Source organism: Cryptomeria japonica, chromosome 10 (assembly GCF_030272615.1).
Source record: "Cryptomeria japonica chromosome 10, Sugi_1.0, whole genome shotgun sequence".
Lineage (NCBI taxonomy): Eukaryota > Viridiplantae > Streptophyta > Pinopsida > Cupressales > Cupressaceae > Cryptomeria > Cryptomeria japonica.
Genome location: NC_081414.1, coordinates 912,173,025 through 912,245,113, shown reverse-complemented (window position 1 = coordinate 912,245,113; position 72,089 = coordinate 912,173,025). Strand labels below are relative to the sequence as shown.

General features: G+C 37.4%; 1 protein-coding gene across 1 annotated transcript; it reads left to right on the top strand.

Moving 5' to 3' along the window:
• The first annotated feature begins 39,616 nt into the window (after positions 1 to 39,616).
• LOC131050473 (disease resistance protein RPV1) lies at positions 39,617 to 47,428 on the top strand. Its single transcript, XM_057984663.2, has 6 exons — positions 39,617 to 40,233; positions 41,808 to 42,879; positions 43,565 to 43,843; positions 43,929 to 45,056; positions 45,791 to 46,423; positions 46,747 to 47,428. The coding sequence occupies exons 1-6, from the start codon at positions 39,662 to 39,664 to the stop codon at positions 47,209 to 47,211; spliced, it is 4,149 nt and encodes a 1,382-aa protein (XP_057840646.2). The 5' UTR covers positions 39,617 to 39,661; the 3' UTR covers positions 47,212 to 47,428.
• Positions 47,429 to 72,089: the final 24,661 nt, after the last annotated feature.

The window sequence follows — 72,089 nt, the reverse complement described above, 5'->3', positions numbered from 1 at the left end:
GAGTGACACGTCAAAGGCAACCAAGGCAAGACAAGAAAAGCATGGGCAACACAAACTCGGCTCTGGTGGTTATATGAAACTTGCCGCACGAATGTAAGAATTAGTAAATTAAGTATCACATCAAAATATTTATAAATTGTAAACAATTTTTTTTTTATCAAACAATACAAGCAAAATTCACAATACTAAGCAAAAATGCAGGGCTCTGAATTCAATAGAGCGCCCATGGAAGATGACAAGAGAATTGGCTACCAACAAGGCTATATAGCCGTGGTTGAACGGCTACGAGAATTGAGTGGGCAAACACAAGATTCTGATGCATCTGTCACAACGGTAATTAAGCTAAATGAAAATTATTTCAAATTGAATACTTACCAATAATCTATTTGATGTTAAATTTCAACATAAAGTGACTATATTTTTTTTAAATAAGCAAGCAATGATAACACTGCGCGTGACATTGCAATGCAGCATGATAATCATGGAACAGAACCTGTACATGAAGGTCCGAATGTGCATCCTAGTAGTGGAGGTATTCATTTGCTATTCAAATTTTTTTATGTAATTATTAATACAATTAAACATCTTAAATTGAAAATTAGTGTAGTAATTAATGTAACCTTTATTGTTAATATTTTAGAGCATGTAGTCGGTAGTGACCAAGTGGAGCATGATCCAGGTAGACAACATCAGGAATGTGATGTTCCCCAATCAGGTAAAGAGGACCACTGTTATTCCTTTAAACAAATTTAATTGCAATTAGTGTATTGATTAATGTAAAGTTTCGTATTTCAACTCCAGAGGATCTAGAGGGTGCTCAGCATGTCGAGGTTGAGGCTAGACAAAATGATGTGGAAGATGATGTGGCCCCATCAGGTAAAGAGTGTAACGGTTGTGTTCTTTAAATTAATGAAATACTTGTAACAATAATAAAAAAAATGTTTTAAATTTAACCCAATTCTTTGTTATTGCAGAGGACCCCCCTTTGGTTCAGCATCCTCGTCCTTTGTATAGGACTAGGCATACATCAAGAGCACGAGAAGAGGGCATAACATCCACAGATGGGGGAAATGATGAAGAAACCGATGTTCCACTTAGTCTTTTCATAGCTTCAAAAAAAAAAAAAAGAAAGAAATGATTGTAATCTACCTTATTTGATAATGACTGATTTTTATGTGTAATGAATGTAATTATGTGCTAATGAATGTTCATGAATGATATGTGTTGATGATTATTGATGAATGTTGCATTTTAATGAAAGTTAATGAATTTTATGTGTTAATGAACGTTATGTGATAATGAATGAATGTTATATTTTAATAATGGATGAAAGAATGAATGAATGTTAGATGTTAACGGGGAATTTAGAGTGATGTTAAGGGGGGGGAGGGGCCAAATGAGCTTCCACCTTCACGTGGTTGGCCCTGTTAAGTAGAGAATATTAAACTATTCTCGAAACAAAGTGAAGCTCAATTATAAGATGTGAAATGTTTGAAAGGTGAGAGTCCACAAACAGATGTGAAATGTTTAAGTAGGCCTCCCAATGAAGTGGATCTCATAGACACGAAGAATCCTATATAGAGAATCATTGAGAGCCCTTGAAGAAGAAAATTTGAACTTCGATGAAGCAATACATGATGGAGGAATATCTTGCAAGATGAAATCAAAGTCATTATGGTGTCATCTAGATCTGAAATGTGGTCTACTTTTCAAAAAAGTAAAGATGCTTGATATGAATGTGTCATTGATTTGACAATTTCTAATGTCTGGTAGATGACTTTGATGCTCTCAAATTGTTCTTGAAGCTTATATGGCTTGGTTCTGATCCTTATAAGCTTTTAGACTGATTTAGGCACTATGATCTCACTGCAAATTTATCATTTATTGGTTGTTCTTTTGTTGATAGTGAAATTTATCACTACTTTCATCTGAGGCAATCACTTCTTGACATTCAAAAGGTTGCCCGAGGTCAAGTTATATCATGGAAAAATGAACACGGAGAAGAACTTATGTTTTTAAGTAACAAGGTATAGATCTACATTCTGCATGACACTTTTGTAAATCCATGCATATACTGCTCTTATATATAATTTACTTTGTTAAAGAAATGCTTGTTATTATTATTCCAAAGAGGTTTACCTTGGCTGGACATGATTTGAAGGAAAATCTCTCCCTGCATAGGTAAGGAAAGAAAGCATCTAGATCCTATGTATAAAACTTATATCCTTTCATAATCATGCAAGCATAACTTTCACAATCAAAGCCAATTCTTGTCCAAAAAGCTGCAACTTCCCCATCAAATGGGGAGGTAACTCCCCCAAAAAAAGCTTGGCATCATTCCCTCTAAGGGAACTTCATTGCTGCAAACTAAATTGTATGCCTTCCATGACCATTCAAGAATCCCTTAATAGTGGCCCACACTAAGATTGGCAATATATAACTATCTAGGTACTCTAATATTCCTTCCTCCCATCCCAGTGCAACATACCAATGCACAAATGACCATAGATTTGTGGATATAGACAGTCCACATTCAAGTCATCTCACTATAGCCAATTGATGTAGGGGCATCTTCAAATTCAAATCATGGGATTCTTGAAGAATAAAACTCCTCTTGATTGGTTTTCAAGTTTTGAAACACTTAAGGATAGTTTTGGTTTATTTTCATGTTGATGTAATAAGTCACCCCACCTTGTAAGCCTATGCCCTAGGTAGGTGTGTTATAAACCACCTTGGGTATATGGAAATTGGGGTTATTCACACCTTGAAGGAATTTTTAGTGCATTTGAAGAGTTTTAAGTGTCTTAGGGGTCAATTAGTGTCTAGGTGTGTTTAGGAGGACAAAATGTCAAAAGTTGTCAAGCAACTATGACAACTTTTAACCCAAAATTGCAACTTCCTCCAAACCGCCATGTTGGTTTCCAAAATCAGTTGAAAGGTTCATTAAAGGTTGCAAGGGTCATTAAAGGTCGAATTCCAACCTTTTGCAAGGTTGTTGAAGGAAAATGAAAGTTTTGTGAACAAAGAAACCAATAAAAATATGTCTTTTTCCTGCATTTTGCTGTTATTTCCCATATTCCGTATAGTATGTCTTTCTCCAGAGCATAAAACCTCTTGAATATGAAATTAATGTGTCTTACCTTTCCAATGCAACAAGTCTGAGCCTCTAACTCTTCTGGAGCCGTGAGAAAAGTGTTTTTTTGTGAAGGTACCCAGGATTTGACAGTCTACCTAGGGTTTGACAGCAAATATGAGTTTTTCTTGCTGATACCTCATGGGATTTGTATGGCCTTTGGGGTGAAGCAAGTGGTGACATGTAATTTAATATTTCCAAGACTTTTTACAGGGAAGTGATAGGTAAAGGTGAGGGTTTGAAGTTTTAGAGATGGGCATCTCTATGTGACCACCTTGGCTGGGTATGCATCCGACCCCACAAATGATGATAGCGGTGGAACCAAGGGCTATAACTTGGTAATTTATGTTTTATCCATGTCCCCCACATGTCTCAGGTCTTACTTTTCCCAAGTAGCAGGTTTTGAGTATACTTCCTTTGTTAAGGTGGCCTAATTAGTGTTATTAGGCCTAGGAGTGAAGTTGGGTTTATAACCCTTAGACATTGGATCTGCCCAAACCCTTTTGGAATCCTTTGGAACTCACTTGAATGAAACAAAATCCACTCTCATTTGTAGAGTTATTTTGAGAAATTAACAAGAAACCTTAAGTTTTTCAGACTGGCAGGGCTACTAGGCGTGACAGGCCTAATTGTAGCAGCAGTACTAATTTTTCTCAATACATCATGTTTGATGATTGGAATAGGTCTATTAACCTTATATGATAGTAAATCAAGGTATTGGAGGTCCCCATTTCCTTAGGAAGTGTGTGTCCACCTTTGGTTGGGTGTAGTGGCCTTTGAGTCCTGAGAGACTTTTGTGAGACATTGTGGGATTGGCATTGTCTGGATGGCTTAGTATGAGGAGAGGTACGAAAACAATCAAATTGAAACCAATCCAACCCTTGATGTCTTTGTATAAGTTGTAGGGTCCTTGTTTGGGGTTCTTGAGTGAAGGATCCTGTCTCAGCAACAAGGGCTCTGCATCACCAATGGGTGGATTAAATCCATACGACTGTGTAACTTGTAGATCTAAAACAATGACGCATGTAAAACTCATCATCACATAAATAACTTACAAACTGAGATACAAAGAAATACCATATGGATCTCAAGACAAAGACACCAAATCAACTCCAAATCCGATTTGCCAACAATTCCACTAGTCAAGGAATCCATCAAGAAAATATTGTAGAGATGATGAGGGACTAATGATTTCATACCAAAATCTCCTCAACGAGAAAGTTGCAAACAACCTCCTTGAATCATGCACTAAACATGCATGCAAACCCACAACTATCTTTCATCTAGAACCACCTATTGATGTTTTTTTATGCACTGCAAACAAAAAAAAATACCAAGGTATTCTATCATCTCTTGAACAAAGAAACTTTGAATGCTAAACAAAGTGATCAATCAAAGCAACTCCAAGGTTTACAATACGAACTATGCAACTTAATTTCATGGGATAGACTTAGTGAATATGATGTGATTTTGCTGGAATCGCAAGGGGGCTTACATTTTTCTTGAACTCTACCATAACTTGGACTCTACACTAACTTGCTTGGAAAATGAAAGACAAAAGAGATAAAGGGTTTAGAGATCTAATTTAATCCTAAGAACAGTGACAATAAAGGATGATGATTTGATAGACGAATTCCATAATCAAGCTTTGCTTTGCCTTGCAGAAACAAGTACACAAAACTAATGCAATCTTCTAAGGAATAACGAAGGGTTTTCATATCATGAACATTCATTCGAATACCCAAAACTAGCGCAATTTAAGTGAACATTCACAATTGAACTTATGCTTCATGAAGTTCAGACTAACCGTACATTGCAACTTACAACTAGCAAATTACAAATTACAAATAGTATGAACAGGAATTCCATCAAGAAATCATCACATTTCTCCATTGCAATATATGAAATTTATCTAAACTTGAGAAGTAACAAGAAGCCATGCAACATGTAGAAATTACACGTAGAAATCCACCATGCTTCAATGAAGATCGTGTATTAAAATCAACAAGTCTTGGCAACAATTCCTTCTTTCCTCCTACTCTACTTTACTTGCTATCTAACTGCTATCTATGAACTATTAATTGTTGACTAGCAACTATTAACCTTTACAAATGAAAAGGCTAGGCCTTTTATAGACCCCCATTATAATTAATGACCCAGATTGACTATCAAATCAACAGTCAAGATAATATAGTGAAACCCTAATTAGGGCTTGTTATAAAAAACTCCATTCTAGCCAATTAAATAATTACATTGAATAGGACACATGTCCACCTTGAATTCTAACCAATGAGGAAATAGGCTAGGTATGCTTGAACAAACTTTGATGCATTGCATTGTGTCACTAGCTCATTCATTAGATGCATCAAGTACGATGAACTTGGACATGTCAATGTGGCTTCACTTGATTAGGTTGATGATGATTGGATGCCAACTCAACTTGCCAAGTCGACCATCACAAAGCTTAATTGATTGAGCAATATTTCTTGATACTCAACGTTATCTAGTTTTCTCAACATGATGAAGGTGGTGGGACATATTCCCAAATTGTATCATCTAGATGATCAAGTCCTTAGCTTTTGATTAATTCTTCTGAAACTATCTACTTGATCATGTTTGTGTCCTTCCATCTTCCTGATAGTTCTTGATCCTTTTATGTGACCGTGTGCTTAATGAAGTATATGTTTGATGATGCTTGGCCCTCCTTTTGTTGCATCTCCATACCGATGATGCTTTCTTCAACTTCATGGTGCATATACTTGACTTGAATGGCTTGCATTGATGAAATCCTCTTTGAGATTCAAAAATCTACCTCTTTGTGGGGTAATTCACCTTGGTGAATATGTTTGATATAGACTTTGTAATGCCTAGGCTTGATGTAGAACCCACTTATTCTTGATCTATCCAACCTTGATCACCTTTGTAACTCTGACTTGAATACCTTGATCATTGGTGATTGATGTCTTACATATGGCCTATCGTGTTGTAGATCCCTTCATTTTAAAGCAATCCTTATTGATTTCTCCTTATTCTACTGATTGCTATTCTTGGATTTTCGAAGGGAATGCAAGATAGTCTTCTGTTTCTTCCTTGTTGAATCCTCATAATATCTTGATCATCATTTGACATTGTCCTTGCGCCTTGAGATGCTCCTTCCTTTGTATTGCATTGTTGAAAGCTTTGAATAGTTTTATCTCCTCCTGTTGCCATCCTAAACTCGTGAATCTTGGTGTTGATATTGATGTGAAAACCCTCCATGATGCCAATGTCCTCTTTCATGCCTTGAAGCCTCCTTTCATCAAGTGTCTTCATCCTTGCATTGAAGCATGATGTTGGCATGCTCTACGTGCTGGGTAAGGTGTTCTTTTCCTTGTAATGAAGTCCTCACATCCTGAAAGCAAGAAAGAACATATCATGAATGAAATAAAAAACAAATAATGCATCACAAATAAATTTAATCTGATTTTATACCCTAATTCACAGACTTGCTCCCTAATTCTTCTCCTCTTAATTGGTTGCAAATTGAATTTGATGAGAATTTGATCTTTGTTTTATATGCTTCATTTTTACCTTTGCCTTCATTTCACCTCCATAGGTCGGCTAGCCCAGTAATTGTTTATTAAATTCATGAAATTACCTTCCTTCTAGCTGACTTAAGGTGCTCTTCTCTTGCTGAGTGGGTTTGGACTCCTCTCATACACAGATTTAGGTGCAAATAACAAGAAGGTTTGCACAGATTGGGGTCGGTAATGTAGAAAATTACTGATTTTATCCTTTAAATATTTGCATTTTTCCTCAAAATAAGGCCAACTTAGGGCTATTTTACCCCTGAGTGGGTTTGAAAGGCTCATATGCATAGAATAGAGGTGAGAGAGAGAGAGAGGGTGAGAGGAAGAGATAATGACCTGGAGAGGGTAGAGAAAGAGAAGTAGAGAGGGAGAGAAGAAGAGAGGGATGGAGAAAGAGACCTAGAGAGGGAAGAGAGAAGAGAGATAGTAGAGAGGGATAGAGAAGAGAGATAGAATAGAGATACCAATGCCAATATTTTTCTATAATTTTTTTTTTCTGAAAAATCGGCCTACCGTCGGAATTCCGACATCAAAGCGTAAAAATTCCGACAGAGGAGTGTCGTTGGATGCATAGCATCCTCGTCGGAACTCTCTTGGGGCCATCGTAATTTCGACACCAAAGGGTTAAAATTACGATGGCCTCCAGGAGAGTTCCAACGAGGATGTTGTGCATCCGACGACACTCCTTTGTCGGAATTTTTACGCTTTGATGTCAGAATTCCGACGGTAGCCCAAGATCGAAACGGTATTCTTTCTGGGTATGAGTATCAATGGCGCCCGTCGGAAAGGATGGGGCTGATGTTGGAATTGCGACGACCACAAGGATAGTTAGAACTTCCGACAAAAAGTTTTCAATGGCTTTTTTTGTCAGTAGTGCGACAAAAATGCTTCGGAATTCTGACAATTTGCTGTTGAAATTTTGACCTGAATGTACTAGTGAAGAACCGATAATATGTTGAAGAGTGAACCGGTAATATGTTGAAGAGTGAACCGGTTTATTGAAGTTAAGCAACTGGCAAAGTGAACCAGTATAATGTTGTGAACTGGTATATGTGCAAAAGGTGAAGCGGTACGTTTGTCCAAGTGAACCAGTATATGGAATGTTCTCTATCAAGGCTTAATATGGTATGACTACTGGTTGGTAGTTCTAGCCTCAGGGTTTCCGGTTGAAGTGTTTTGAGCCTATGTGATTCAACCGATGGCATTGTGTGATGAGTTAGCATTGTAATGGAGATCAGATTGTGTTGCCACATCAGCCTCGTGCGCGTGAAGGATCTTGCATGAAGGGAATTGATCCTAGCTACCTCGGGAATGTGCGAAGTCCCTACAAACAGTGAAGAAAATGTGATGGGTTATCGCCTTCAAGAAGCGGTGAAGAACAAACGATGGAGAATGTCTTGAGATCTGTTCAAGACCATTGTATTCAAATGCAAAGTGTTCAATGGTCAGGATTGAACCGACTAAATTGCTCAACCTAAATGTTTAGGGTTTAGGGTTTATGCTACCGACCTATCTGTTTCCTATAAGGTCAATGTTGTGTTTGATGTTGAGGTTGTTGGCAAATGTTGGGTGTGTATCTAAGTGCAGAGATACGTGATTCTTACCATACCAAATAAGAGAATTGATACCTGCAAAGTGTGTGTGCAGAAAGAAGGAATGAAACCAGGTCTGCATTGGCATTGAGTGCTATTACCAGATCATTGTAATACCTGTTGATCTCTAATCACTTCAACAGGTGGAAAATCCCTTAACAGGGTAGCTTTAACCAGCTTGCTGTAAATCCTTTAACAGGGTGACTCAAAGCCATTGAGTTCATAAAATCCTCTAACAGGGTTTAACCCTTAACCGAGTATTCTAGCCATCCCTTAACCGAGTGATCCCTAACAGGATCGGTTCCTAACAGAACCTATTGTAACAGTCTTTAACCGGACTAGGCTCCTAATAGAGAAGACTTCTAAAGAGTTCAAAAATAGCTTGTGGGTATTCATCCCCACTGTGGTTTTTCCCAGTTGGGTTTCCACATGAAAAATATGTGTGTCATATGTGATGTCCTTTTCATGTGATGTTTTGTTGTTTTCTATCAAGCGGTGAATCATGTTGATCTAGCAAGTTATTATATTTTTGATGACAGATTACCTATTTATGCACAAGGATAATGTGGAAATGAGGGTGTAGGTTGTGTGGAAAGATAAGTGTTTCCGGTTTATATCTTTCACAGTCTCATTATGTTTAACTAGTAGTAATCTGGTTTAGACCGATATTTGTGTTTGTCTATCAAGTGCACTGTTTGCACTCAAACCGGTTCAAAAAAGTTTTTGTGTCTGTACTAATTCACACCCCACTCTCAGTACCGATTTGGTACTCATTGTTCATCATTGAGTTATCAAAGTAAACTCTGTGTCATTTATCTACATTCACTTCATTATAAAATCAATCTTCTACATCTACTTTCATGGTTATGGGTAGGTGTTGGTTTGCCTTTTTCTGCTTTTTGGTGAAAAGCATACCCTTTGTTTCTATTCATTGTATATCATCTGAAGGTAGCTACGCCTTGTAAAACAAGCATAGAGAACTTTGTAAATACCATTGCAAACGACTCAATTGTTGGTCATATTGTCATTGACATTGGCAAAAGAGTATAAAACAAAAGTGACAAATCTGTTAACCAACAGATTTTTTTGGCGACTCTACTGGGGAAGCGAAATGAAAAGGTCAGTCCCTTCTTGCTTCAAATATTTATTAGTGCTTCCCCAAGAATGGAGATTGGTGACTGTTTAATTGAAAATCTCATAAAGATGGTTCAATGCCATACCAATGCAAGAAATCAGTTCAAATCCAAAGGACAACCTACACCTATAATAGAGGAAATATTGGCTGAAGATTACAAGGTATTTCACTCTTTTTGAAATGCTTTCAAAGAAAGTATCTTTGACGCTGAAAAGAAAAGATTACATCCATCTAAAGATTGCAATTTTGCACTGCTAGTAAGAGGTTTGTGTCATAGATATTACTTACTCAAAGACCTTAAACAAGAGATTCATAAGTTACAAGCAGTAGTAGAAAGACTAAGGTTGCTTAAAGAAGAATCAGAAAGTGAAGACCAAGGTTCATATAACTTTTATGTTCTTGGTAAATAAGACTCTGCGCAAGTGTTGATTGAGCCGAGTAATTTGTCAATACCATGGAATAATCACCAACAACAAAAAAAAAAGATTGTAAAGAACCAAAATCTATCTTGAAATGCATGCAAATGAGTGAAATTGAGCAATCATTTACTCCCCAAGAAAAAGAGGTGCTACCAGAGGAACATAGTGTTGTTTTTATTCCACATTGGTGCTTGGAAGGTTCAGATGGTGACTTTTTGTGTGGTGTTGAGGATGAAAATGGTCATGTTATGAAGTTGGAATAGATTCATTTATTGGTAACTCCAGCCATATAAAAAGAGGTATGAATACACCTTTGTTTGAAACTCTTGATAAAAAGTCTAAGGATAAAAAATTATCAAAAGGAGAAATGCATGCATATGAAGATAGTCTAGTTGAACTTGTAAAAGGTGAGAATAGTTTACACTCTCATCCTGCATGTATCCTCAATGAAGATTATATTTGTGTTCCCAATGACAACTTTCTTTGTGTGAGAGAGGTAGGAGTGCTTCTTGTCAGATTTGACCCTATGTTGGTAGAATGTGAATCAACATCAACATTAGCCGCATTCCTAGAGGTTAATTCATTTTATGATCCACAAAAAGAATTTTTAACTTCTCAAGCTTCCTATGTGTATTTAAGTGAAATCATAATAGATGTTGCACCTGAAATTGATGTTACAGCAGTGATGAAAATGGAGAAGTAGTTACAAAATCTGGAGAATAATAATGGTTGGACTAGGTTCAATGTGTTATATTTGCCAACTGAATTTTGTGGTGATTCCAATATTAAGGACAATCCTCTTTTTGAATTATACGATTTTGAGCTATCCAATGATTCTCATGATAGAAATGACTCAGATGGATGTGTTTCAGGAAGTGACTCTGCAAATAATGTTATAATCTTGCACCAACCAAAAAGGAGAAATTAGATCTTTACTGGTGATTGTTTGTTTAAGAATGAAGTTTCAGCTGAAGGAGATAAAGGTATGGTGTCGGTGTTCAAAGAAAATAAACTGGTTAAATTGGTTGTTGAAGAGCATGGAAATGTTTTACTAGTAAGTAATAACCCTGTGACTAACAGTGTTGATGACAGTGATATCATTGTTGATCTTTGTCTAGAGAATACTAATTTGAACCAAGGTATGCAATCTATGTTCTTCCAATCGGATGGTTCTCAGTTATCTGAAGCAAATTGTGAAGGTATGACTAGTTATGTCCAAGAGGTGCATCATGAAGATCGAATGTTTGGGCATGAATGTATAAACATGATTTTTTTGCATTTCATAAAATTGAGATTCAGCAATGGAGCTATTGACAGGTGGAAGTTGTTCTTCATCATATCATTTGGCCACAGTTAATTATTTTGCACGGGTGCCTACTTTTCTCAGCCTGTTAATGGATACATTTGAGCAATCTTGAGTACCCTTGAGGTAGGGCCTTATGGTCATGTATATATATTTTTAGGTGGTTTGGTGTGTGTGGTTAGTTTAGCTTCCTTTTCGCCTTGTCTCTTTTTGGCTCGTGCCCAGCTCCCCGCCACCCTTCTGCAAGCAGCTCCCTATCCTTTGCCATTTCTTGACTCTATTGCCCAATGGACAGGTACTGGTCTATCCTAGAGTTTCTAGAGTTCTCTGCATTTTTACACAAAATGCAGTCCCTAGTCAGATCCAATGTTATCCAAGCCTTGTTCTCTTTATACTTTTTGGGTCTTTGTGTGCCCCTGCATCGCGAACCTTATTGTTCGCTTGATAATCTAAGTCTCGAATCATGGCTTTTATGTGTTTTCAACTTTAGTCACTTGTCCCTTGTATTTCATAACTATGTCGTGGGGTTATGATTTTCTATAAGTTCCCGACTGTCTGACTTGTTTCCTTAGTTTCTTCATTCTGATCGCTTGGACAGAAGTTTCTGAAAAACTTGAAGTCTCGGTCGTTGGTTGTGGAGTTTTGATTTCTCACGACTATGCGATCTAAAGATCCCGCCTCGATTCTCAAGTGCCACCACCTTGTAAAGCGATCCATATGGACTAACCTTGTTTTCTTAGCATTCAAGCCTTGATACGGCAGAACCTTGTGTTGGGGTCGTCGCGGTTCCGACTCAACTTGTCACCATGCTATGCTCAAATTCCAAGAAACATATCAAGGAAAGATTTGCAAGTACTATAATTAATGACAGATCAAACAGTTGGAAGCACGTAAAGGTGGTGGCGAATGTCGTAAAACTTGATATTATCGTCTTTCATGGGAAATTTAATGCACCACCTTCAAGAGTCGATCAGAGTAATGCATGTCATTATGAGCTTCCTTGTCCCAGATGGTTCTCCCTCATGATGATCAGCTTCCATTTGATAATCCAGACCTAAATTGGCCAGCAACTAAGCAAGGGAATATTATCCTAGGATTGCAGTCTCTTGCATGGAAAAAGCGAATTGAATTTGCCAAATATAGAAAAACTATAGCATTGCTAGAAAAGATTGCGGAGCAAGTTAGAAATCATGAACAACATTTGGAAGAAGAAATTGTGGCAAGAAGGAGACCTGGTAATTAGTTTTTTGGACATGGTGCTTGTTATGCCTAGCATATCTGTTTCCCCATTAGTCTCCTTGAGTCGAAATGTGGACCCCCTTTTTTTTGGTTTTTATGTCAGAACTCCGAAGTCCCGAGGTCCTTTTTGTTTTTACCTTGGAGCTCCGGAGTCCGGAGTCTCAAGGTCTTTTTTGTTGTTGACCTCGGAACTCCAGAGTCCGGAGTCTCAAGGTCTTTTTTGTTGTTGACCTCGGAACCCCGGAGTCCCGAGGTCATTTTTGTTGTCAACCTTAGAACCCCGGAGTCCCGGAGTCTCAAGGTCGTCTTTGCTGCTTGCTTCCGCACCCCAGACCCCCAGAGTTTTGGGGTGCAGTGTTCTTTTCCTTTTGTCGAGCACACAACCTCAAGACCCCGGAGTCCTGAGGTTGTGTTTAATGCTTTCGTACGGATGAGTTTGGGGGGTTATAAATAGAGATAATGGACTTTGAAAGTTCATTTGTGCATCCACAGTTCCTCCTCTCGAGCTCCAAGTCATGAACTTCCGAACCTCCGAGCTTCGTTTGGCATTTTAGGGCACTTCGATTCACCAGGTTGGTGAATTTTCTCGCCCTTTTTGTGTTTTCTTAGTTAGTTTTCCTTTTCTTTCCTTTTGTTTTATTTTCTTTCATTTTTTTTCGCATTTATTTGTGTGCCCTAGTTTTGACCCCAGAGTTCCGGGTGCCTTGCCTTCCCACCACCCCGGAGTTCCGGATCACCCCATTCCATGAGCCTGGAACCCCAGAGTTCCGGGAGGTTTTTGTATAGACCTAACCTCGGAACCTCGGATCTCCGAAGTTCCGAGCCTTCTCCTCTTGTGCCTAACCCGGGATCTCAGGACCCCGAAGTCCCGAAGCAAGTTAAAGTTTATGCTTAATTTTGGAGACTGAAGATTTGTGTTTGGCTTGCAGGTTCGAGTGGTTAGATGGACTCATCCACTAGCAAAAGAGGCAAAGAAATTGATAGACTCCCAACTACCATGAAGTACCATTACTAGGAACAGGTTCATGTCTTAAAGCTTGAGGATCAAATCAGATGGGTTACAGACACTAAAATCGGTCATATAGAAATAGAAGATATCATAACTCAGTTGAATAAACCTAGCCTAGAGGCCCTCCACCGAAGAATCAAGAGATCTGGCCTAGTAGAGGCCACTGTATTCTCACAATCGTTGTAGGCACCAGAATTAATAATGGCCATTGCCCCATTTTTCAATCCAAAGAATAGAAAGTGCGCAGATGCACAGGGGAAAATAGTTGTAGACTTATCCCTAGATATGCTTGGATTCGTCTTTGGTATCCCCACCAGGGAAGAAGTGTTTCTACTAATTGAGGAAGAGGCCTTAAAGGCGTGGAATGACAAAATATCAGCCAACAAGAGGCACATGAATGCCAACTGGCTAGAAGAAGAAAGAAAGACAGAGCTTAAGGCAACAGAGATCCTAAGGGTAGATTTCAAAGAATCCCAAAAGGACCTAATCATTATGCTTAGCAGGGCCTTTGGCAAGCTGGACTGCAAGTACTTCCATCCCTGGATGTTCCAGTTCATGAGCACTATCTTAATAGGGAAACAATACTTTGACTGGCCACAAATCCTCTCTGATAATATCTGTAAGCAGATGAAAGAGGTGCAACACACACAAAAATTCTTCTTCACATCATATGTCATCTGGGTAGCTGCCAGAGTTGGAAAATTCCCAGGCCTACAGGTGGAAGGACAATTGGGAGAGAAGGAAGGACAGAAGAAGATATGGGAGTATTATTCCCAACTCAATCTAGCCAATGCTAAGGTGAATTTCAAGAGGGTTAATGATGCCTTTGTTTTCCCAATAATCATCAAATTGACAGGGGATGCAGGATATCGAATTAGCCCAGAGGCTATGGCTATCATCCGGGAGTGGGCATGTTGGTTCATCCAAAACCCACGCTCCACTTACATTAGGCTTAGTGGATTCACAGGGAACCCAATGTTGCGGCCTCGTTATTGCAATGATAGGGTGATTCTGCTAGAATATGTAAGGTAGCTTGTAGGCCTCCAGTCACTGTTGTCATCAAAGCATAAAACAGGAATTGATTTCTTGGTGTCTATTGGATACTTTGCTTGTTCCAAAATACAAGTGGAAAAGTTGGTGGAACAAGAGCTTCAAGATTTAAAAAAAAGAAATATGATCATGCTAGGGAACTTTATGATCCCTACGAGAAACTCAAACAAGCTATTCCTAAGGCATATGAGGGGCACAGGCCCAACTTGGAAGACTTTTGGGCCAACTCACAAGATAGCTTCGAGGTCAGGGAAAAGAACTATAATAGGTTATCTGTCCCACGGGTAAGGGATTTTGGTATTGAGACTAACCTCCCAAATGACCTGAGGGATGATGGAGAGTTACTTGATCCAGTCTATAGAGAATTAGGGATAGATAAGAGGCCCCTCTCCCCAGTAAAATGGTCTGCAACTGAAGATACAAATATGGAGAAGGTCTCCCAGGCGGTCATCAATAGAACTAAACAATGGTTAAGCCAGAGGGTGAGGCCCATCATATCAAAAACAAAACAGAAGGAATCCACTTCAGGGGTACCTTAGTCAAGAGGCCATAAGGAATACGCTCGAAAGACAAGGTCAGCCTCAAGGCAGAATACCTCCATCAACCCAGGTGAGGAAGACAAGCCTCAAGAGAGCACTGAGGACTTATTGAAGAAACTCCAGGAAAAGATGAGGGAGTCTGTACTATTAAAGAAGGTTGTAGACCTAGGGGTGACCGATGGGCTAGGCGTGGTGCCACTTGCCAAAGTTCTCCCACTAAGGATGGCTATAGGCCACACCGAAGGAGAGGGTACCCAGGAACAAGAAGAGAATGTAGAAGCTACTAAGGAGATACCCACTCAACCACCTTCAATAGGTACAACAAGTTCTCCAGGCACCACTTCTCCTACACCACCAGTAGTCAATATATCTACAAGGCAGCCCGGAGTGCAAGGCTTCACTTCCACCACTGAAGGGGTGAAAGTTAGAAACGTCGAGTCTGACTCCGATCAAGAAGAAGAGGATCTTGACAAACAACGGTCACTAGAAGGCGAAGGGGGTGAGGCAAAAGACATATTGAATGAAAGGTTGATCCTAACGCCCCAAGATCAAGAAGACCTTCTTAAGGATATAGCAGTCGGGCAAGCAGAGACGGAGCCAGGTGATGAAGAAATGGCATTCAATGAAGAGGTCAGTGGCAAGCTAGGAGAATTGCACAAACAAAAAGCTCTCCAAGCGAACCCAGCCCACCAGATTTCCTTGCTCCAAGATCTTGGGCAAACGGGAGCCAAAGTAGGAGATGAAGCAGAGGAGCAGGCAGAGGTTCATTTCATAACTGGGGATATTGTATCACATCAAGGTGATAAAGATGAAGATATACCACAATGGCTGGAGTTCAGCTTCGGGAAGAAAAAGAGAAAAGCAGAACTCCCAGAAGTCACTCTACAACAAATAATCACTGAGGAACCTCCAAAGGTTAAAAGGCTAAAAACCATCCATCATTTATCAAAGACAGATTCCGGTGAGGTGATTGCAGACATGGCAGTACCACATGAAGTCGAAGGACAGGTTTCTCCCAAATATCAAATATCCTAGGTAAATTTGGATAAGCAAACCAAGTGGGGAGAGCTGGATACCTTGGAGCTAGCCACAAGTGTTGTCAGAGGGCGCGTGGAAAAGGAGCACACCTTAAATATCAAGCTTAAGGCACAAATTGGGCAATATAAATGGCTCCTGATAGAAATGTGTAAACCTCTAGACTCTTGTAGAACTGATGACCTACCTTCAACCTCATCACTGCCAGAGGGAGAGGTAAAGGCACTACTAGAGGTGAGACGAGTGGCTGTTGCCGCCAAATCTTGGACCCAGGTAAATGCGGCCAAGATTAGATTTTTTCTGTAGAATACAATGGAAATATACCGTAAGGCGGTATAGGCAGGTGGAGTTTTGGCAACCTGCTTCACACAATGGGAGCGTAAGGAGAGCACTTTCAATAAACAGTTCCAAATTTTGAAAAGGATACTACGACTGGGAGAAGAGGTGGTAGTAGAAGAGGATCTCTTAGGAGGGGATAGCTATGAAAACTTATAGTCCTATGTATATATTTTGGAGCTGAAGATAGAGATGTATCAACAGTATATCAAGGATATGACTAACATTCAGGACCCTCTCCTCAAGGAAATTTTGTCATGTGAGAATTTTGTGACAAATATACTGGGACTTTTTGGCCTCGGAATAGCTGATACCGGAATAATGGATCAGCAGCAAGTTTTGAATCAGTAGGATGCGTATGAGGCACAAAACCTAGGACTTGTTGCCCAGTTCGATGTCGCCCTTATGGATAGATACACGCAGCTGATTACTCTGTGTCAAGAGGTGGCGGATACGGTGAAGGAGTTAGAGGAGCAAGGAGCACATGCGGATGAGGTTTTGAAGAAATATAAATTTAGAATTAAGCATGTAGCCAATCCTCCAGTCCAAGAAGTTGCATGTATAATTGAAAATTATAAGGCTTTTTCCAAGAAATAAAAGATAAGCACACAATCACTAAAGATAGCAAAGCTTTTTCTTGTATTTTTAAAACTGCTGCTCCTACTCAAATTCTAGTTTTGAGAGAAATTTTGCATGATTGCGAAAACGTGGCTCACCAAGCAGGGTCTTTGTAGTGCTCATGCAATCCCCATTTTGTAGTTGTTAAGTGGAGTATCAAGGCAGAAACTTGCAAGTTAACTGCGACTCCTAGGATCAGTTCTTAATTTAGAGTAGAGTTATTTCCTAGATAGTAAGGTGGAAAACTTCTATAAATTGAGAAGTTAGATTCATTTGTAAGGGTCCCAAATTGATGATTTGTGGCCTACTTAGAGATTTTAGAGTATTTTGCAGATTATTAAGAAGTTTGAGTTATTTTTGTTATACATTCATGGAGTTTAATATGAAAAGCAGCTTGTAGATTGTCTGATCTATGTTTATATGCTACCAAATTGTTCTGTGTAATCTGGTAACGTCTATTGTTTTGAGTTAGCAACGTGGTTTAATATTTTTGTCTATCATTTTATGAATCATATTGCGCACGTCAGTGGTGTATGAGAATTACTGTGATAGGCCATATTGCTGATGATTTTATTTCCACAGATTTGTGAAATTGATGATTTTGTAGGTTTTCTGGAGGTCCGTTGTTGAATGCTAACTTGGATAATATTTGATAATTGCTTGGATTGCAGGGAACTAATTGAATAGTTCATTAAGTTGTCATTATATTGATCTTTATCATTATTTTCTTGTTTCCCTTACGCTTCGTATTTTTATTTCCCCAGAGAATCTTAAATCATAAAATACAAAAAAAAAAGAGGAAGTGCAATTATCCGTAACCAGCGAGATTTAGTTCTAACCAGCAGGCCCCTTTACAGGTATAACCACATCAACCATTGGGCTATCCATCACCATCGAGACCTGACTACAGAGACCTTGGGGTAGTGAGTTCTTCCAAACTCATTACTTTTCAGGAGAGGTGGTGAGTGTTTGCATAAACTACCTAACTATTGGCACTAATACATTTGGACTAGATTTTCGACTGAGATTTCCGATGGAGAAGGTATATTGTGGCCAAATTTGATTTTTTTTTGAAAAAATGCCCGCATTCGTCGTAATTCCGACAGAAATTACCCATTTGGTTTCGACGAAGAAGGCATTAGCAATGAGAATTTTCTTTTTTTCAAAAAAGTGCTTGAGTTCGTCGTAATTCCGACGATAGTGGCCATTACAAAATAAAAAAAGAGGCGGGGAATTCATTTGTGAATTGCAATCCCGCGTAGGCATCTGTGGCAACTTCAACCCCCAAGAACATCAAACCCGCATCGAAGGCAATCCCACGCAGGAGGTAGATTCAAATTGCCCTAGTTTTTAATTTCATGTTGCAAAAAATATACATGTGGTGGTTAATTGTCCTAGTTTAATCTCGTAAAACCATAGAACTATGATTGAGGAGTGAGCGTTCAATTTTGTATCAGCAATCCTTTCCTCCCGTATACGTGCGTGTTGATTGTTCACATGAGATCACATCTCTTTGCGGCATCATATCAAACAATTCACAAGCCTTGTCCATGTTTCCACATTTTGTATTCATGTCAAGCAGGGCATTTGCAAGTACAACACCTAACAAAATTCCTCTATCCGTTATGCTTTGATGGATGTCCATACCCTGTTCCAAAGCTCCCATTTTTGCACAGGCAGGGAGGAAGCTGGCAAAGGTTGTGGAATTTGGCTTTATGCCTTCCAATTTTATTTGCTTGAAAGTGTCTAAAGCCTTTTCGAAAAATCCATTTTGTGCATATCCAGCAATCGTTGCAGTCCACAAGACAACATTTCTTTCAGGCATTCTATCAAATAGTTCACGTGCCTTGTCTATGCTTCCACATTTTGCATACATGTCTACCAAGGTAGTTACAACTACAACATCTGACAGAATTTCTCTATCCTTTATGCTTCGATGAATGTCCATACCCTGTTCCAAATCTCCCATTTTGGCACAGGCTGGGAGGATAGTAGCAATGGTCGTGGAATTTGGCTTTACACCTGCCGATTGCATTTGCTTGAAAGTTTCTAAAGCCTTCTCAACAAATCCATTTTGTGCAGTTGCAACTACATCTGACAAAATTCCTCTATCTTTTATGCTTTGATGGATGTCCATACCCTGTTCCAAAGCTCCCATTTTGGCATAGGCTGGGAGTAGGCTGGCAAACGTAACTAAAGAAATGCAATGATTAGCTCCAAAGACATCAAACCACTACTAACAAAACCGAGAGTCTAAAATATGATAGGGTAATAGTGTGAGCTGTCCTAAAATAAAATATTTTATTTTCAATTTCAACTAAAACATAATTACTCAGCCATTTAATATTATTAATAAGTGTTTAATTTATGAAAGAGATAAATGGTTGGCCACAAGTACATGAGTTACTAAATGCACACAAATAAGTGAATTTGATATTCAAAACTATCTACAATGAATTCAATTCTTGTCCATTAGTTATTTATGTTTGCAATAAGCATCTTTCTTTGTTTTTCTTAATCTTTATTCATAGTTATGTGCATATTTCACATTCTATAATTAGGATATCAATTGTTATGGTTGAACACTAGCATGATGTTTGTGTTGTGGTATAGATGCGTGGAAACATAATTATGGGATTGTTATATTATAGAGATCATAAATCTAGATATCGCATATTAGTTATAGCTCTTCTTGGATTGAGTCTAAAGTTGACATACAATCATAAAGCCATTATTAGCAAATCTATCCATTTCTAGTAAAGACAATTGAGAAAGTCATTTTGATATTGAGAGTTTCTTATCTGTTTACCTATTGATCATTATTAAGCCATAATATTTAGGTCTATGTATCTCTCTTGCAAAACCTCTATAAGTGTCCTAGATTGTCCCTACTACTCACTCTTCAATTCGGAAAAAATGGAGTTCTAAAGATTTGTTGCACAAGATGGTGTTGAACGTATCAACAAGGCTAGCATGGAAGGCATGTTCAAGCTTCCACTTGTACAACTTACAACAAATGATTTGTTGATAGAAGAAATTCTTGAAATAGGGATACAATCGAAAGACAAGTAAGTACATACAAACCTCCTCAGTTGAAATTAAAATCTGTGTATAAAAAGAGTACATTGAATCCCAATCCATAAACACAATAGAGATACCGATAGAGACTTAATTGGATGTAGCATGTCGCACCAAAGTTGTTAGAGTATGCTAAGCTAGTACATAATGTTTCGTAAAGCCACATTAGTATTTTACCCAGATCATTATCTACCAAAACTAACTATAGTAATCCTTTTGAGGATTAATTTCATGGTGCTAGATCTTCATTTAGTTCCACTTCTTGTTGGAGAAAAGAACAGTTATTTCTTGAGGTAGATGAATATCCCATCAACAAAGGACAAGACCCTTTCTAGAATATAACAAATTCTACTCCAACAAAAGATCATGGGAGTTTCACTAGAGATATTGAATAAGAGATAGACTTCTACTGCTGCATTAAAAGCATTGGCATGTTCTTCATTTATTGATGTAAACTCTCTGTGACGCCACCACAACCAACAAAGGTGTAAAAAGTTGTTTGCAATGCATGGATTTTTAGGATTGTCCTTTGAGAAAATAGAATTAAAGTATGGAAGCAGGATCTTCCAACTCCTGAGGGAAAGACCATGTCAGATAATATCAACGAACAACAAAATAAGGAGACAATTGCTAGATTGTGGTCTAACTTGAAAAGAAAAGGTGATGGAAAATGTTATTGTCTGTGCAAAATTTATAAGGGGTTAAAGACTAGAAGACTTCTAATCAAAACAACGAAGAAACATTGTAGGTTGCATGGTCACATTAAAGGTGAACATGATTATCATCCATTGGTAAGTTTTTCATTATATCGTTTTGACAATTTATATACATAATAAATCATGTGATGATGAGATCATGATCACGGTTTATTTATGTATATCAATTTTATATAGGTCGAGCACCACGGAGCACATGGTATGGATCAACACAACCCTGAGAATATGGTTTTCGAAGTGGACGAACATGGAGGTGTGAATATTGAAGCTGAAGATAATGATCCCATGGAAGATGACGATCATGAGCCAGAAAACACAATTGAAGATGATGGTACAAATACATTGATCCATGACTCATTTAGTACTCGCGCAGCTGATCATAATGATGAAGATGACCTTGGTGTTGTTCATGATGTCCCTCTACTTGAGAAGGCATTTAAGGCCCTTTATGAAGGCTCGTAGGCAACTCTTCTCTCCGTTGTATTGTTGTTGGTGAACTTGAAGGTTATGAATGGTTTATCCAACATAACAATGTCACATATGTTAAGGCATGTCATATATGTCATAATAAACTGTGAATCATGTTGTACCATTAATATTCTTTATTATAACAAATTATATTTTGTTGTTGTATATTGATAGGTGAGTTTTTGTTACCACCATCAAATATTCTACCTTGCTCATACTGAGAATTATCTGCCGTTATGAAAGATATTGGAATGGAGTATCAAGTAATAGATGCTTGTCCCAATGATCATATTATATATCACAAACAACATGAATTTCGAATTGAATGCCCTGAATGTCATATCGGTAGATATCGAACAAATCAAATAACAAAAAGGGTTCCTCGCAAGGTTCTTCGCTATATTCCCATTATTCCACGTATGCAACGATTATTCAAGTGCACTAGCTTGGCACAATTTATGGATTACCATGCACGCAATAGAAGTTGAGATGACATTATTCAAATGCCTACGGATGGTTCAGCATTTATGGACATAGAGGAAAAGTGGCCACACTTTAAAGAAGAACCTCGTAATCTCAGGCTTTCATTGGCAGCGGACGGTGTCAATCCATTTGGAGAGATGAGATCTGTTTACTTAGTGTGGCCTATTTTTGTTATCAACAATAACATTCCTCCATGGATGTCAATAAAGAGGGAGCACATAGTGTTGGCAATGATTGTTCCAGGTATTTTATCATTTAAATATAGTCGTCTAAATTTAATTATAAATATTGCAGTAAAATGGTCATAATAATTATGTAATGTTTTTGTTCATTCGATTAGGTAAGTACCAAGTTAAAGATATGAATGTATATATCAAGCCTCTTATCGACGAGTTGCTAGAGTTATGGAATGGTGTCACTATGTATGACGTCTCTAGACCAATAGGACAAAGACAATTTCAATTCCGTGCGATGCTTCTATGGACAATACATGATGCCCCGGGGCTAACACATTTTTGTGGTATGTTATAGTGTTTAAGTTGTGCATGAACATTATAATTCAAAAAATTATCATATTTAATCCAATTATACATTATCTTGTAGGTCTTCAAACAAAGGGAAAATTTGCATGTCCTGTTTGTGGTCCAAAGATGAAATCTCATCATTCAAAAAGTTTAGGAAAGCAGGTGTTTGATGAGTATAGACACTTTCTCCACAAAAATCATAAGTATCGAAATACTGAAAAACATATTTTCAATGGGAAAGAAGAGAATACATCAAAGCCATGAAGAATGACACCTCACCTGTGGAAGTTGGAATATAATAGAATTAATCATTAAGGTAATGCCATTCCATCTATTGGTTTGTCATAAAACACCTTTTCTATTTTGTTTTGTTTACTGATGATGTGATTGATGATCATGAAGGTCGTGAAAGCATAAATGACCACCTTCCTAAGGGAATAAAAAGTTATCCTTGACAATTTAGTAGGTTGCCCTACTACAAGCAGTTACAAATTGTTCATTTGTTTGATAGTATGCATATTGGAAAGAATATAACAGAGACATTATGGAAAATATTGGATGGAAGGCGTGACAAAGAAAAAATTGTCAAAATATGTAGTGACATTCGGGATTCCAATCATGCAATGATAAATGTCATTTAATCAAATAGCCATGGAGACCAGATTAATATAAGTGAGCTTCCTTGGTTATTAACGGACCAGCAAAGCAATGCTATAAAAGAAGTCATACGAAAAAATCGATTTCCCACAGGATTTGCTGTGAACATAAACAATCTCATATCAAAGAAAAGTGAATTTGGGCTAGGGATGAAAATGCATGATTGGCATACCTTCATTAAGGTAATTCATGTTCTTGTGTTTTTAGTATATATTTCAGTACTGAGCGTACGTGTACTTTTCATTATGTTACAAAAAAATGAAAAGATAATTTTATAATTGTTGCAGTATGTTCTACCTCTATCTCTCCCAGACGACTTCGACAATAATGTCAAGCAAGTCATATATGATCTTGGAAAATACATAAGGTAAGTAGTGATATTTATTTAGTTCATTGTATAGATATTATATTTGCGATTTGTTTTACTTCTTATGTAATATATTTTTTTGCGTCTTGAATACCTTGTAGGTGGTTGTCATGTAAAGAAATCCATAAAGATGATATAAAATATTGGAAGAGAAAAAATTCCTCATTTAATGTGTGAAATGCAAAAGTGTCTACCTCCAGCTTTTTTCAATGCACAAGAGTACTACCTCATACACCAAGTTGAGGAGATTGAATTGTGTGGACCTGTACACACTAGGTCAATGTGGATGGTTGAGAGGCACTTGAAATTTTTGAAGGCTTTGGTTCGACAAAGAGCACATCCTGAGGGTTCTATGGTGGAGGGATATATGGTATACCAGACTATGGTGTACATTTCTGAATATCTTCCTAAGTTTGCAGCAAAGATCCACGTGGATCACATTTGGGATCCCAACACCATTAACAAATTCGAAGGGGAGTACTTGATGGGGAAAGGTAGATTGAGGAAAGTGAGAGGTAATTATAAGATGTTATTGTAGTTAATTAATTCTTAATCTTCAAAATAAATCGATTGTAAGACGTCTATTTATTTTTTGTACAGTTGGTTGAGAGTGGGATGCACTACATTTGTATATTGCAAACAATCTTGATTGGATGATGGTTTGGATTGAACGTTGTCAACATTCTGGACGCACGTTAACATGGGAAGGTGTGGCTTCATTGGTTAAAGAAGCACATCGTAATGGAGATTCCAATGTTACGCAAAGGGAAATTGATTTAGCATATGGTTTAAGAGATAAACAGGTACGTATAAATTTATTAATCACCCATATGTTTATCAACTCACAATGCAATAAATTTTACATGTTTGACATATCGCGGGTCAAACACCACAATGCTATGTGCTACAATGGTCATAAATTTCGCATAAAAAAGTTGGATGACACAAAGAAAACTTGTGATTCTGGCATCACTGCAGTCTTTGAGGTGACAAATATTTCATCGAGAAATGGCATTCATCCTCAACAGTCTCAAAATCGATACTATGGCATTTTTGATGATATACTTGAGTGTGACTTTAATTCCTTCAAATTAGTTTTTTTCGTCGTCAAATGGTACAGGCTACGATTGAATAAAAATGATCCTAATAAAATTGTTATTGAACATGATAATGGTTTTATAATGCTAAATACAAGGTCATTTGAACCAGTTGGGGATGAGCCCTATGTTCTTCCAAGCCAATGTGAGCAAGTATTTTACTCAGAGGTTCCACATAAACCGGGTTGGTCATTTGTTGTTAGACATGATCCAAGAGGAAGGTTGATAAAGTATAATGTGATGGAAGAAGAAGATACTGAAGAAGTAGAAGATGAAGTGGATGATGATCACGATCGACAGTTTCACAATGACGATAAAGAAGAACAAGAAGATGATGATGATGATGATGATGATGACGATGATGATGATGATGGTGATGGTGATGATGGTGATGATGATGGCAAAGACGTTGATGATGATGATGACGAAGATGATGATGATGATGATGATGATGATGATGATGATGATGATGATGGTGATGATGACCTTGATGTTCATGGTGATGAGGAATGAAATGTATGAGGAATGCGATTAGTATATTATCTATTGAATATTGACTTCTTGATAGAATTTTTTTTACATAATTAATTCATTCTATTTTGAATTCTAATGCCATTACATAATTAATTCATGATGCACCTTTTAATATGGAGATGGAGATAGGGGGTGTGACTATTTATGTGACAATTTTTAAACTGTGTTTATTTATGGAAATTGGATTGTTTATTAGCTATGTGACTATTTATGTGACCATTTAGTTGAGGATCCTGCATAGTCTACATAAAGTAAAGGTAAGGAATTACAAAATTTACAATGATTTTGATGACAACATCTTTTTATTATTTAATACTCTTTTTGTCTACAAAGTTCATGTTGTTCATGTTGTGTATGATGTAATTTCACTAACGTTTTTTATATTTTTTCTTTGTCACAGGCCGACATGGATCCATCACATATCGCAAACAGAGATGTACCTTGCGACACTTCTACCGAGCAGGTAAACCTCATTAATTGTACAAATTAGGTAGAAGCAAACTGTTACATTATTATGTTCTTTTTTTTAGTGGTTTATACTAATTTTGTAATTGTTAATGATATTCTTGACATAGATGGATGTTCGGGGAAAGGGAAAGGGAGTTGCAGTACCTGAGCACCTTTCTATGGATGTGGAATCATTAGGGTTAAGCAATGATGACCTTGAAGATCCCACAGACCTTGTGAAATTCTTTAAAATGCCTCTTATAAAAATTAGAAAAGAGATTGTTGCTTTGGCAGCCATGCATCCTACCACTGATGAGATACGACAGAGGGTGGAATTATTGTATAAGACAGCAGAAAACTTGCAAGTAAGCAGTAATGAAAGCTTTAATTATAACAAAATTTCAATAATGGTTTATATTTTATTCTCTTTTTATGTCATTAACTAAAATATGTATGTATTGTTTTTACAGCAATTTATCTGCCCTCATGAAAGTCGTTCCTACGATCAGGGTGTTGCAGGATCAGGTGATGACGATTTTCTTGTATTATCACTTGCTTGGCTTATCACTCTGAGTACCCAAAACACATCATACTTGATACTGTCAATTTTCAAAATAAAGGTTCATCCTTGTTTACAATTCTTGCACTTTTCATATATTTAATGTTTGATATATTTAATGTATTATTCTTTAGGTGTTGTCAATGTTACTGTCCAAATGCCGACGCCGCCTCATCAGAGCTCACCCTCACCTGTATTGCCAACTGCAATGTCGGCAACACGTAGCATGCCAACATCCTCTAGTGCACATCATATTGGCCTGCCCACTGTTGGTAGATCCCTCTTTTGCTCTATCTTCTGTCATGTGTTTATTTCCCTTCAAGCGTTCTTTCTTGAATTCTAATGCCATTTCATAGTGGGTTCATTTTTTGTAGGAGGAGATGCACGTGAGGATATGCCAAAGGCGACTACTGTTGATAACATAGCATCGTTTCCTATATCTTCTCGTATTGCTAGTACAGGAACATTGCAGGCCACATTCATGGTGAGCGACAAAGAAATGCTTCCCTTAAAGATACAAAAGGTTCCAGGTACTTTAAAATTATTATTATATATACTCTAATTGTAATTTACTTTATGATCACTCATTTTGGACTAATATTGATCCCATGAATTTTTTGCAGGCAATGATATTTTCTATAAACATCTTAGTGACATTGCATTGCAGATATTTGGGCCCACCATACGTAAAAGGTGGTACATCATATGTGAACTAACCCTTATCCACTTTTGATTTCATATCATTGCTAGAATACTTTTCCTTTGATCCATTTCTTGAAGTGTAATAAATGTAGCTTCAGTTCATTTCTGAATCTAACAGGTTTGTTTTTGCTTTAAAAGGTGGAATGACCAAGAAAAAAGGTTAAAAGATGAATTGACAAACCAAATGGTTGAGTGGTTTGGAAATGACACCTTTGACAAAACCAAGCTCCTTGAAAAAGCTGGCACATATCTAAAGTATGTGAGGGACCAATACAGGACCCATTTAGAGAGGAACCTAAAGTACAAGCATCCCCCCATGATTCCAAAGAGGGAGTGGAAGGACCTGATTTTGGATGCCAAGGAGAGAATTGAAAGGAAAAAAGGAAATACACCAGTAGACGCCAGAAGAAGGTACAGGATACTATTAAGAATGTAATTATGTACTAATTAATTACTCTTTATATTTATATAATCTAACATATTTCAAACTTTTTATAGACTGAGTGACAAGTCAAAGGCAACCAAGGCAAGGCAAGAAAAGCACGGGCAACACAAACTCGGCTATGGTGGTTACATGAAACTTGTTGCACGAATTGTAAGTATCTCATGTAAACTCCCATATTGTCTCAAAATATTAATAAATTGCAAACGTTTTTTTTTTATCAAACAATGCAAGCAAAATTCACAGTACCAAGTAAAAATGCAGGGCTCTGAATTCAATAGAGCGCCCACAGAAGATGACAAGAGAATCGCCTACCACTAAGGCTATTCAGCTGTGGCTGATCGGCAACGAGAATTGAGTGGGCATACACAGCATTCAAGTGCATCCGTCACACAGGTAAATATGGTAAATGGAAGTTGTTTCAAATTGAATACTTTACCAATAATTTAATTGATGTTGAGTTCCAACATAAAGTGACTATATTTGTTTTAAATAAGCAAGCAATGATAACAATGAGCATGTCATTGGAATGCAGCCTGCTAATTGTGAAACACCACCTGCACATGAAGGTCCGAATGTGCATCCTAGTAGTGGAGGTATTCATTTGCTATTCAAATTTATTTATTTAGCTATTAATACAATTAAACATCTTAATTTGTAATTAGAGTAGTAATTAATGTAACCTTTCTTGTTAATATTTTAGAGCATGTAGTCGGTGGTGAGCAAGTGGAGCATGATCTGGGTACACAACCTGAAGAAGGTGATGTTCCCCACTCAGTTGAAGAGGACCGTGGTGTTCAGCATGTTGAGGTTGAGGCTACACCAAATGATGTGGCCCCATCAGGTAAAGAGCACAACAATTATGTTCTCTAAATTAATGAAATACTTGTAACGATAATATTTTTTTGTTTTGAATTTAACCCATTTCTTTGTTATTGCAAAGGACCCCCCTGCTCTTCAGTGTCCTCGTCCTCAGTAGAGGACTAGGCATACATTGAGATCACGAGCAGTTGGCGGAACATCTGCAGAGGGGGGAAATGATGAAGACATCGATGTTCCACTTAGTCTTTTCATAGCTTCAAAGAAAAAACAAAGAAAGAAATGATTGTAATCTAACTTATTTGATAATGACTGATTTTTATGTGTTAGTGAATGTAATAATGTGCTAAGTAATGTTTATGGATGATATGTGTTAATCAATATTGATGAATGTTGTGTGTTAATTAATGTTAATCAATGTTATGTGTTAATGAATGTTATGTGATATTAATGAATGAATGCTATATTTTATTAATGGTAGAGAGAATTAATGAATGAATGTTATAAGATGTTAACGGGGAATTTAGAGTGATGTTAGGGGGGGGGGAGGGGCCAAATGAGCTTCCACCTTCACGTGGTTGGCCCTATTAAGTAGAGAATATTAAACTAATCTCGAAACCAAGCGAAGCTCAACAAGGTAACACACTTTTGAATACTTCATTATCTTGCACAGTTAATCTTATTGAATAATGTATATTGAATCTTAATTGCAGGGTCCAATAGAGCCAACACGAACAACAACACCACGAGTTGCTGGGTATAATGAACTCCCATATTGTCTTGTCTGTACACGAACAATATGAGTTGCTTCTAGTGTTGATATCCAAGGTGGGACTGCAAAAGTTATGAATATGCCTCATCCTTGTAAGTTTTTTTATTACAACTCCTAATTCTTGAGACTAAACTTTTTGTTCTTGATGTTTTTCACTAGTTGTCATAACCTCTGACTTTGATGCTTGTGACTTAATAGAACTAGATGTTTCTTGTATGCATACTTGGTCAAGGACTGCATTATGATGCTATAGGGCTACAAACTAAGATTATTTATTGTATTGAGTTGCACATTTGACATGACTTGCCCTATGACTGCTATGCACATTTATGTATATACACTATTTCTAGTCTGTATATTGATATTAATTTTGAGAAAATATTACAAAACTCAGAGTATTCTCCATAAGACTAGAAAAAAGCTCAGATAAATTTCTACAACGTTTTCTTACAATTACTTGCGATCATTTTTTTAGGAGTCCCGGTATCCATTTATAATAGTATGGATGCATACAAGCTTTGGACCCTTCAAAAGAAAGTTTGTTACAAACAACCGGTCATTTTCAAGAAGCGGTTATAAGTCCTTTTCAGCGTCTGTGGCTTCCTCTGCTTGTTGTTCTATTGCAACCTCCTGTAACTGCTCCCGAGCATCTTCTTTCTATCCCATATACTTATCTTTCCACTCCTGATAAACATCATCACTATGCCAAGTAAAACTAGCAATCTTCTGTTTCATATCTTCTAGCCACTTCCAAGTGACTCGTACATGCCCAATCTCTATTTCTATGAAACCATAATGAGATTTCACTTTTTCAATTTCCTCAATTGTTTGGTCAAATAAGGATGTGTCATCAGTACTAATAATCTGATTGATCCTTAGGGACAAATTGTGGTCCACCTCCTTTAACCAAGTCTTCTCTTCCTTTAGCTGGATAGGACCAATGAAACCTCCTGGAAACATTTCAAATTTATGATTTGAATATTCTTTTCTATAAAGTTGGGCTTTTCTTTTTATACCTGCTCCTTCCACTGAAAGAATATTCATCTCTTTTATAAACTCACATGTGGACCTTAGATTGTCATTCTCTTCTGCATCTGCATGGGAAGAACACATGAGCTCTAACTCTTTACCTCTAGGCACCCACTTATTCAGGATTGGTTCCAAAGTGGCTTCTTCTTCTCTCAATTTGATCAAAATCTCAAGAATCCTCTTCATATTTATGTATACATGGGAGGTTTTGACTGAGTCAACAAACTTCAAGATGGTGGCTTTCACCTTCTCCTCATATTTGTTTGCATACAATGTCTGAGCTTGTTTCGATTTTTCCAACTCATGGTCGACATTTTCAAGTAATTGGGAACTAGAAGGCATAGGAGAAGGGGGATATTCAATGATGGGACTTGTAGGAGGGGGTCTTGCTAGAGAGGAGGCTATCATGAGTGTAGAAGATTCACCGGGATGATATTGACCTACTAGTTGACTCTGGAGTCTAGCAATTATGTTGTCTCTGTTGGCTATTCCTTCTTTAGCATCATTGTAAGCTTTTAAAATAGTCTCCAACTTCAATTGGAGATTAGCCTTTTCTTGTGCCTCTTTCTCTGCCACCGCAACACTGAATTTTGCAGTCTCTAGGACTGTGCTTGCAGCTTCGACTACCCCTGTGTCTTGGACTCTTTTAACTACCCCTGTGTCTTGGACTCTTTTAACTATCATGCCTCCTAAGAGGCTAGAATCTGATGCATCCTTCCTTCTTTTGTTTTCATCCTTCTTTAAAGACCACATGACAAGAGCAACATTATCTTTATTGAATGTCACTCCTTCCATAGGCTTTGTTTCTTTCCTCACTGCATCAAGCACTAAGGCATCAGCTATATCCCATTCAGGGAGAATCAACACACCAGCCTTTGCTACCATTTGTCTTCCTTTCTCAGGGGTGATTGCTTTGAACTCCTCCATCATTTCTTGCTTAACCTCTTCTTCTACCTGAGTTGTATTTTTAAGAGGCTGTTCACTTTTCCTTTGTTCACATCTAGTCTTGAATTCATCAATATTTTGCTTCCATAAAAACTGTGACAAAATTACTGTCAGCTAGGAATTCTTCACTAGCTTGCTTAACAGTAAGGACCATTTCTTGGCCCTTTAACTCACCATCAGTCAAATCCATTTCAGCATTAGGTGGCTCTTCAGGCATCCCCTCTTGGGTCTCCTCATAGGTATAGGCAATCTCACCGAGACTCCCTAACTGCAATAATTGTTCAACCACAGCTTGTTCATCTCCAATGTGGATAGGAGACTGAGATGGAGAATATTGAGGCTCATCAGTTTCAATTTCCTTTCCCACTCTCTGCTTCTTAGGGGAATCCTGGATGTCAATGACATCTTCAATTTTCCTCTTCCCTTTTGAAGTGGAAGGCTCACCTATCACTAGCATTATCACAGTGTACTTTGACCTTTTGTGCATTATATAGTCACCATGTGGGATATCTCTAGCAAAGGCAAGCTTAGCCAATACCATCTTAGCCTTATCAGGCTCATTTTGCATTATGGCCTCCCTCTTTTCTTTTAAGGTTTGCATGAGATCTTCAAAATAAAGAATCAGGAATTTTATTTTCTCCTCAAATGGATTGAAGCTAGAAAGGGGGTCATAGCTAGTGTCAAATTGATGGATAAAATCAAGGGCTTTCTTATATGCCACCTACTTCTCCTTCCTCAGTTCTTGCTCATCTAAGCTGAATTCATTTCTAATCAGATCTTCTGGGAACTGAAATTGATGTGGCCTACCTCTGCACACTGCTCTTTTTCTGAACATGCCATTGAAAAAATCCTCGGGGTCTGCACATCTTGACACTGCAGTAGACAGCCTATATGGCTTAAAGAATTCTTCAAAAAATCTCCATCCACCCTTAGTGATCACAAAATGGTGAGCCATGGTAATAGTTGGGAAAATAGTCCCTTTACCTCTATTGTTTAGCTCTACTTCTTGTACTCCCCCAATTTGTCTCAGGACTTCTGCAATCCCTATCTTCAATGGGACCTGATAGGGTAGTAAAAAGGGCGTGCCTATAAATCCAAACACTCTAAAAACAGTAGACACAGGGTACAAATATATGTCTCCCCAATTGTGAACAATCTTGATATCCTCTACAAACTCCTTTGGTCTGAGAAACTCCAAAAGAGCCTTAGGAATTCTAGGGTTTTCTCTGCATAGAAGAATCCTAATTTTAGATGCAAAGCATCTATCAAACTTTAAATAACTTGCATCTTCTCTATCCCAAGATAGAACAGTACTCCACAATTGCACTAGCATCTCCTCTTTATCCTTGACCTTAATCAGGTCCATCTCCCTTCCAAAATAATCAGTCCCTTTGAACAGAAACATATGCATTAACATGGAGTACCATCCAAATGGCCTATCCACCTTACCATTTTTTATTCCTACTAGCCCTTTATGAATTGCATCAGCAAGGTATGAGGCATAATCAAATTTTATTGCTAGGGAGGGGTTTAGAATTTGTGCAATCATTAACATATAATGGGTTGGCATATTCTTTTTAGCATCCTCTCCAAAAATCTGGCATAATGCCCAATACATACCCTTAGCTCTCAGAGTGAATAGGTTGAGAGAGAATGGTTCCATTGTGCTGGGGCCTACAACTGTTAACCCTCTTATCTTTACAAAGAATTATTTCAATGGGCCACTTCTAAGATGATCCCCTTGTGTGTTGTAAACCTGGGCTAACGAATCAAAGTCAATAGGTTCTAACAAATTGGAGGACTCACTGAGTCTAAACACTTTCCTGAATTCATCTTCATTTATCTCAATCAAGACTGATCCCTTTATGTTCCTGATGCATCTTGCCACAGAGTCATAATTATGTGCAATCAGGGCTAACAGATCTACATCCATAAAAACACCTGGGACCACAAGCTTTCCTACATCCTGCTCCCATATGCCATTCAAAGGAGATGGGGAATTCCTCTGCCCAAAACCGACTTTGAAGAGTCCTAAGCCTGACAATCCTATTTCAGGGTCCCTCAACCAATTACCCTTATCATAAAGGCCATCTCCAATTTTTAGACGAGGGTTCTTAGGTACTAGCTCTTTGGCCTTAGCCCCAGCATTGGTGGACATGGTTAATTGCTCTAAAAAATCATCACAGATATTTCGGTCCTCGTAATTCACTTTCCCTGTAAATTCTCTTCTGGGTGTCATTCTGGTCAAACAATTATACCACTAGAAGCTAGCACAGACCTCTAATGAAGTAATTCACACAACAGTATTTGAGAACAAACCAAGAGTTATCAAGAAAAGCACAAGAAACCTGATTATTCGCCTGAAGAAAATCGCTCTGCAACAAACTTCGATGAAACAATACTTAGCAATCAAGTTGATGCGAACTGAAAAGGGCAAGTTGGCATTTAAGTTTTTAGAAATTAACTCCGCATGCTTCGGCTTTCTTTTCATAATTAAATTCGCCAAATCGAATTCAAAACTGGCTCCAATGGGTCATAATTTCTCTAAGTCTTTCCTCTGTTTCGCTCTTTCGCTACTTCGCAGAACATAAAACCCGTGCTCTTTTCTTTCACGAAACAATGCTTGCCGTTGGATCTCGAGAACTTACATCTCCTTTATCTCCGTTTAATCTCTTTGCTTTACTGTCGGGCCCTATCTCCTTTTCGCCACTTCGCGGAGTTTAACAGTGGTGCACTTTTCCTTCGCGAGGCCGTGCCAAGCATTAGATCAAACTCAAATCACTCGGCCTTTAACTCCAACCGGGACCATCAATCCTTTTAACTAATCGCGCCTCATCTTGACAGCTAACAGTTTTCACCATTTCATTGAGGTTAAGTTGTGGGCATCTTCGGGTCACAAAACAACGAGAAGCGTTGGATCAATCTTGAGATGAATGCCTTTTAAGTGGGCCCTTTATCCGGGAATTACTTACCCCACTTGTTATTCGGTTAATAAATGCCACATGGCAGTTGGCCATTAGCCCTGGAAACTCCTTTTGGTTCCACCCTTAATCCGCCACGTGTTCCCTTTTACTACTCCCACATAACTGTCGGTTACACCTAGGCGGGCCCTCAACCACTTTTTTAAACCACATGTCACGTCACTCCTCCATGTGATTTCCACCTGTCTTTCGCGACTTCGTGAACATTATTTTTCGTTTGGCTTGCAGCCACGAAACCACGAGAACTGTTAGATCAAAACAGACCTGATCTGCTTTTAACTTCATGCCATGTCTGTCCCTTGGGCCCATCGGCCTTTTCGCTACTTCGCAATGACTAACTTGCTAGCATCTTATCTTCGCGAATTCACATGAGCCGTTAGATCTCAAGAACTTGCTCGTTGTTTACTCTTTTTATGACAACCTTGCCCATACCCACTGCATATCACCAGCTCAGTGCCTTGTCACCGCCATGTCATCGCCAACTGGGGTTACCACATTTACTACCACTCTTAGCGGGACCCTCCATCTTTTCGCTATTTCGCTGAAGGTATAGCTCGTGCATCTCCCGGCCACAAAACAACGAGAAGCCATTGATCTTTTTCCAACCTCTACAAAAAGTGGCAACTGTTATGCCATGTCACTCCTCCGTGTGATTTCCACCTATCTTTCGCGACTTCGTGAACATTATTCTTCGTTTGGCTTGCAGCCATGAAACCACGAGAACCGTTAGATCAAAACAGACCTGATCTGCTTTTAACTTCATGCCATGCCTGTCCCTTGGGCCCATTGGCCTTTTTGCTACTTCGCAATGACTAACTTGCTAGCATCTTATCTTTGCGAATTCACGCGAGCCGTTAGATCTCAAGAACTTGCTCGTTGTTTACTCTTTTTATGACAACCTTGCCCGGACCCATTGCATACCGCCAACTCAGTGCCTTGTCACCGTCATGTCATCGCCAGCTGGGGTTACCACATTTACTACCACTCTTAGTGGGACCCTCCACCTTTTCGCTATTTTGCTGAAGGTATAGCTCGTGCATCTCCCAGCCACAAAACAACGAGAAGCCATTGATCTTTTTCCAACCCGATCATTCTTTAACCAAACAAGACCGCTTATCTCTGGGACTCGCCAAACCCTTTCGCCACTTTGCGAAGCTTAAAACACATTCAGCTTGATCTCATGAAACTACGTTGTACGTTCGATCAAATGAAACTTGATCAGTGTTTAGCTTTGGTCCAAACCTATATGTCGGGTCCACCTTCGCCTTTTGCTACTTTGCGGAAACTAAGTTTCGAGCACTTTTTGGTCGCAAATCAACGCGGGCTGTCAGATCAACAGAAAATTGCATGATACTTATAAGGCCCGATGGACATTAGAAAAATTGAAAGAACTTCCTTCCTTCGATGGCTCTTTTATATTTACCTTTTTTTATAAAAATGATCATCATCAGAATTACGATGAATACCAAGCTTTCGACCGACAACTTCTTTGACCATCGGCAGAGTCCATTGGATTGTCGAATTTCCAACGGGCATGGCATCGTCGACCAATCCGACGCCGAGTTTTCGACGGTGGATTTTGTCGACACTCCAACGAAAACTCGTCGAAAATCCGACAAACGATCGTCGAAAATCAGCTTTGAATGTACTAGTGTGGTGGGTGTGTCAAAACACACGTCAACAGTGCTTAAAGGGAACGGACCCATGATTCAGCCAGATGTGGAGCACATGCAGGACGACATCCTTTTCGACTTGACCGACCTTGCTCGAGAGCTTATAGAAGATGAAGATGAAGATGAATTTTCAGCCGTCCTCTGGGTGCTCATCGAAGAGGACACAAAGGCTGAGAGGATTGACAATCAGATTGTAAGTCAGAACCCAATGCCTAATGAAGAAGTGTAAAGCTAGTAGATGTTTATAATGCAAGGATTAGTGCTTTTAATAGGGTTTTCTGATAATTTCATTTTCCTTAAATATGTTTAAAGGCGGTCATTTTCAAAGACGGTTACTATGAAATGGACCGTTTCTTGGAAACGGAAAAAAGGGGATTTTTAGTATAAACATATGATAGTATAGATAAAAAAAAAAGGAGGAAGGGGGGGAAAAGACAATATAGCTTTTTCTTATGCACAATTTTATGGTATATGATATTGAATCCGTGAACTCAGATTTTGATATGGAAAGAATTATGAAGATGTTTTTGAATCTTTGAATTTTGATACTTTTTCTTTAAATTGTAACGAATTGTGTTTCTTTGCAATTGCTTTCAATGTCATCCTATTATAACGGATTGTGTATGTATTTAATTTTGAAACTTTGAATTTAGATTAAATCATCTATTAAAGGGTTATGTTGCTCTTTCTTTCCCTGGATATCATTTGTGAGTGTGGAATAAGTAAACTTTGTGTCATTTATCTACATTCACTTCATTCTAAAATCAATCTTCTACATCTACTTTCATGGTTATGGGTAGGTGTTGGTTTGCCTTTTCTGCTTTATGGTGAAAAGCATACCCTTTGTTTCTATTCATTGTAAATCATCTGAAGGTAGTTGTGCCTTGTAAAACAAGCAGAGAGAACTTGTAAATACCATTGCAAGCAACTCAACTGTTGGTCAGATTGTCATTGACATGGGCAAAAGAGTATAAAATAGAAGTGACAAATATGTTAACCAACAATAATATGTCTTATTATATCATTAAGAATGAAAGATTCTTATTATATCATTAAGAATGGAAGATAAACTAACATTAACTGAGCTTCCTACATGAATTGCCATTACAATAGGCTTTTCCAATACTTAGTTGACCAATATTGTTATGTCTAATACTTTTCCAACTTGCTTAGTTTATTGGTCATGTATACCCCAATGTAGGAGTACACAACCATTTAGAGTTTTCCACAATGAATACAATGCTATGTATTTATATCAATGCATATGATAATTATTGTATCATCTTAGGTTGAAGCTTAATAAGATATAGCGCTATATATATTTTAGCTCAATTTACATTAATACCCACATAATATCCAATCTTATTAAATAATGGTAGTCAAATTTCATAGCTAACTATTAGGATTCCTTTCACTAATTATCAACTATGATTAAGTGCTTAACAATATGCAGAGAAAGCCAACCCTATTCCCAAGTTAAGGTAATCTATATAAATACTCTCCAACCATTTTGTTTCATAAATGAGTGAGATATATGCCTTGAGGTTTTGCAATCCTTGACATACTATCACTCTTGAGGAACCAAGGATGGTCAAGTAATGAATCAAGACCATGTAAAGAAAACAATAAGAACACATATACGATGTTACTATAATATATTGGTTCAATGTGAGGATGGGCGTTACTTTGATTAAGATCTCCAACTTATTTATATTTTGTGGTCACAATTGTAACATCTTATAATTAAATCAGTAGTGAACCATCACCTATCTTCAATGATACAACCTAGACAACAGGCACTTATAAGGACAACTTGTCCAAATCAAATCCCTACACATAAACTAGGCATAATAACATAGTTAATATAGAATAAATCTAATTTAATTATAACACCCATCCTTACTTCACATCATAATTCTTATATCTGGTATCTCATCTTTAAGAGGTTGATAGACCTTTCAATCATATAAAGGGTCTTTACCGTGGTATTAAAAGATTGTCAAAGTACAAAGTTTTAGCATTAGAGATATATTTAGTAAGGTGTGGTTATAGTGCCACTATACAAGTCACCCTCACAATATTATATAACCAAGAGCCGAGACTTATACAAATTATATCTTATGCTCGATTCATATCATAAGGTTATCTTATACCTAAAGAATTCATCTATAACTAGATTTGCCATCTTGTTTCTCTTAAAATTCGAACATATAGTTATTCAAATTATTATCCTTTGATTACCATAAGTTCTTAGTTAGTAAATTTTCCTCATTATATCCTAAAGGTTCATCTCCATAATAGTGAAGTTAGGTTATTTATTTAACAAGAATTATCATAGTTTGCATGAACTATACATAATCGTTTGTCCATGACACCATGTCATATATTGTATACATTAAGATGAAGTTTCCATATTGAATTCATAATTATCACATCCAAAAGTTATATTGTAATGCAAATTCGTGTGAGATTTTATTGGCTAGCACACAAGAATAAACGACACCTAATAGGTATCATATTATATGATTGAGCTCCTTCACTACTCTAATTAAGCATGTCACTAATACATTGGAAGGTATCATTTACAACATGACACCCTTCCATTATAACCCATTCCTAAGGATTTATGGTGAAGGTCACGATCATCAAGTTTGTATCGATGTTATGATCATGATATGGCGTACTTTGCTATAATTTCTACATGATAGATTATCAATGTCCACGAGTATGAAATTCAAACTTGATTAAAGTTCTGCAATGATGCATTACCCATTTATCACTTCTACATTTATACAATAATAATAGGGGACACATAATAGACATAACGGATATCCCTAAATTACAAGAATATTGTACTACATTATAATATTATATTCATCTCTCCAATAAATATTTAATTTGATCTTGACATTAAAGTTTCACTATTTAATGATGTATATAACCTTACTTAGGAACCATCGTAACTAATCTCTACACTTTGTCCAAATAGAAATATTACAATTATTGTTCACATAATCATATCAATATTTGCTAACTTAATAATGTCATTCATACATTATCATAAACACATGCCTTAAATAATTTGTCACAATATAATCTTAAACAAAAAGGATAAATCTCTTATTCAAAACCCATCGCATAATTGACTATTTTTGACAATGTATATTTGAATGAACAATCCATTATCATTTATAATGAACGACAACACTGTGGTTTAGCATCTAGCCTAGCGACACCAAGCTCTCATTTGGGAGTATGCTGGCAGCTACTGCGGAGCCTGGCTTTTCACCTACCAATTACATTTTCTGGAAAATTTTCAAAGCCTTTTCAACAACTCCAAACCATCATCGCATCCCATGAAACCCCCTTTCTTTTAGGCATTCTGTCAAACAATTTGCATGCTTTGTCTATCCTTCTAAACTCTAGACTTGACAAGATTTTTCTTGCACTTGTTAACTTTGTTCTCTATTCTCTGTTGGATGGCAAAAGAAAGAGAATCCTATTCGAAAGATCTCACTATGGCATAAGCTGGAGAAATGCTAGACACAAGTTATGAAGTCCCTAACCTTGCATAAGCTGGAGGAATGCTAGACACAAGTTGTGAAGTCCCTTACCTTCACGTGGTGCCCATACTGGCAGCATCCTTGTCAGGAATGCTAGACACAAGTTGTGAAGTCCCTTACCTTCACGTGGTGCCCATACTGGCAGCATCCTTTTCCCTGACAAGCTTCTATAATTTTATGCTTTGATGGACAACCCTGCCTTTACTCAACATTCATTCATAGGCTGGTTTATCTGTGGGTTCCATAGACGGTTTAAAAGCATCCATTCATTCATTTCAATTTCAACATGATCCGTCAAACATACATCAATCAAAATTAATTAGGTATCTGAGAAGTCAAAATTAAGTAGGTCTCTGAGGCTTGCTTTGCCTTCCTGCATATGGGCACCATGCCTCTTTAAGGCATTGCCAACAATCCCTCAGCGATTTTTACAGGTTGCTTTAAGGGATGTGACAGATTATGAACACCCAACAAAACGAGTTTTATTCTAGAATTAAAGAAGCGGCTTGGTAATGGGGAAGAAGATTAAGAGGGTATAAGACCTACTCACATGGTCTGAAAGACACAGTTCAACATAATTGTTTTTCAATATGCTGCACCAGGTCTGAAACCGGCGTAAGCCTATTCAAATACGCGACCTGCGAGGAGAAAAACTGGGGCTAAAAAAAAGACAGTTCACCCGCTTTCAATAGAGTATATAATAAATTCAATATCTATGATATATAATAGTGGACATGTATTCCATTGACATTTGGTCCAATAAATTAAAAGTATTAAAATATATAATTTAAAGAAAGATGTACTGATTTTTTTCAATATGAATTAATAATGAAGAGAAAGAAAATTTATAGACAAATTGAATGCAATGCCTGTATTCCAGCAGGAACTATAAATATTACAGAGTGTAGACCGGCCTGCTTTAGTTCAGCATTAAGAAGCCTAATCATGGCCAACAGAAAATTCGATGTGTTCCTGAGCTTCAGAGGGCCAGACACAAGAAAAACTTTAGTAGATCATCTCTACTATAGATTAACTGCGGCACAAGTCAATGTATTTCTGGACAAGGAGACGCTTGAAAGAGGAAACCATATCAATTTGAGCTTAGAACAAGCTATACAGAATTCACGTATTGTGATCCCCATTTTCTCAAAAAACTATGCTTACTCTGTATGGTGCCTCAATGAAGTGGTAATGATGGTGGAATCCAAGAATATTATGATACCCATATTCTATGATGTTGAGCCACAACAAGTTCGCCATCAGACGGGCCCTTTTGCTCAAGCTTTTCAACAACATAAGGATTCACTCAGATACAGTGAAGATACCGTGCAGAAGTGGTGCAGAGCTTTATATGAAGCCTGTAGTTTCTCGGGATGGTCTCTCCCTGACGATTTTCATGGGTAGGTATTGTTATTTTGATAGTAATGGTTAGTATTTTCAACTGTATTATTTCTTTGTGACCATATTGAAATTTTGGACTTGAATAATCATAGGAAAAGAAAATTGCGAGATGGGCACTGAAAGCTAGTTATTGCCACTTGGAGAATGATATGGAAGAAAATAATTGTCTTCAATAATGTGAAATGAAACCTCCGAATCAATATTATTCACAACCTTTAGAATGAGAGCAGAATTCAATACAAGAAGAAACTCCGTTATTATAAAAATCATCAATCCTGAATAGAAAATTCCCCTTATCTGCATACAACCAACTCAATCGGTCTACCCAGTAAAACCAGTAGATGAACCCATCCAAAGACCCTTAGGAATGGCAAAAAGTTTGAGATGTGTAACTCGGAAAAGTAGAAAATGAAATATATATTTTATAACTTGCCTGATATGCAATGATATTAGACACAATTACAGGCATATTTGCAACCCTAACCTATTGTATGACCTCTTAAATCGAAGGAATTCAAATTTGGTATGCAGAATATACTTTCAATCTGGATACCAATAGAAACCAAGTTCTAAATTGGTTAGAAACTCTGATAGGTGCTAATGACCACTTTGGCCTAAAATTATGTTAAAATATATCGCATCCTATTCACAGTGTGTATCTTGGCCTTCAATCATATATTTATGGAAGAAAGTACCTAAAAGAAAATTCTTGGTTAGATAAATTTGAAGTACCAAGTATTCCTTGTATTGGACCAAACAACTACAAAGAGTTAAATACCAATTCAAGTAGGTGACCTCCAAGTGGTTAGACATCGGTTCAAGGATTGAATCTAACAGCCTGATTTGGTCTGAGTTAAGAGTTAAATCAGTAAAAGTGATATCTTGAAGAACTTGATTTTGAACAATCAAATGATCAAGAAGAACAGAGCTGCAAGAGCCGGACTAGAACAAGAGAGCACAAAGAAAAACATGATCGTGATTGGTAAGGCTCGGACAATTTCTTATGCTATCAAAGTGGATGTTGACCTGTGGAGGGTTGAATATGTGCTTGGATGATAAAAGGATCTTTTTATGCTAAAGATCCCTAGTTGGATAAAATCTCCCATTTGGGAAATGGGAAATTGTTAGAAGCAACAGCATGAAATAATTGGAAGCAAAATCAATTTGCAATATCCAAAGATCATATATATAATCACCAATGAACATGAACAAGATGCTTACCAACTTTGTAGACTGCCTCTGAAATGTATTTGTATTTGTATTCTTTGAACAAGATTAGGGATCCAATAGATTCCTTACTACCCTATTAAAAAGTCATAGAGTGGATCATTTGGTTAAAAGAGGCTGACTATTTCAATCTGTTAGCTAGGACAAGTAGGCAACTGCAATGTTTCTTTATATTTCTAAATCGATTTTTTGTTATTAGTTATGTTTTAACTTTTAGGAAAGCATTACCTCATATAATTCATCCTCAGGGGACATTACATTTCATGTCCAGATTTGGCTTTCTTTAGGTCTGTTAAAATGATACTTTGCAGGTACACATCAGCTTATTAATATTTTATCTATGCAGATATGAAGGGAAACTTGTCGATATTGTGACATCACAGATTCTTAGAAAGCTGCAAACAACAAGACAACTTCCTAAATTCTCTGTTGGACTTGAGGAACGTGTGGCAAAGGTGATTACCTTATTACAAATGGAATCCGATGAAAAACTGATAATAGTGGGTATTTATGGAATGGGCGGCACAGGTAAAACAACTCTTGCAACAGCAGTGTTCAACAGCATATGTTTCAATTTCAGTGTCAGTTACTTTTTATCAGATGTTAGAAACACTGAACACACTGAACTGCGAAGGAAAATAGTAAACAATATGGTATATAAAAACAATAATCCTGCTGAAGGAGACAGCTGGATGGGAAAAGATTCTCTAAGTATTACTAATGCACTTCTGGTTCTCGATGATGTTGATGATCGAGATGTTTTAGATGAACTGTTAGAACAATGGTTTCATCTTCAGGGAAGAGTCATTGTAACATCTAGAGACACAAATGTGCTGGGCAGGAAGCATAATCATATACCCTATCATGTAGATGAGCTCAACTATGATCAAGCTCTGAAGTTGTTTTGTCGGCATGCTTTCTCTCAAGAGTTTCCCAGTAAAAACTATCCAGACCTAACTGAGAAGGTTGTGAAGGCCTGCCAAGGGCTTCCTCTAACTATCGAGGTTATAGCTAGGCTTTTGTATGACAAAAAAGACTCCAAAATCTGGATTGAAGTCTTAAAACAGTTAGAAAATGGTGAAATTACTAAAATGGAGGAAAGGCTAATAATTAGCTATGATAATCTGAATGAAACAGAAAAACAAATCTTTCTTGATATTGCATGTTTCTTCATTGGAAGTGAGAAATCCAAAGTCTTGAGCATTTGGGAAAGTTCTGGATGGTCTGCGAACTTGGCTATACACAATCTTCATGCCAAATCTCTTGTAAAGTTCACTTTTGATGATCGGTTGCAAATGCATGACATTCTTCGGGATATGGGACGGGCAATTGTGAGAAAGCAGAATCATGCTGATCCTGGCAGACGCAGCAGATTGTGGGATGAGAAGGAAGTTAGAAAAGCTTTAAAAGATCATTTGGTAATTTTCTCTCTCAAAATCTTTACATGATGATGTCATAAAACTAATCATAAATTGTTACTGTGTTTTCTCATTTCTGGTATAGTCATATATTAACCTATTACCATGTCGTTTGCTAATAATCAGAAACTTGTACTGCTCCGATGGATGTTATTCTAATGCTGTAAATATAATCCTGACATTGGAAATATATGGATATAAGATCTGAAAAACTGCATAGTCCTCATCTAGTTTTATATCAATATGATTTTCCTCTGCAGAAATTATTTTCCTTGTAGTGGAAGATTTACCCAGTCAGAAAAAGTCATTTTCAAAAAACTAGCTAAAGTTCTTCCTAATGTGAATGGCCTACGATCTTTTGTTTACATGGGTAAATCTTCTAGTAGCGGCTGGGAAACTAACTTTACTAGTTCTATATCTTGATATGATTGAAAAATATTCTTGTTATGTTCTAGGAATACATGGTCAGTCATGGCCAGAGTCCAACCCAAACTAAAAAGAATATAAATTAAAAACTGGTTGGGAGGAAAGCCTCAGATGTGAATTGCAAACAAAAAGGGAAAAGTCAACATTGTTCTTATAACAATTGGTAAACCAATGAGTTCTTAGAAAGAAAACTTTGGTCTGTGCCTCTTTTTGCCAGCTTTCCATGCAATGCAACTGACAAGGCCCGTCTATGCAACAGGTATCAAGAAGTGTTCAAGGTATCATCTATGATTCTCATAAGTGGAAAGTTTGGAGTGCAGAAGATTTTGAGCCAATGCAGAACCTACGTCTGCTTTCAGTTAGTAACACAATTATAGGAGGAGATTTCAGAAAGCTAACCTCACAATTGATATGGCTAAGGTGGAAGTGTTGTTCTCTGGACTGTTTACCTGTAGAACTGAAAATGAAGAAAATGGCAGTTCTAGAATTGCCCCAAAGCAGCATCAAGCAAGTTTGGGATGACCAATTTCATCAAAAGGTAATTTCATCCTGGTTATCTTCTATGTCTTGGTTGATGGTTTTCTTGCTAACAATTATGTCCTAATACACACTTTGATTTGCAGGCACCCAAGAATCTTAAAGTTTTGAATCTCAGTGAGTGCTCCCAGCTTGAGAAACTTCCAGATTTTTTGAAGCTACGGTTTTTGGTAAAATTGGAATTGCATGGTTGTATGAGGATAACAACATTACCCGAGTCAATTGGCAGTCTAGAAAAGCTAGAGTTTATGGATTTGTCAAATTGTCAAAATCTCAAGGAACTTCCACATAGCTTTTCAGGACTTGTTTCGCTAAAAAAGCTAAACCTTTCTCATTGTACTAGTCTTACTATGCTGCCAGACAATTTGGGAAATCTTACCTCAATGAGAGAGCTTTTATTGATATCTACTTCAATATCTGAGATGCCAGATTTCTTTGCAGGCATGTTCCTCTTGGAAAAATTGTCTATAAGCAACTCCACTGCTTTGAAGAGATTGCCAAGCTCCCTTGGGACCCTCCATCGCTTGCGTATTTTAGACATGGACTCATCTGGTTTTGTTTGCTTACCTGAAGAAATTGGGAAACTTCGCCATCTTGAAGAACTCAATCTCTCTTTTTGCTGCAATTTACTGCAACTTCCTGAAAGTTTTGGAAACTTTGAGAACCTTAGGATCTTAAAATTAAATGGAATTTATAATCTCATGAGGCTTCCTGGAAACTTATCTGGTCTAAGAGCACTGCAAGTTCTAGAAGCAAGTTCTTGTGGACTGAAGATGCTACCTGTACAGTTTGCATCGCTGATGTCTCTGGAGGCTGTCCATCTAGAATACAACAACTTTTGCATGTTACCCGTGAAAATTAAATACCTACATAAATTGACTAAACTGATTCTTCGTGGTTGTGAAGAGCTTCTAGAATTGCCACGCCTTCCAGGAAGTCTGGTGCATGTTGATGTAAGTAATTGTAAAAGGTTGAGTAGAGTCTCAGACATTTCGGACATGAAATGTTTGGAGACTCTATTGCTGCACAACTGTGAGGAATTGGAATGTGTACCTGGACTGGGATCTTTGCAGGCTTTGGTAGACCTCAATATAACGGGATGTAAGAGCCTTAAGAGCACAGATATCACAGGTTTGGATTCATTGAAGTCATTGGGAAGACTACACCTTGGTGGAACTGGTATCATAGTCTCTAAACTTCAGAATTGGGCTAAGGTAGACCCTGTCTGCGTTCTCTGTTTTCTTAGATATATTTTGCTTCAGTAATGGATTCCATTCTATCATAAACCTTTGAGATGGCTGAAGGATAATTAACATCTGACTGTGTTTCTGATACTTGTCTTGAAAATTCAATAATTGCTGAAGCTACTGAAATCTAATAGGCAGCAGTATTGCCATCCAGGACACTAGAACTTGATTAGGCTTACAGCATGGTATAAATGATGATTGGAAACCTCAACAATTTCTGAAGCATTGTCCACATTTGAAATTTCTAATAAATCATCAGGGTGTTGAAGTGAACTATGATTGTGATAATACACATTAGTTTCTGTTTTTCTAAAGATTGATGGCAGCAATGTTGCAACAGATGTCAGTATTGAACCTATAATGAGAAACATAGAATTTTGTTGACTGAAAAAGCAATTATCATATAACTATTCCGATTAGCGTACCGTTTATTCGTCATTCTTGTTTTCCATGAAGAAATTATTGGTAAATTTATGTTGTAAGATATTTTGCTGAATTTTAAGAACAACAATTGAATCTGTAACCTGGTGTGTCGTAACTTTTAAAATCACTTCTGTCCTTAGTCATTCAACAGTTACCATCTTTATTGCATTTCTTGATAGTCATTTTTATTGATGGAAAACCATGTTCTAGCAGAAAATTATCCATATCAAAGAGTATTCATGTCTCATGCTTGTGATGAACCTGCTTTTGTATGACAGGGAAGGGAATTAATTTTCTATGGAAATGAAATTCCAGAGTGGCTTGATCATCAAATCCAAAATAAAATGGACAAGTACACTAGTTCAAATTTACCTTTGATGGATATTCATATTTCAATGGACCAGAACATGAGATGCGTAGGAGTTATTTTCTGCTTTATTTCATATGAGAAGCACAGTGGTATTGATGCCACTGTTATCAGAGGTGGATTCGAAGTCTTAAGAATTCAAATTGTGAGGAACAGAGGTGAAGATAGTAGCGAAAATGGTAGAGATGAACTTCATCTTTTCATTTGCAGTGAAAAGCATGATTTCGTTAGAAGCTTGCAAGATGGAGACAGGATTTGTATTTGGGCACACCCATCACATCCACATCCACGATTATGGGGCAAAAAGGGTGGAGTTCATTTGCTATGCAGAAGGGAAGGTAAAGAGAAGCAAGTCTTAGAGGAGGAGAAAAATTTATATAATAAACTCTTTCTGGACTTGGCATGGATGCAATGGAGTTGGATTGCATGGAAACATCTGCCCATAGATTTTGGCATGCGCCTTCTCGCTGCTTATGACCTGGCTGGTTCCTTCATAAACAGGAAGATTTGGACCTATTCTATGTCACTTGCATCACAGACATGGGTATTGCATCAGAAACTAAACTTAAATTAGAATTGATTCTCAAACAAGACCAAACTAGTTTTTCCTTTTCTCTGTGGATCTCTTGATACATATTCCACTTCATTGCATTTGTTAGTTCACCAGTGGACTTGGTGGAGGAAATCGACTGTCACCTCCAGCTTATCATATACTATATTTGTCTTGACTATTAGCACCATGCAAGGCAATTGAGGAAATCACGTCTTGTGCAACAACTGACAAATTAAATTTAAAATGTACTATTTTAGATGTAGGAGAATGGTTATATTGTTTGAGGATAATGAGATTTGTGTTCTGTTTTGCAGGGTCACAGTTTTTCTCAGGACGCGGTTCACATGGTAATTGAAAAGGCAGGAATGAGATGGAATTTGGAGGAATGCTTTGAACTAGAAACTGTATTGTTTCAACGAACAGAAGAAACTGCTGATGGAACAACTATAAATTTGAATCCCAAATTACTGGTCTGGAGGAATTCCGAAGCCATAGGTGGAGCAACCGGAGGTACCAGAACCAGTGAGGTAGATATATATGTGGGGAATAGATGGTTGGAATGGAGAAGGCTATTGGCGGATGGGCGATCAGAGCTGTTGATAGAATTGGGAGTGAGAACTATAAAGAGATCAACAACAGATGTTCATGTAAAAATGCTTTCAATATATAGCATTTGGGAGCATAAATCAAGATCACCATTTTCGAGGACTTTCAAACAATCAAACATAGTGTTGACAGAAGAGGACAGGTTGAAAGATAAACATAGATATTTATGTTAGATTCCTTGGAGGATAAAACCCGTTTCTGTAAATGAACTGAAATGGTTTTCTCTCTTTAAAGATGCATTACAATGAAAAATTATCCATTTCAGCGAGTCTGATAAATATATAATTTCTCTTCCTGCACAAGATTTCCATGTTGTGGCAATGGTAGCATCCAACTGGTGTAGAAATCTCGCTTTCAATCTTATAAAGCATTCCCTATGTTTTTACTTGAGCGAATTTTAACCCAATGGTGAAAGATTTGTGTTTTTAAACTTTAGAGTCTAGACAGGGACTCTACACTGGTCAGGTACGAGGCCCCCCAGGCACACAACTTTGCAGAAGAGATTGTTTTGAATGTATGTGCAGACATGGACAAGTGTTGTAGACAATTCTGATGACCAATCAGATAACTAACATAAAAAATGTTGGATTATCAGGGTGTAAGGGCATTTCCTACCTTTAGGAAGTGACTATCATTTCCTCCACCAAGTCCACTAGTGAATCTGGAGGTCACTCTGTCAAACAACTACAACCAATCAAACTGGCATGCCCCAAATTGTCAGTAAACTTCAGCACCAAACATCCTGGAGCTAGTTATACAATACGAAGAGGCACAACAAATTGGGGGAGGGGTCAAACTTTGAAACACACTACAATTTTTCTCATTTGCAACAAGGCCAGCATAATTGGTGATTTCTCCTGCTGCTTCAATTGTCTGAGGCAAGGGTCTCATGGGAGCTTAGCTTCTATTTTTAAAGAAAAGGTGGTCTTATGAGGAAATTTTTCTTTTGCTACGAAGATTATTTGGAATTTTTTCCCCTGCAAATATGGTGGGCCTAGAAATTTTTCCACCAGCTTAGGAATATTTTATACCACTTGTCAAAGAAAACTAAATTTTATCTACCACTAGCTTGCTTAAATATAGAAGCTTAAACTTATGCTACTACAAAGTTCATGGGACTGCAGACATCCTTAAATTTAGGAGCTTAAGCAGCTGAGAAGTTTTAGGAAAAATTTAAACATGCGGTCCCATGAGTTTTGTTATGCAACTAGCTTAAAAATTTGAACTACTAAATTTAAGGAAGTTTGAGCACAAAGAAAGGTAAAATTAATTAAATAAATATCATTTTCCCTCTTCATTTGATTTTGGTGCTTCCTTTTTTGGGGGAAAGATTCCAATTAATCCGGTAGAGGAAAAAAATTTGCTTGGGACCATTTCTTCCTTAAAAATAGAGCCCAAGCCCCTCCCATGGGACCCCAGCCTAAGCTGAATCATAATATGAGTGTCTTTAAAATATTCGTAAAAAATCTCAGCAGCTCCAGCTCTATTTTTTTGGAAGCCCCCCTCCATGGGACCTCAGCCTAACTTTTATAGGGCACATATGAAGAATAAGCAGGAGGCTCCTTGGCTTCTTTGAGTTTCAAATTTTCTTTCCTCTTGAAGTGTTAGATGACTAGTCTTTGTTTTAATAACTTTCTTACAGAAGACCGTTAGATTCACTTCCACATTCCCTCTGATTAAAGGCAATTGATTGGCCAGTTAATTTGTTGTGTTCTTCTATCTCTTTGGCGTTGTGTCCTTCTATCTCTTTGGCTCTTTGGCAATGTTACCAGTAACTGGACTGCTGTTTATTTTCTGGAAAATGCTCTCAATTTTTTTTTTAATCATTTAATACTGAAGTCATTGACTACGTATCAATATATAATACTGAAGTCATTGATTACGTATCAATATATAATACTGAAGTCATTGACTACGTATCAATATAAGGTCAAAGAGTCAAACATTTATTTTGAAACAATTTTTAATCAATCATATTGTTTTTCATTCCAATAAAAAAAAATCATATTCTTTTCCTAAGATAACATTATTAAGTTGTACAATTAATTATAATAATCATTCTATCATACTAAGAGTACATGGCTTTTCATCTAGAGAACAATGTATGAGGTATAATAATACAATGTCATGTGAAATCAAAATTAGTATCTGATAAATCATGTCTTCGGCATTTCAATTGTAAGAGAGAGCATCACCCGAATGTTTTACATCTAACCACATACCAATAATCCTCTATGCACCTTCCTACTAGAAATGGCCCTACCTATCACAAAAAGCAGATCCAAGGAAATAAAAGATCACTATGTCATGTAAGAACATCTATGAGCTATACTAAATACAAACAATATATAATACAACTCTAGAAATCTTCTAGCTGAATATGATTTGAACAATTTGTAACTTTAGTCACTATGAACGAACAATGCAAGCAATGGTTTTACATTACTTTGGCTAAAAATTTAATTAAAAAAATATATACATGGCCTTATGTTCACACACCTATTTCTCAAACTGGTTATCAACACTTAGGTTTCACGAACAATTTTTATATAATTATAATTAATATTTTATATGTTTCCAATATCACAAAATTATCATGATAGTTTTTTCTTGTTTTACTTCCCTTATGATATTGCTAACTTGTTTTCTTACTTGGATTGTAATTTTGTGGTGAATACATTATTAGATTTGAAATTTGCATAAGTTAGATGTTTCAAACGAGTGTACATGGAATGAGTGTTTAACATTAATGAATAAAGAATATGAATAATGCTTTGGTGCTCATTATATAGGAATTGATTAATTGTTATGGCCTAACTATAGTTGTGAATCCAAGTTCGTTGCAAGACACATCACCCCACCCTTCGGGAGCAAAGGGAGAGTATCATTGGAGAGAGGGTTGCTGGTGCAGGAGCACCTAGTTGGGTAAAACTCACTTTTTTGAGTATTTTATGCTTTCATGTTTGTAATGTCTTGTGTTAAGTTTATATTGTTGTTTTAGGCTGTTTTGTGTCTTGTCTAGTGGATTTGATCTCTTTTTGGGCTCAAGAGGTCAAGTTTTGCCTTTCAGGCTTTGTGTTGACAATTTTGGCAAAAATGTGTAAAATTGCCTAAAAGGTCTCCAAATGCTTTCCAAAGCATTGAAACATGTTTACTAAGTGGTTTTGAGCATGTCTTAGGTGTTTATACAAGTTGATGAGGTTAGGTTGTCAAAAATGCCTTTTGGAGCAAGAAATGTTGTCATTTGGGCTTGCAAAAGTTGAAAAAGTTGTCATTTTTGGGTTTTTCTAGTAAAATGCAGTTGAGGAAGCCTCATGTCCATACAGGGCTTGGTAACTAATTGGAAACACTATAAAAAGGCCTCCCTTTTCCTTAAGAAAGGTTGGTGATTGTATTAGCAAAGGAATCCTAATAGAAAAGCATGAAATTCTGGTTTTTTTCACTGTTTTTCTCTTCCTTGGAGTAACAATCCATACTATAGCACTCTTGTCCGTACTTTACCTTCTGGGAAGTGTTTATTTTGATTATTCAATGCTCCTCAAGTGACCATTGTATTGGTTTTTCTTTTACAAGTTGGTGTAATAAAATTTCTTCCATTTTGTGTGCTCACTGCCCTGTCAAGGGTTTGGAGTTGGAAAATGCCACAACTTGACTAATCCAGGCTTGGGTTCCCACCAAAATGGATTGGGTCAAGTTGACTCATGCATGTACATTGTGTATATATTTCTTTTTGAATCAGAAGTATGTTTGGAGGACAAATTTGAGTGAAGATTAGACAAGTTTTGGGAACTTGACTAATATCCTTCTTGAAAACTCAAATTCTTGTAATCAAATGCATTGGAGTGTTAAAAATGCCAAGCAAGGAGTCTGAGAAGTGTTACAAGTTAGCTTGATTCAACTTCAATAGTTGACAAGTTTGAACAACTTTTGTAACTGGCAGCAAGTTCACTGTTTTGTGATTTGCATTGTCAAATATCTCAAGGAATGCTTCAAAAGCATTAACCAAGCCTTGTAACTGTGAAGGCTATGTAATAGGAAAATTCCTTAGTGTTTTGCAGACCTCATTGAGGTATATTCCATGTTCAAACTCCTTGTTATGCAGGTCCAAAGGTGTAGCAGCAGTTGACTGGTAAAAAGGCAGTATTTTGACAGTGACTGTGGCAATTTTACTACTTTTCTCAGTTGTCTGCCAAGTGTTTGGCATAATGCTTGTTCATCAAAGGAAAGGAAAGCTTTAATTTGTTGTGGCAAAGGTCTCCTAGCAATGTGGAAGTTTGAACCAAGTTTGGTAGAGTGAATCTATGGTAGGTGCATCCAAACCCTCACTAAACCCTATTTTTAAGCCCAAATGACAACATTTCTTGCTCCAAAAGGCATTTTTGACAACCTAACCTCATCAACTTGTCTAAACACCTAAGACATGCTCAAAACCACTTATTAAACATGTTTCAATGCTTTGGAAAGCATTTGGAGACCTTTTAGGCAATTTTACACATTTTTGCCAAAATTGTCAACACAAAGCCTGAAAGGCAAAACTTGACCTCTTGAGCCCAAAAAGAGATCAAAACCACTAGACAAGACACAAAACAGCCTAAAACAACAATATAAACTTAACACAAGACATTACAAACATGAAAGCATAAAGTACTCAAAAAGGAGAGTTTTACCCAACTAGGTGCTCCTGCACCAGTTGCACAAGAATAGGCAATGTTGCCATTGAGTCTAAGCACACATTCATGAAAAGATAAATCATACTTGGTCAAACTCTAGAGATTTTCCCTTGTGTTTCATCTAGTTGTGTCAATTGAATTTTGTAATGACCTTGGACGTCAAGCCTTGACCTAAGCTTGGAAAGGGTTAGTTGATGTTGTGAGCCTAATCTCTTTAATTAATTTAGTTACATGTGTAATAATAATTGTCAAAATTATTTTGATTTTCGATATTGTTTTGATTACTTAATTAATGTGTGTGTGTATGAATATATGTATACGTTATTGCATAACAAGATATATATGTATTAATAATAATGAAAACTAAGTTGTCCCATGAAGAATTTAGGGTTAATACCAACTTTGAAGTCGAGATTTGTATTACTATAAATCATCTATTAACAACTATATCAAACCAAGTTTCGAATTACTTAAATAACTTCTGAAAGTTTATTATTAGCCAATATCGACAATTACTTAAGTGAATCTCATTATTTAAGATGCTTAATTCTAAAATGAGTTTGACCACGATAGACTTGGTCTAATCGAGTTAAAGATTTCATTATCATTACAGTTCAACTTTACTCTATTCATGAGAATGGTATTCAAACTACTCAGAAAGTGTCTTGTACTACAATCAGTGAACTTGCATTCAGGAGCTTTAATGGACCATTAAACAGGAATGAAAGGGCTTAGATCAGTAAGAACTTATATGGACTTGCAAGAAATAAAGAAACAAGGACCTCTAAGCTTCTGAAAGAAGTGTTAATTATTTCTTGAACAAAATCACGACTCAAAACTGGTGGCAATGGCTGGTCGGAATGGCTCTCTGCGAACAAATTTGGCTGGTCTAATGGTTCTTTGCGAACAAGCTTGGCTGCTCGAAATGGCTCTTTGCGGACAAGCTTGGCTGGATGGAATAGCTCACTGTAGACTAGCTTGGTTGATCAAAAGAGTTCTATGCGAACAGGCTCTTTGTATTTTCAGTGTTCTTTCCACTACGATCCTAAGCTTCCTAATGTTAATCAACCTCGCAAATTTAACTCAAATTCCTTCAGAGATCCCCCTTCTCGTTCTGATGATTCCTTGGGGCAAGTCCATCAGGGAGGTAAGAGGTGGATTATTGGCTCAAAATTTCTAAACAACTACCGCTCCTTAGAGGATTTTCCCCCACGGATGGGAAATGGACTTGATAGAAATTCTAGGTTCTCGCTTTGTAGGAGTATTAGTGGGCCATGGTTGAAAAATTCCCACTTTAACAATAGGTTTCAATAGATCAAGGATGCAGGGCATCTAGGTCCTCTCTCAAATTCTAAGGCTTGGGCCAATACAGTAGCCACGGGCTCAAACAATATTCCTTTGGGTAAGGCAAGGACTCTCATGGGCTCTCAAAAAGGAAATGACCCTTCACTCCTGGGAAAAATTCATACAAATGGCACGGAAGGATTCAGAAAGCTCGGAGGTGGTTTATGGTGGCAGGAGGTTAACCCACAACAGCCTTCGCGAGGTCATATGCTCGCTGCTGGTACCAAATTTGTGGGTCTATCTCACGATACAAATAAGAAAAAAGGCACATTCTTGTGGAGGAATGCTTCAAAACATATTATGGGTTTCAGAAAGGAAGAACCTTCCACCTTCCTGGAGGGAGTTAGAAATAAATCAACAATGAAGGAATGGAAAAAGAAGGGGCCGAGGAGCAAACTCTTTGTCCTGCCTTCAGGCGCCATCAGTCCAGTCATTGGTCATCTTAAAGATAAAGCTCTATTTGCTAAATGGTGCGGCGTGGGAGGTAACAATCAAGGGATATTAGAGTGGTGGCTTCAATCCTTCCCAGGTATGGTCTCTATTCACATCTTGCAGAATGACTTTTTCTTCAATGCATTGATCCTACACTGAAGCACTGCATTCTTCATGGTAGCCCAACTTTTTACCAAGGTTCTTCCTTCCATTTTTCGGATTGGAAGCCTGGTTTTGACCCTCAAACCTATAGACTCAAGAAATCTTCTATTTGGCTTAGCTTAGTTAGTCTTCCTTCGGAATTCTGGTGTGCGTAGGCTCTTTTGAAGATTGGGGATGCCCTAGGCACTCTATTGGGAATAGAAGAGGACTTTCTCAACGGGAAGCAAAGGGATGTGGCTAATATTTATGTGGAAATAGACTTAGACTTTGGTTTTTATGGAGAACTTGAATTTGTTTCTGAAGTTGGTCGATGGAAACAAAGAGTTAAGAGGCTAACTGATAGGTACCCTAGAAAATGCCTTCTACGAGATCGAATTATCTATGTTTGTTCTCTGAAAGGCCAAATTGGTCCACTTTTCCAATCTAAGGAGATCCAATTACAAATGCCAGTAGAAGACCCTCTTAACAAGACAAATAATAATGTGGTCTTGTCTTAATTGGGAGAAGATAATTTGCCCCCCACTAATGGATTCTTGAAATCCTAATCACAGTGAGACCTTAGCAAATCCTCCTATAGTCGCTCAAGGAAGCCTTTCAGGCACCGGGTCTTTTGGTTGCAAACCGAAAAAGAAAAAACCCATCAAGATGAAGTCCATTCATATTAGGGGAACATGCAAAGCTTTCTCATCTAAAACTAAGAGAGCCTCCAAGAAAAGGAAGCGACCTAGAAATGTTAAGAGTGTCACTAACATTATTCAAAAAGATCTTTCAAAATCTAAGGAACGGGTTCTTTCAAAACTCCTCTTTGAGATGGAGAGCCTAAAAGAGGATATAATTCAAGAATTGAATGCTTCCACTAGAATTGGAGGTTCTCCATTGAATATGGAGATTCCTCACAAAGACAATCAACAAGCCCCAAATCAGAAGATAATGATTCAGAAGTCTTCAGAGCCTTCTCCCCTCCAATCCAGATTGGTGAAGCCAAAAAATTATGTTGAATCCCCCCGTTTGAACCCATCATTACCTGTTTCACCCTCTCCCAGTAATGGTATTTTGAAGTCAAGTAAAATTAACCTCTCTTCAGAAAATCCAAATCCCTTAGAGGACTCCTCGCATTATATGTTTATCTCTCCAAACATGGGTTTGGATTCCAATACTCAAAGGCTTTTGAAAGAGTGTATGGAGGAGGATGAGGAATCTGAAAATGTAATGGAAACCCCTCTTGTTGCCCGCTACTCACAAGTAAAAGAAAACAGGAAGTTGGGTAGTAAGCAACTATTTGAATGCAAGTCCAAGCCTGATTTTGGTATTGTCTCTCCCAAGGGACGAAGAAAATCCTTCTATGAGTATAGATCTTTAGAGGGAGAAGAAAAGGGTCAAATTAAGATACCAGATTTATTGAAAGTAAGGAAGGGTCCATCGCTTCCTGAACAGAAATGAAAATCTTAAGTTGGAATGTTAGGGGCCTCAATGCCCCTAACAAAAGATGCTTGATCAAGAGAAGAATCCCTTTGATCAACGCAGAGATAATTATGTTCCAAGAAACAAAGCTCAAATTACAACAAGTACAATCCTTTGGAGAAGGTCTCGGGAACTAGTACTATGGCTGCAAATATGAAGCAGTCCAAGCAGATGGTGCTTCTAGGGGGCTACTCATTTTATGGAAACCCTCCATGGTGCAAATTGGCTGATGGTGGCAGTCAAGTTTCTCTCATCAAATTTCTCCTTTCTGCCGATTAATGTCTATGGACATATGTCTCTGGCTTTGAAGAGTTTTTTTGGTCATACTTAAATGGAGTATTATCACAACATCAAAATGAGAATGTTTTGATTGGAGGAGAGTTTAATGCTATTAGAATTTTGAAAGACAAAAGAGGTGGCTTGACTAGGCTTGGAAAATCTCAACAAGATTTCAATGATTGGGTCGAAAGGAATGGTTTCCTTGAGGTGGAATCTGGGCACAATACTTATACCTAGAACAATAGGAGACTAGGATTCAGTAATATTGCAAAAAAAATAGATAGGTTCTTTTGGATGGGGGATTTCTCCTCTTTCCCTTTCTCTTTGGAGTACAAAGTTTTACCATGTTCGAGAAACCATTATCCACTTATTCTAAATTTCCAAGGTGATTCCAACATGTCAAAGCCTCCTTTTAGATTTGAGAATATGTGGGTAAAAGATCCAAATTTTCTTCCCCTTATAGAACAGTGGTGGAAAGAAGATCGCTTTGAAGGCTCAAAATTTTATTGTTTTGTCTCAAAACTGAAATATACCAAGAAGAAGTTACTTGAATGGAATGCTTCACACTATTCTGGAAATATTCTGGAAACAAAAGTCTAGAGAGGGATGGATGCAGGCTAGGGATAAAAACACTAAATTCTTCCATAATGTCGCCAAACAAAGAAGAAGTATAAACAAAATTTCCAAATTGGAGGTTCAAGGCCATCAATTCATTGAAAACCCTCAGACCATCAAGAATGAAATTATCCATTTCTTCAATAATTTACTAAATAATGAGACCGGTCCAGATATAAGGGAGCAAAATAAGCTTCTTGCAGTCATTCCTATTTAGTTATCACTAATGAGGAAAATAGAAGGTTAATTGAGAGGATATCTATGGAGGAAGTTTCTACGACTCTCAATCAACTTCCCTCAGACAAAGCCCCTGGCCCAGATGGTTTCCCCACTGGGGTTTTAAAAAAATGTCGGCACATCTTAGGGCCAGACTTGGTGGAATCTTTAGAGTCCTTTAGAAAATCTGGAAATATCCTAAAGGAAATCAACAACACCTTTATATCCCTCATCCCAAAGAAAGAGAAAGCAACAAGACTGGGGGACTTCAAACCTATCTCCCTTTGCAATACCATTTATAAAATTCTTTCAAAAGTAATGACTAATAGATTAAAGCCAATCATGGATAGTATCATATCAAAAGAACAAATCCCAGGGAGATCAATTTTAGACAGGGTGATTGGGGCTCAAGAGGCTATCCATACTCTCCAAAATACAAATAAAGCAGAGAGAATCATTAAGCTAGACATTTCCAAGGCATATGACAATGTAGACTGGTGTTTTCTGTGCAAGGTAATGCAAGCCTTTGGTTTCAATAATCAATGGATAAATTGGGTTTTTGAATGCATATCAACCCCTAAGTTCTCAATCATAATAAATGGAAAGCCTGAAGGCTACTTCTCATCCTCCAAGATAATTAAACAAGGAGATCCAATGTCTCTCCCTTTCTCTTCAGTATTATGGCAGAAGCATTTGGTAGAGCTATTAAGGATTTGCAGAATAGTAGCTTGAAAGAGGGACTAAAGATTACAAGGAATTTTAGTGCTACTCATCAACAGTTTGTTGATAATAATCTTCTCCTAGGAACAACTAAAGTTAAAGAAGAAATGCATTTTCTAAATCTTCTAACCTCGTATGGTAAAGCCTCAGGCCAGATTGTCAATAAGGAGAAATTAGAAATCTACTTTTTCTCAACCCCACGGCTAGTGGAGAGAAGAATCACGAAAATTCTTAGTTGCAAGAAGGGTAACCTTCCATGCATCTACTTGGGCCTTCCAATAGATAGAGGTCTAAGTAACTCAAAATTATGGGATCCACCGAAATTAGCATTCGAGCTAAGCACCAACTCTTGGAAAGGTAAATGGCTCTCTTGGGCAAGCAGGTTGGTTATGCTACATGTGGTCATCTCAACTCTTCCCATCTACCTATTGTCATATTTGGCATTAATAGTAGGGATGAATGCTTTCATCATCAAGAAAATGAGAAATTTCTTTTGGCAAAACACAGAAGAGAAACACAGAATAGCCTTAATTGCTTGGGATAAAATCTGCAAACCGGAGATATCAGGTGGTTTGGGTATATGCAATCAACAACTCCAAAACCAGGTTTTAGGAGAGAAAATCGTCTAGAAAATGATTAAGGATCCAACAACAAGATAGGTTAGACTAATGCAAGCTAAGTATATAGCGAATGAAGAGCCAAGAAACTTTATGAGAGTTGGCAACCTGCCAAAGGGATCTAGGATTTGGAATTTCGTAATTAAGAATAGATTTCTAGTTGCAGATTTTATCTCTTGGGATGTCCATGATGGTTCTACTTGCCTATTTTGGGAAGACTCTTGGGGTGGTTACCCAAGTTTAGACAACATGATTTCAATTCAAAACACAAGATCTTGGCTCAGACAAAATTGGGGCGTCCACATCAAAGATTATGTAGTGTTCTCAGAGGATAATTCTTCTTTAGGCTGGAACTGGAAGAGCTTTGAAGGCTTGCCTCTCCCCTCTAACGAAATACAACAGTTGCAAGAGACATTAATGGACTGATAGTTTTTTTTCAGAAATGGATAGTACTCCTTAGTTTGGACTCCCTCTAAAACAGACCAATATAATGCCAAAGATGGCTATTATCTTTTAGCCAATCAAGTTGAAAATAACAATTTAGGAATCCCACAAAATCTCTTTTGGAGCGGAAAACTAAGTCCAAAAGCGAGGGTTTTTGCTTGGCTAGCAGTCAAAAAGAAAATTATAACAACAGAAAGATTTAAGAAGATGGGCTATTAGGGTCCCTCAAGGTGCGTTCTATGTAAGGCACATGATGGAACCGTAGATCATCTACTTCTTAATTACCCTTTTTCAGCCAAATGTTGGAGATATATGTGTGCCAAATTAGGGTGGATCTCGGCCCTCCCCAATGATATTGTCACTCTCTTTCAAGGATGGCCAATAAGGCCAAAAGATGGCCTCCTCAGGTCTCTTTGGGAAGTCAACCCTTCTAGTCTCATTTGGGAAATATGGAAGGAACATAAGAAGGTTTTTTTACAATAAAGAAAGAAGGTTAGAATCAATCCCCATCTCCATTGAGACTTCGATTGTGGAAAACATCAAATGCAAGATAGCATTGAATTCAATCCCAAAAAAAGACTTTACAATTTGGGATGCCATGATTCGGCTCAGATGGAATGGTATTAAAGTTCCCCCCTATATTGGTAGCAAGGATCAAAAAAGAAACCAAGCGGTTTGGACCCCCCCCCCCCAAGAGAGGTTGGCTAAAGTTAAATTTTGATGGTGCATCCAAAGGTAACCCAGGTTCGTCCGATGTGGGATGTGTTGTCAGGGACCATGAAGGAATCATTAAAGGTAAAATATCTCTCTCCTTCCCTCCTGATACCTACAATATAGCCGAATTTAATGCTCTCCTGCTTGGCCTCTCTAAATACTCAAAGAGAGGAATCAAGCATCTTGAAATTGAAGGGGATTATGCTATTGTCATAAATGCTATAAGAACGGCTAGGACCCCTAACTGGAGACTACAAGCCTTATTGGAGAAAATTTTATTAATTATGGGAAGTCTAGATAACTTCTCATGCAGACATATCTACGGGTAAGCCAATTCAAAAGTGGATCTTTTATCAAAATCAGCTGCAGAAAGGCATGAATTGTTATGGTGGGCGGACAACCTTAAAGTTACAAGGAATCAATAATGATTATTTCTGTTGAATTGCCAGACCTTTCTATCTGGGCCAACAACCTTCAAGATGGAGGTTTAAAAATCATTTTATTCAAAAAATCAAATATGACACTAAACAATAGCTTCCCATCATTTTATCTTCTTTGCAAGCAAAATTTAAATTTTCAGTGGACACTACTAGATTTCGGCTAAGTGTATGCATTAATTCATCTCAAATTTGATTTGAGTCAAACTGCAAACTTGTTGAGTAGGTCCCAACGTTAAGATGCATTAATTGATCCCATCGGGTATATTTCTTCCTAACAAGGGCTTTCCTATGATGACTCGGATGTTGAAGTCACCCTAATTGTTTTTAAAAAAATTATGAGCGACATTTAGGGAGGTACATTTTTCCAGAAAGTTACATCGAATCTCAAGGACTACTCTTCTTTCTTCTTCCCAATGCAACTGGCAGGGCCCTCTCATCTCTAAAATTGCTTAGACAAATTTGACAAATGGAGATAAATTATTCTCTAAACAAGGCAAGCGAAATTCATATATTTGGTAGGTTGTTTAGCTTACTTGTTTCAATCAAATCAATCAGAGAGCATTTATTTGCATGGCTTCAGATGGCTGAAAATTTGATATCAAGATCTTAGCAAATCTAGGCAAATATTTTTCGGAATCCAAACACACTAATGGCTCCTAACCTCAAGGCAATTTCATAGCCCACTTGTCTTGGAAGGCGATTAAAGTGGGAGTGTGAGTTAATGCCTTCCTCACTTCTAACGGGAAGATCACAACAAGAGAATTCTTTTTATTAAAATGGCAAGCTCAAGTTGAGGGTGACAGACGCCTTCATTAATGAAGGCAACTCACTTAGTACTGCATATCATTAAGTCTGCCATCTTTATTTCTTCTTCACCTTTCTTCCTAAGTTGTGTCTCTACAATTCCAATTTTCAGTCTTCTCTCTCAGCCAAAAGCAGGTCTTCGCATCATATTTGGCAATGGCAAGTTCCTCAAGGTTCATCATCAGAGAATTTCTAGACCCGGTTGCATGTTTTGGAGTGGACACTCTGATATCCTTGACAAGCCCCAACCATAAGTGCAACTTCAAAGAAATCACGGACTTGAGATTAAAACATATCCTCTGCACCGTAAACCCTCTGGTCATAGTGGCTGCAAAAATGATTCTTGGACAGGGTCATTTGGATCAAAGGGAGTATTATAGAGACAATATGCAAATTTCCTCAAGATTTGTGGCCTCCCTTCATGATGATGGTGTTTCCAAATTCGAGAGTAGAGTGCTTGTGTCTGAATTATTTAAGCCCGAATTGCTAGGGGGATTAGATAGGGTCATGAAATGTGACTTGCATGGCTCTAGAATTCTAAGGCCTGGGGACCTTGATGTGATTAATGAACCTGGCAACATGTTGTGACGTATTCACACATCGCCCCATTGCAAATGGGGACCCCTACCTTTTTTGCTTTCTGGGGTTTGTTTCTAGGTCTTTTAGGGTTTTGTCTGTTAGCCTTTGCATTCAGAGTGTTGCCAGAAGGATCACTAAGACAACAGGCTCTGTTTTAGCTAAAGGTGAGTCAGTGGATGCTCCGAGTTAAGGTTTCTTTGAAAGTCTTCCTTAGGGCCTGGTTTTTCTCTTCTTGCTAATTGTGTCTTGCTTGGTGAGTGAATATCCTCTTTGAAGGTCTGAGTTAGGTCAAGTTGGTGAGTGATGAAGTCTGGAATGTCATCCTGATCTTCAAATGCCCTAAAATTTGGCTGTCTAAAATGTCATCCTGATCTTGAAATTTGACTAAGTCTGGAAAATTGAAGAATCCTCCAAAAACTAAATTTTGCATTATAACTCTTGGAGGTCTAAAACCACCCTTATTCATCCTGACAGTATATATGGAATATAACTTAAAGTATAAGAACTTATACTTAAATGTTATATTCCATATATGAATCCTGACGGAGAGACCAAAATGTCAAATTTCACTCTTGACCCTTCCAAAGGGTCCAAAGCGAATTTCAATTTCGCTCCCGACCCTTCCAGAGGGTCCAAGGCAAAAATCCCAAATAGGTCTTGTCCTTGGCTAGGGTCCAAGGCGAAATTTTATGGGGCCTATCCCTGGGGGGAATCTTGAGCAAGCTTCATTTTAATGTCTTCTTGTTGATGATTTGAGGTAGGAAATGCTATGTTAGAATGAATTCATTATGTGTCCTTAATCACTTTTTGGTTGGTTTTGCAGATGAAAGAAGACCAGGCCGGGACAAGGATGACCTCTTCTAGTCCATAATCATCAAGGACGTTCCACATGCAAAAAGGGAGGATTCAAGGTGCTTTGAAGCATTAGAAGACCAGGGGAGTTCAAGGAGTTCAAGTTAGCCTCAAGACCTCATTCTACCACAAGATGACAAAGAAAGGCTTCGCCAACACTTCAAGGAAAGATATGCTACTGAAGAAGGAAGACTTGACGATAAGAAAGCCTCATCAAGCACTTGGGAGTAAAAGAGGTACACCATTCATCAAATTGAGATAGAGAAGAGGATCAACCAAGTCACAAGCGTTAGACAAGGTGGCATCCCAGTCATCATTCTTCCAATTGGATTGGTCCACCTCAGCATGACCAGATTCAATGTACCTAATTTACCGGAGGCGACACAAACTTTGATGTACCTACCCCTGCTTCTTATTGGTCCTCACTCCTGAAATGTAATTTTCTAATTGGCTAAGGAATTTTGTTGTAACAAACCCTAATTAGGGTTTCTATCTTGTAATCCTAGTCATTGGTTCTAAGTCAATCAGAGTCATTTGTTTGTAAAGGGTTCTCTATATAAAACCTTGGCTCCTCATTCTTAAAAGGTTAATAGTCGGTGAATAGTTAGCTAATAGTGAATAGTCAAAGAGTAGGAAATAGTTAGAGTAGAGTAGAAAGAGAAGGCAAAGATTGTTGCCAAGATATTGTTGCAAAACAAATTTGTAAAATTCATTGAAGTAATGGTGAATTCTATGGGTCGATTCAACAATTTGCATGGTCTCTATACTTCTCAAATTTGATTTCATGTTATTAGGTGAATGGAAGAAATTTGTATGACCAACGATGAAATTTGTATATCCATACTACTAGCGGTTTGTTGATTGCAAACTTGCCCTGTGTAGTCAACTGGAATCATTCAGCTTAAGCTTAACTTCAATTATCACTTCTTCATTGATATGCATTAACCTGACGGTGTCTATGCTTGTAGCGGTGATCTGAACATCATAAAGCTTTCCTTAGAAGATCGCACTAATCTTGTGGAGATGATTCTAGGATGTCAAAGCAAGACTTAGTTATAATTTCATCAAAGGTCATTCATTATTCTTACATTATTAGTGTTAGAAATAGATCTCGTTCCAACCCTTATCCTTTTTCCTTTTTTCAAAATCAAGGGCCGATGAAATTCCACGTTCTAGTAATATCCAAAGCAAATCAGACGTTCAAGTCGTCGAAAGTAAGTCCCCTTGTGATTCCAGCAAAATCACATCATACCAGGAAGAGCTTATCCACACGCAGAGACCTTACATACAAGAACCTTGGAGTTGCCTCAATTGATCCTTCGGCGAGATCTTCAGCAGTCGGGAAACTTTGGTCAAGAGAGGATAAGGTACCTTTAGGTATTTTATTTTGTGTTTGCATGTGCATGAAAAACACATCAACAGAATTGGCACTAGAAGGAGGGCATGTTCGCGATAAACACATGAACAACTGATATCCAGATTTTATCAATTTTTGTTTGGGGGAGTAATTTTAAGGACTTTTCATCCTTCTCCCACGCTCAACAAAATTAGTAGTGCCTGATAGCGAATGCGAACTCTTGAATCCAAGGAAGATTAGTGGAAAGTCATCTTCAACAGTCGACGAAGGTGGTACAGAGAAGGGAGGTGATCCCTGAGTCATCAATTGGACTTGCAAAGAAAGGAAGAGCTTTGCACAACTGGAACCTGTTGAGATTTCAATTTGAATCTGAGATATTCAAGATCTTTCTTATTCCTGAAAATCCAACAAAAAAAAGTTTTAAAAAAAAACAAAAAAATCCAAAAAAAGTGAAAAATAGAAAATCCAAAAAAATAAAAAAAGTAAGATTTCTCAATGGAGCGGCAACAGTTTCATGAGGAGAAACAAGTTGATTTTCTTCAACTTTGGTGGAGATTAGATACACAACTTTATCCATGCAGATTGTCCAAATTTGCAAGGCCAGGGCAGTGTCAAATCCACAAGACAGATAAACATGATGAAATGCATTGCTTGAAATACTTATCAAGGATAGAATCGGCAACGTGGGGAAAGATCTTCTTTTGGGATGTCTCCAGACTAGAGGCAGAAGAAGCAATTTCAGTGTCCCAGAAACCAAAGATCCTCTTCTAAGCTTCTTGTGGATGATTGAGAGTCAGCTTAATTTGAATGGTGAAATGCGTTTAGAGAACATATTAATTCCTTTGTGGTGTAGGATTCATAAAGTACCTCACTCCGAATTTACTTGCTCGGTATGTGAAATGGCCATCAATCAAGTCAGAAATCAATTTGGAATGCCAACTTTGTCTGAGGAAGAGTGTATTGTGAACAGATCTTGGGGTGCACATCTTGTAGTTGAATTTAGGAGAACCTATGAAAAGGACATTGCTCCAGCATCTGATTGTGAAAAGGACCAGTTGTAGATTGATGATACAAATACACTTGATGATCAATGTATGGATAGCTCGCCATGCCTTGCACCTGAAAAGGAATACCATGAAACAAAAGTTGAAGAATTAGTCGAGATTACTCAAACAATGATAAAGGAAGATCCAAGAGTTGAACAAGCAATTAAAGGAGAAGATGACTCATTCCTTAAAGAATTCTTGTTTATGCTACAAAAGGAGATCCTTGAGATTGAATTGCAGGAGGTTTAAAATAGCATCCTTGAAGAAGACAATCAAGTTGAGATGTTGAACAAAGAAATACAAATCATCATAAGTGAGCCCAGGTATGAAGAACAATTCAAAGGGGCACTTAAAGATTTCATCACCATCATACTATTTGAGGAAGCACTGAAGGACCATATAGAGGAAGCACAAGTGGAATCATTGCCAAAAAAAATTCAAGATAAACAAGCTATGGTGAGTGATGCAATCCATCATCAATTGCGACCTCCCGAGACATTGCTCGAGAATGAGACAACACCTGAGATTATCTTTGATCAACTAGAGGAAATGTTTGAGGCTCAATCCATTAGGGAGTGCTTTGTTTTTGACGATATGCTCACAAAGTTCGATGAAGATGCTTGGTTTATGCAAGATACCTCAATGAAAACAAAGAATGTTGAGCTATTCGAAGGGGCGTTGAGCTTGTTTCAAGAGGAACTTCCTAATCAAGATCAACACACTGTGAATGCTCGTGGAATGGTTCATCATCAATGGCGACCTCCTGAAGCAGCAGGTGACCTCGCTCCCGACAATGCAGTTCCTTCTGAGCCTAAAATATGTCAGGTTGTCTCTTTCCTTAATCCTAGCCTTGAAAGTTATTATGATTTTGATTATGGGAATTTTGGGAAATCAACTTGCATCTGGATTGATCATGGTCCTAATGAATTACCCCAGTTGGTCATTTTAAGTGAAAACTTGCTTGAGTATGAGAAATGCATGGTGAGAGTTTGCTTTTTTGTATTTAAGGATGAATTTTCTTGACTGAGAACCATCACTTTTGTCATGCTCCTGTTGCACAGCCTGAGAAATCATGTAAAGACATGTACATATTTCTCTTCCTTGAGTTGTGTTGAGTCTGGGAGTCTTGTATATAGGTTTAGAGTAGGTTTTCCTTTCGTGTGTTTTAGATTAGAGGTCTTTTGAGCCTTGTTCTTAATCTGCTTTGAGTCATTTGACTCAGGATCCTGAGTGGCTCAGGTAGTTCGATTGTTTTCTTTCTTTAGATAGTTTTCTCTTTGGTGTGCACTTTAGCTTAGACTTCTTTTGGGTCGGTCATTGCTTTAGTTTAGGTGTCCTGAGTGGGAGCCTCCATCTTGTGAGAAAGGCGTCTGTGTTGTTTCTCACACTCTGGCAATATCCTGGATCTTATGTTAGACTCATTTCTTAGATATCTATTCATAAAGTGCTTTGAGTCCGAGGTTGTTCTTCTTCAGCTTTATCATCTGATCAGGACTTGTGCTTGACTTGGAAGGGAATCACTTTCTGTGTCTTGATGCCAACATCTGTTGATTACTATATCATTACACATTAATAGACTCCGAGTCATTATGGTTTTCAGGCAAAGTTGTGATTAGTGAAAAATATAGCATCTGGCTTCAGCACCACCACAATCCTCAAACCCTATTAAGCTTCACTGCTTACGAGCCAAAGGAATTGACGGAATGATAAAAGCAATATCAACAGGGAAAGATGAGAAAATGAAAGAGAAAAAAAAATCAAGAAAAAATGAAATGAAATGAAATATCAAAATTAGCTAATGGGAATATGCGAGTAACTCCATCGGGGCTATGGACGCTCGGCTGGCAATGGAGCAATGTTCGTGAGATTGCGGCGATAACCTCGTCGAGACTATAGACGTCTGACTGGTAGCAAGGCTATGTCCAGGATGCTTATGAAGTTTAGATATACTATGTAGCCAATCACAAGGGAACCTGAAAGTCATAGTTGTCTTATTGAGAGGAATGAATACACTTGCACACACCTAGGTAATCAAAGACTAGGTATCTTGATCAGGTTAAGGATTCTCCTTTCGTTTTGAGTATATTTTCTAATCTCTTGATAAGTTGGGTTGAATTTTTTGGAGGTTCTAAGTGTCAATTGAGTCTTTATCTCTGAAATGTTCAGGAACATTTATTCAAGGTAGCGCTAGATGTTGTGACATATTCACACATCGCCCCATTGCAAATGGGGACCCCTACCTTTTTTGCTTTTTGGGGTTTTTTCTAGGTCTTTTAGGGTTTTCTCTGTTAGCCTTTGCATTCTGAGTTTTTCCATAGGGATCACTAAGATAGCAGGCTCTGTTTTAGCTAAAGGTGAGTCAGTGGATGCTTCGGGTTAGGGTTTGTTTGAAAGTCTTCCTTAGGGCTTGGTTTTGCTCTTGTTGCTAATTGTGTCTTGCTTGGTGAGTGAATATCCTCTTTGAAGGTCTGAGTTAGGTCAAGTTGGTGAGTGATGAAGTCTAGAATGCCATCTTGATCTTCAAATGCCCTGAAATTTGGCCAAGTCTGGAATGTCATCTTGATCCTGAAATTTGACTGTCTGGAAAATTGAAGAATCCTCCAAAAACTAGATTTTGCATTATAACTCCTGGAGGTCTGAAACCACTCTCAAACATTCTGACAGTATATATGGAATATAACTTAAAGTATAAGAAAGAAGAAAGATATAAGGAAATGTCACTTATACTTAAATGTTATATGTCAAATTTCGCTCCTGACCCTTCCAAAGGGTCCAAAGCGAATTTCAATTTCACTCCTGACCCTTCCAAAGGGTCCAGAGAGAAATTCTCCATAAGACATTCTACTTTGACCCAAACTTAGAACTAACTCATTCCCAGGCATTATTGAGGACAAAACACTTGTTTGGATGAAGAAATGTGAGAAATGAAGTCAAGATTTGAGCCTAAATATGAATTTCGCTCTTGACCCTTCCAAAGGGTCCAGAGCAAAATTCTTGAATGGCCTTATTTTCTCACTTAGACTTTGAAATAAATGTCACTTTGAGAGCAATTTTACTTGATGATGGTAGGAGGAGGCCTAAAAGTCATGTTCAAGCCAAGAAAGGGAGGAAAAAGGTGAGAAATGAGCCCAAGTAGGAATTTCGCTCCTAACCCTTCCAGAGGGTCCAGGGCGAAAATCCCAAATAGGTCTTGTCCTTGGCCAAGGTCCAGGGCAAAATTTTATGGGGCCTGTCCCTGGGGAGAATCTTGAGCAAGCTTCATTTTAATGTCTTCTTGTTGATGATTTAAGGTAGGAAATGCTATGTTAGAATGAATTCATTATGTGTCCTTAATCACCTTTTGGTTGGTTTTGTAGATGAAAGAAGACCAAGTCAGGACAAGGACAACCTCTTCCAGTCCATCATCATCAAGGACGTTCCACATGCAAAAAGGGAGGATTCAAGGTGCTTTGAAGCGTTGGAAGACCAGGGGTGTTCAAGAAGTTCAAGTTAGCCTCAAGACCTCATTCTACCACAAGATGACAAAGAAAGGCTTTGCCAACACTTCAAGGCAAGGTATGCTACCTGAGAAGGAAGACTTGACGATAAGAAAGCCTCATCAAGGACTTGGGAGTAAAAGAGGTACACCATTGATCAAATTGAGACAAAGAAGAGGATCAACCAAGTCACCAGCGTTAGACAAGGTGGCATCCCAGTCATCATTCTTCCAGTCGGATTGGTCCACCTCAGCATGACCAGATTCAATGTACCTAATTTACCGGAGGCGGCACAAACTTTGATGTACCTACCCCTGCTTCTTATTGGTGCTCACTCCTAAAATGTAATTTTCTAATTAGCTAAGGAAGTTTGTTGTAACAAACCCTAATTAGGGTTTCTATCTTGTAATCCTAGCCATTGGTTCTAAGTCAATCAGAGTCGTTTGTTTGTAAAGGGTTCTCCATATAAAACCATGGCTCCTCATTTGTAAAAGGTTAATAGTCAGTGAATAGTTAGCTAATAGTGAATAATCAGAGAGTAGGAAATAGTTAGAGTAGAGTAGAAAGAGAAGGCAAAGATTGTTGCCAAGATATTGTTGCAAAAAAAACTTGTAAATTTCATTGAAGAAATGGTGAATTCTATGGGTCTATTCAACAATTTGCATGGTCTCTATACTTCTCAAATTTGATTTTATGTTATTAGGTGAATGGAAGAAATTTGTATGATCAACGATAAAATTTGTATATCCATACTACTAGCAGTTTGTTGATTGCAAACTTGCCTTGTGTAGTCAACTAGAATCATTCAGCTTCAGCTTAACTTCAATTATCACTTCTTCATTGATATGCATCAACCTGACGGTGTCTATGCTTGTAGCGGTAATCTGAACATCATAAAGCTTTCCTTAGAAGATCTCACTAATCTTGTGGAGATGATCCTAGGATGCTAAAGCAAGACTTAGTTAGAATTTCATCAAAGGTCATTCATTGTTCTTACATTTTAGTGTTAGAAATAGATCCCATTCCAACCCTTATCCTTTTTCCTTTTTTTAAAATCAAGGGCCGGTGAAATTCCACGTTCTAGTAATATCCAAAGCAAATCACACGTTCAGGTCGTCAAAAGTATGTCCCCTTGTGATTCGAGCAAAATCACATCATACCACGAAGAGCTTATCCACACGCAGAGACCCTACATACAAGAACCTTGGAGTTGCCTTGATTGATCCTTCGGCGAGATCTTTAGCATTCGGGAAACTTTGTTCAAGAGAGGATAAGGTACCTTTAGGTATTTTATTCGGTGTTCGCATGTGTATGAAAACACATCAACACAACACCATTACTTACTATCCTTTTCTACTCAACCTTAGGGGGCCAGCCCTGATGAGGCGCAAACAAATTTTCATTGTGGGGGTTGATTGTTTAAAATGGAGATTATTAACAGACAAAGCTCAGGACCCAGATAAGGAGATTGTGTTCAGAGACTTTGTCATCCTAAATGGATTTCTTACTGTCACGGAAGACAATGGTTCTCCCCACTCAAGCGAAGAAGAACCAACAGGCTCGCAGAATGGCAATGAGGGTGGTCGTGGGCGCGAGCGTGGTCAAGGCAGGGGTTGAGTTGGTGGTCATGGTCGACGCAAAGGACGAGGACGTGTTTCAATGGATTGATCCTGTGTGTGGATAAAGAAAGATATGTTTCTTTTGGTCATTTTTTTATTTGAACTTATGTATAGTTTTCATGAAATTTGTAAAAATATAAGAGGATGGTAGTAGATACTTTAGTTTTGTTAAGTTTAAGATGAACTATATTAAAATTTTGAGGGAGGATAAATATTTCCTATCAGGATTTAGTCCTTATCTTCAATTTTAGTCACAAGGGTGGACTGGAAGGATCAACTCATGCTAATATTTTTTGTACTTTGAAATTTTCTCTTTAATACTTAATATTTTGGGTTTGCCTTTATCGACCAAAAAAAAAGAAAAAAACTTTACTATGTTCATAGCCAATGGCTAAAAGGCTTTAAATGTATTTAATCAAATTACATTTGCCAATTCTATGATGCATAATACACACACACACACACACACACACACACAGATTATAACAACCTTGATTTCTAAAACATCATCATCATGCGATAAAATTATATCGCCTCTTGTTTATGAATTTCTTATGCTCATTTACAGCTACAATTTCTTGATTTGGCATTTTTGGGAGAAAGTTTGGAGTCTGTGGGTTTAAGAAGATACTTTTCTTGCTTTGTGGAGTTCAGTTATTTTTTATTATTATATCTTTTATCTTCTGAAAATGCAGTGAATATTGTATAAGGTTTCTAGATTTGATTGTGTGAGCAATTTTTAACCATCAATATTTTGGATCACACTTTGTGATCCATCATCGAAATGCAAGAGAGTTCAAAGAACATGAATTGATCTCTTACATCCTGATAATAAATCTTGGAATGTTATCTAAATCATTGATGATTAAAAATTAATCATATAATCAAATGTAAAAAGTTTATACAATATTAACATGGATTGTGAAAAGCCTTTACTTTTCTGTGGAATACCGCCTCTCATTCTTCTTAGAGGAAGAAAGCGACTCTTCCGTGCAAAGAGAAAGGACGTTGAGGCAAAACTTGGAAAGACTAGAGAAGAGTCATGGACATTCAAAAAGCCTTCAAAGGAGATCAACTTGATCTTACCAATTCTTCCAGGTAAGATACTGTTTCTATGAATAATTCTTGGAAGTTACAGTAGAACGTAAGAATGAGAATTTTTTCATGGACTGAAAGAAAAGATTTAGCAGAGCGAGCTACTCATATGTTTAATTATAAGCAATGTTCACCTATTCAATTCTTAAGAATGCACTGAACCGAGATAAGAATATTAGTTTTCTCAATAAACATGGTCTTTGTCTTCCATTATATTGGGAGCTTTCTGAATTATTCATACCTAGAAGACATAATAAAGAGTGTTCTTCTCTTTCTTGATAGTCGAAATGTGAGTAAGGACTTTTGATATTAATTTCTTAATTAGCTAATTGACAGCTCAAAGAGGTTCTTTCCAGAGTGAAAGTAATATAGGAAGAAAGAACTGTCTTTTTGTAGTTTAATGCAAAACCCAGTATAGGTACGGGTTCCTGAGTTGATAATACTCAAAGAAACAATAATAGTCCTAAATGGAAAGTTGACAGAAATCTTGTCGGTCAAGAAATACTGAAATCATAGTTAATAATATAACACTGAAATCTTGTTATATCTCATTACTAGCATAGGAGTGTTAAACATTAATATATATCTCTTAATCTAGTAATTAGTATAAGAAGAATAATGTCTTCTTGTATGTATATAGGAATAAGGAGCATTCTTATGGATGCTTTGTATGTCACGATTTAACATAAACAAGTAAACAAAAATCATAAGAGAAAACAAGTAAGCCTTGGGATGCAATCTTTAAAGAGTGTTACATATTGACCCATCCAAACTTTTCTTTTGGTCAAGTAATCTTTGAAAGGGACCTTAGGTAATTGAGCATAACATGTCATGCTCTAAAAATTAACTCATAGGGTTCTAAGAAGTAGTTGAGAACAACAAAGAATCTCCTTAATTGTTGTGTATTTTAGGACATGAATCTTTATGTTAAATGGTCAGATGGTTTACATCATCTTAATGTACTCTTGAAATAGGAACTAAAGGCAGTTGCCAATGTCCGTATGCGAGAACACTTGCCCCAAAGTTTCCTGTTAACCTAGTTTGATAAAAGTCTAGAATTACAACCATAGGGCATCTGTGGTACTCAAGTCAAGTAGAGGTGGTTGAGTAGTTGACTGCACTTCTTGAAAGTGATTAGCATCAAAAACCTTTGGCCAAGGTGACACAAAGTTTTGCTTGTGCCCAATTAGTTCACCATGTCTAGATGCATAGTCTAGTCATTGAATCATGCATAGTTAGGAGGAGTCTATAGTTGTGTGACTGACTAGAGCTATGTAGGATACAAACACCAGGCTCAAATGGCAACCTTGGCCAAATTTTGTGTTTGTGCCATCATGAAGGGTAGGGCCACTTCTTGTGGGAAGGTAAGCAAGGGACCGCCAAGTCTATGGTTGGAGGAAAAGCACTCGAGTGATGCTCTCCCTTACTCAAATTCATGCTTAGACTTGTGATATAGTTCAATCATCTAGAATTATAATAGACTCTAAAATCTTAACTCTCTTTAATTATATTATGCAATTCAATGTTTTAAATTGAAAATATGAAACTATTCAAAAGATGTACTCGTTAGATTCTTAACATTGTTTAGAATTTTGATTTATTCTTTAATAATGCTTATACATTATCAATACATGAAAGAAAGTTATTTCGATGCAAAAAAAATTCATGTGCATATTTTTAGCATCATCTTTTGATTAATGATAAGAATATTAGGTTACTTTTCATGTTGAAGTAATCAATATGTTGCATTTTTAACATAAATCATGGAATGTAGATAAAGTTACTATTTTCCATGATACCAACCCTTTATTCCAATTTTTCATATCCATCATGTTTGTATTCATGAAAATATGCATTCATACAAAAATATTAACCATCTATTCATATTTATAGCCTTATGCTATCATACATGATAAACTATTTTCATATAAAAATATCATAAGTTTATTTATTCATTTGTCTATAGTTAAATACATGCTCACAATTTAGCTATCTATATAGTAACACACACACACACACACACACACACACACACACACACACACACACACAAATACAAAGTCACATTTCAATTTCATATTCAACAATAATACTTAAGAAAAATACTCA

Bases quoted from the DNA above. Each gene is read 5' to 3' on its own strand.
- LOC131050473 (XM_057984663.2), top strand. From the start codon at position 39,662: ATGAAGAGAAAGAAAATTTATAGACAAATTGAATGCAATGCCTGTATT. The intron at 45,057-45,790 runs GTAGACCCTGTC...TTTGTATGACAG, and splicing joins AACTTCAGAATTGGGCTAAG to GGAAGGGAATTAATTTTCTA. The intron at 46,424-46,746 runs GTATTGCATCAG...TCTGTTTTGCAG, and splicing joins CACTTGCATCACAGACATGG to GGTCACAGTTTTTCTCAGGA.